Genomic DNA, 72,089 nt, shown 5'->3' on the forward strand with positions numbered 1-72,089 from the left:
CTCCTTGTGCAAAGTGCGTTGTATAGTTGACCGATGCACAGTGACACCATCTGCATTAGGTTGATGCTGCAGCTCTCTGGAGGTGGTCTGAGGATAGTCCTTGACTGATCTCACCATTCTTCTTCTCTGCCTTTCTAATGTTTTTCTTGGCCTGCCACTTCTGGCCTTAACAAGAACTGTCCCTGTGTTCTTCCATTTCCTTACTATGTGGAAACTGACAGGTTAAATCTCTGAGACAGCTTTTTGTATCCTTCCCCTGAACAACTATGTTGAATAATCTTTGTTTTCAGATCATTTGACAGTTGTTTTGAGGAGCCCATGATGCCACTGTTCAGAGAAGATTCAAAAAGGAGAACAACTTGCAAGTGGCCACTTTAAGTAGCTTTTCTCATGATTGCATACACCTGGCTATGAAGTTCAAAGCTCAATGAGGTTACAAAACCAAAAAAAGTGCTTTAGTAAGTCAGTAAAAAGTAGGTAGGAGTATTTAAAACAAGAAAATGATAAGGGTGCCCATACTTATGCACCTGTCAAATTTTGTTTGAATGCAGATTGCACATTTTCTGTTGGTACAATAAACCTCATTTCAAGGCAGAAACATTACTGTGTCCAACATTTATTACATATATCAAACTGAAATAGCTGTTGCAAAAACACCAATTTTTATAAAACATTAAGCTTAAGATTAATAGGGGTGCCCAAACTTTTTCATATAACTGTATATATATATATATATGTATTTATAGTCTCCAGTTGGGGTATAAATATATATTTATGTAATAGACTGTAGACTTGTGTGTAATAAATATTCTTTATTGATACACAGTTTTGTCTATGTTAGTATATAGTATAAGGAATATAAGGAACAGATAGCGTTAAGGCATCACTAACTTGTATATTAATTGTTACTAGTCAAAGCTGACAATAATATCGGACCTCAATAGAGGTGGAGAAAGTCCCCCCTATATTTTAGAGGGATTTTTCACCCCTATTACAATAATATTAATAACAACAAATGTGTAATGCCAAGTTTTTCTTGTGTTGGCACTGCAGGGAAATTAAATACTTATTGCCAGATTTCCAAACAATAATAGCTAATCGGTGGAGGTCCATGCATGAAGAAACTTAAAGGGGTTTTCCCCACAAACAAAGTACATTTTAATCAATTAGATTTTGCAATAAAAATAATTTCCACAATTGGATGTGCTTAAAAATAATGTTCCTGTGCTGAGATAATCTTATAAATGTGCCCCTGCTATGTACTGTGTAATGGCTGTGTCTGACCATACAGGAACATGGTCTGATCATACCACATCTCCTGGGCAGGGGGGGAAGCAAAAGAGATTATATTTACCGCATCCATGTGCAACTACAAAGCCAAAGATGATGCCCACATGCACAAATTATCCTTATCCTTTTACTTCATAAAACTTTACCTACATCTGCTGTTATCTGGACTATCATGAATTATTAAAATACACTTATTGGTAAAGGGGTAATTAAGGCAAATATTTTATCATACTATGTACTATACTGACAAGTCCTCTATAAGCCCAAATGATATAATAAACGTTTTGAGGCTTGGAACTTTAGCTAAGTTTGCCGTTTACCTAGTAAGGGCTTATTTACATGTCTGTTGTTCACTCGTACTTGAAAAGTCGGACTAATTTATCATCTATGCGAGGGATCATATTTTCAGCAGTGTTTGATCATTGTATTAAATTTCACAATCAGTAACTTTCTCATATATAAAAAAAATGCTAAACTTTTCCTACCAGTTACAATGTAAGGGTTCACAAAGACGGCAGTATTAGTCACGCGAGGATCGCATCACAATCCTCGGACTGTCTGTCGGCTATCCTGACCTGAGTGTGACAGCTCCATAGAAATACATGCTGTCATGCTCAGGTCAGTAGAGCCGATGGCCAGTCCGAGGATTGCGATACAATCCTCACATGAGTAATACGGCAGTCTGTCTGCGCCTATAAAAATAGACATTTATGCCATCTGTGTACTATCATTTTTATAGACCCATATCCATATACTTGGATGGATGATTTTGATCTGTCACCTGAATTAAAAATGGACATGCCTCCTTTATTTTTTTGCAGATAGGCAGTACCTAAAAAAACATGGATATATGAACAGCACTGTAGGCTAAAATGGGCATATTGTCTATCTGTGAAAAAATACAGATAAAACACAAACGTGAAAACCAGACATCTGAATTAGCCCTTAGGCTATAAAAATGAACATTAGATAAAAAGGCCCATGTCTTTAGAACCATATAGTGGATTTAAAACAACAAACAAATTATTCAAGAAAGCAGCAGGAAGAAAATAGGAGCCAAAACTGGTCACTTTTGACCTGGTAACAGGTCCTCTTTATAGGGTTACCAAAAAAGTATACACAATTTCTATATTATTAATTTTCATTATTTTTTTTTCTTTATTTTTAGTTCCATATAAAGGACATCACATCAGTTATCCACATTTCTTTTTGTGACATACAATATGTTGGTATAATTTTGTGACCGGTATAATGTGGCATGGTTATTGGTAATAGTGCTTGCTGTACTTGAAAATCCTTATTTTTAGATATAGAAGAATTGTTTTATTCTCATGTTTTACCTGTTTTGGATGTCACTGAAATAACTGTAGCAGATCTTAGTATATGACGGACATTTGACAAGCAATTTTGTGTGCGATTTATTTAATATGAACTTTGAGGTTTATCTGTCAAAGGATATATGCTGCTGTTTCCTTCTTCACTGCTGCTCATGTATGGCAGTATATTACTGGGGATACACTTCAGATTGATGATGCAATTAATAGTCAAGTGCATGACGTGGAAATTGAGAACATAATTAAGAAATGACTGGAGTGTTCTCCTAAATCATGTAACTCATCTTATTACATTGCTTCCTCTAGTGACTTAATCTTCAGGATCAATAAAGCAATATATTCATGTCTCACATAACTATATGTTACATATCTCTCCAACGCAAGTCCATGCGTATATATCCTCACAGGAAAATCCACACCACGGGCTGGTTTTCTCTCTGGCTTATTCTGTTCAGAAGCAAATTCTAATACTTTATTTAAGTTCAGGCTAAGAGGCACAGCTTTCTTTAGCCAGCAGACATCACATTTTCACATTTTCCTCATACCCAAGAATCATACATTGATTTTCTGCTTACTCAACATATAATGGAAAAAATGCCCATTTTTTTTACACTTTGTGTTCCAATTTGTCAGCTATAGTAATCCAGGACAAGAAATAGATTTTGAAGCCAAGTTTAGCTTGTCTAGAATAAAACATTGTAAGAGTCCATCAGCTATGTAAGCAGGACCAGGTCTGGAAAATATTTTGTAAATAATGAATGTTTCTGTCCTATGAAGTGACGCACAGATCATTACGATAGCTACTAAATAAGACAAACATAATATTAGAGATATTCAGGAAGCTTATAAAAAATCTTAACTGATCGATCTTTACTTACTCCCTCTGTACATATGGAGTTGGATGGACAAGCCACAATACAAAAGCCAATATATTGAAAGACAAGGGGCCCTTTTATTCTGCTTGCATGGGTCCTTTACATTCTGTGCACACCCAAGATGCAGCTACTGGTGTGCACACACAGTAAAAAAAACATTAAAATACATATTTCAACTCTTTTTAAACTAATCCCAGTAATCATATATGTATCCTATGAATAGATGATATATGTTGTTTATAGTTCTTCCCCATTAAGGAAAAACTTGCCAGCTTGTATGGCACACATGTATCCCTGCCTGAGAATTTCTGTGTTATACAGTAAGTATTGGAGCATGCCACACTTTTTATATGAATAATATTATATGAAAGTGTTAGTTCTCGCCTGGTGAGGTGAATTCACTAAGCCATAGGTCTGGGTGAACAGACGGATCGAGGGCGATGACACAGTGAGCTTGATTTGTCAGCTTGTGGGACAGCGAGGACCTGGACAACAAGCTATGCTCGCCAGCAAGCAAGCAACTGAAACAAGACACACTGAAACACACAGAGCCAGGAGTGTAGACATTCATTGGAAAGCAGATGGAAGGGCTACATGACATGTCTGAACCAGGATATAAAATGCAGGTTGTAAAAACACAGGAGTTTGCAGAGATGATTTCAGCATAATGTGAACAGTCTCTAAATAACAGTTCGCATTGCCTACAGCAGATGATCAGTTAATCATCAGGTCTGAGGCGCAGTAGATGAAGGTTGCAGAAATACAGAAGTTTGCAAAAATGATTGCAGATGAAGGAACTGGATGGTGGCAAACTTCAAAACAAACAGTAACTGAACACAACATTGTCTGTATGCTTAGACATACAAGTGTTAAAAGAACTTGTGTCATGATGTCAGGTACGCCAAGCAACTTGTGGAACCCAAAGTGGAGCACGCACAGCAAAGGGTGGCTCCTTGCTTTTCTAACCCTAGGGGATCAGCTATAATCACTGGAGTATATAGACAATGGTTCTTGTGATGAGACAAACCATTTAAAAGGAATGTGTCAGAAATTGTTTTTCAACAATTTAAACATGTAAAGTATTAATGTTTTATTTTAATTTTAATGGGATAAAATATAAAAAAATATTAAAAAGTTGTGATATTTTCAACTTTTAAACACTTGGAGGAGCAGCTGTTGAAATTTGTCTTGAAAACCTAGTGTATTTTTAGCTCGCATTAGGACTGCAGTAAATGTGGGCGGGATCTGCTCACATGTGCCTGATGTCACTCCTCCTTTTCCCTTCTGGAAGTTTGCAAAAGCAGGGGTGCGGATAAAGTTTTGGACAACATTGTAGCTCCATTTTGTTGGTGACTGTAATGTAAAATTATGACAGTATCACTGAGGATGGCTGTCAGTGCCTATCCTGGTTTTCTGCTAACTGAAGCAAAAATTTAAATGGTGCCTTTTCCTCACATGACAATATAAATATGCAGTGCGTAATCACAATTCCTCCATCTTTTTTTCAGGTGTGGGGTGGGATGAGGGGGTGGTTTTTATTATGGCATTCATTGTATGAAAAAAATGACTGGGTAACATCATTCTCCAGATGAATATGATTACGGCGATAGCAAACATATTTTTTTAAATGTAATGTTAAAGAAGCACACCCATCAAAAATGTTATCCTATTAATATATTGCGATTATCATATTATATAGCACTGTGTACTTACAATTGCTCATTTTGCCTTTCTACCCAGTTAATTCTTCTGTTTTCCATTAGGCATATGACATCACCTGATTAAAAATTGACTAGTTGAATCTTTCTAAGATCTATGTAGAAACAAGAGGTCAATTTTCCCTGTATGAGTCATGAGTCACCTCAAAAGTCCCTGGCAGGGGGGAGCAGGAGCAGCTGAGTAAGGAGTTGAAGAGGGGGATGATAAATGCAGGAGCAAGAGACTTCCTGTTTCTACATAGAGCAGAGGAAAGAGATGAGTTAACTAGGTAGAAAGGCAAAAACAGCAATTGTAAGTACACAGTGCTATATAATATGATTACTGCAATATATTAAGAGGTGATTAAAGCAATAGTTTTTCATGAAGCTATATTAACAAAATCTTTTCTCACGTAATTACATCAACATGACAGCAAATGATGTGAGAATAAACATACAAATTAACTTTTATTTCAATATATTAAAATGTCTTTGCCAAACTTGTAAAAGCAGGGTAAATTACACTCCGGTAGACAAATTAATGGTGCTAAGATCTATTATCTGCCAGAGCACAACCTCAAATATCCGTTTCTTATAAAAACCGATTGATTCAAGAAATTAGTCAATCTAAGGACCCTCCTTAATGATGGAAAAAAGGAGGTATAATGAAAGTAACTTCCTGTGTGCTGTCAAGGGTCACACAAAGGTTATTTGCATATAGTAATGTGGTATAGTATGTGACACACCCATCTCTTGAACTAAATCACACAAAGAAATATCTTAATCAAAACTACAATCTAAAACATATGTTAATAGAGTGATGAGTGCATCCTATAGCAAAGACAAAGAATTTAAATCTCAACTTTTTTTGAGTCAAACAGATGTTCTATAGAAGATGCGTGCATAATATAGGAAACTCTATCCGACCTCACCCAAGATCAGTCAAATACCAATAAAGAGTATTAACTATGGTGTGTGCATGTTACATACGCGCTTTACAAAGGAACGCACCATCACATCACTCCCGGTGCGCCACTGCGCTCTGTTAAGCAATTAGTTTGTGGATGCGTTCCACATTGGAACACATCATCACGTCACTTCTGGCTTGTCGTTATGTTCATTCGCTTATAAGTTCCACTGTGAATGCCATCAATGTGGAACACATATCCCACATGCACACACCATAGGTAATACAGACAACATGGTATGGCGTGGTGGGCAGCCTGACATTCTATGACTAAAACCAGGGTAGTTACCTGTTCTCACTTCTGTAAGAAGTCACCAGAGCTCAGAGCAATTCAGCAGAGATAACATCTTCCAGTGGTAAGAATAGTTTAGAAGTCTGGCTTTAGTAGTACAATGCCAGGCTGCCTGGCCTGTTGTTACTACTGATGCCTTGGTGCCCCAACCTCCTCTCACTGCCGCTGCCTGGACCTCCTCTCACCGCTCACCACTGAACACTGCAAGTATCGTTGTGCAGTGCTATAGGGTAATTGTAACTCAGCTCTGGGCTACAATAACATGGCGCTGGGCTCCACTTCTAACAGTGAACTGGGAAAACCAAAGGACCATGCCCAGTGCACAGCTGAGGCAGCTGCAAGCATTGGAGAAAGGGTCATACACCCACCGCATTCTACAATAGTCTGAGGCTGCTGTATGTGTGGTGACTAAGTATTGCACTTTGACACTTACAAACCAGCAAATAAAAATGCCAGCCCCCGGCACCTAAGTGAAAAAGTATTAAAAAAATGTTAACACTGTAAATTTTATTTTGTTTTAAAAACAAACATTTATATAAATAATAATTATTAATTAAAAAATACACTCAATTTAAGTACTCTGTAGCAGATATCATTTGCAGAGAACAGCACTACCTGAGGTTGAAGGCATTTTCTGTAGTTCTGTATTGTCAGTCAGGAACCACAGACAGTGTGCAGAAACCTTGTGACAGAACTATTAGATTTATAACGGTCAAAATTGTTACCAGGTCCCCCTAACAATCACAGAACATTTTGTGCATGATGGCACTTACAATATCCTGACTCTCAACAGCACTGGGAGATTGTGTACTGTGTGCTGGCATCAGGACCAGTAGGGAAAAACCTACAGTTTTCCATGGGGTTTAAATTAATTTAAAGGCATAGTCTAGGGTCTGAATCATTTTTTGGGTCTAAATTAGGGTTTAATGTATGTTGCTAATGTATTCACTTCAGAATTATGGACTGAAGACACATATAAGTTAAAAATGTAATTATTTATTACAGTTTTACCATTTGTCAATAAAAATTGTTGGCTATCCATGATTTTGGGATAAGATGTTCAAAAAAATAAAATATCAAGTTGGTAACTCTGCATACTGTGATACCATACAGAGAATGCTTATGGCTGTATAAGATAGAACTGTTTGCACTCGGCCACCTGTTTCGTTGTTCTAAGTCAAGAAAAAAAGCGATGATGCATGACTCAAGGACTGTACATAATTAATTCTGTCATGTGCGGCCTCCTCAGGCCCCACACTAAGCAAACTAGCAAAGTTTCTTTAAAGTATATCTGTCGTTTCAGGTGACTTCTCATAATAAACTGTCATGTGTATGTAATGCAGGTGGTCGGATGCAACACGCAGAGGAACACAAGGCGGGAAAAATCAATGAGCTATTTATTTCCTAAGATATCGTGAGAAATTGTAATAGTTATAACAACAGCTAACAAGATGCAACAGGGATATCACAGGTAAATTATACAATACAGAGCATATAATGAAGTTCACTTTAAACGTTAGGGAATCTTCTTGAGAGTTATGCTTATGTCCCTTTAACAGAGGTAAAATACACATTCCTGCTGGAAGTACTGTGCAAACTACTCCCATAACAATGGCCCTAGCAGGGCCTCCGATTCTTCTTGAAAGGCCACAAGTCCTCCTAACAAAGTCTACCAAAGCTTCAATTGACCCCCGCCTTGTCTGTTGCCCCAACCCAGGATAGCCCCTTTACCATACGTCAGTGCTGGAAGCGACAGTCCGGCTCACTCATGTCTCACGTTCACCACTGCAAGCGTCCTCTTCCAGGCGAAGTCTCCTCACGAATCTTTGGGGGTTGACCGTCATCAGATGTCTTCCAGGTCTGAGGGAAAGAGAGCAGGGCTCTGGCTTTTGACCAGCGTCTTCTGGACTCTGGGTCTTGATGGGCATAGTCGGGACTCTGGGTCTTGACTGGCACATATCGAGTCTTCAGATCTTGACCAGAGCAGTCTGGACTCAAGGTTTTACTTGGTGCCGCTGCGGTCCTGTTTGCAACCGGACAGCAGCAGCCAGCACACGCTTCCATATCAGACCTGTCACTCCGACTGCTACCTGTCCTCCAGAGCACGTCTGGACTGCTCTCTTCTTTGGTGCCAAAACCTGCTTTGGCTTGGCGTGCAGACTCTTTATGTTGAGGAACTCTATCATTAATGGCACCTGACTAGGTTTTACATCCAAACTCGCCTCCCCCCCGTAACTCTTCCTCTACCGGTTACCTCCGCATGGTCCTGGCTGAATGGTAGCTGGCTGCCTTCTCACACCAATGATACACAGTGTCGGGTGTTTTCATGAGTATTGTCACATCCTCTCACATGTACATGAGGAATGACTATAATTTTTACTATTGACCATGACATGTAATGTTTCACTAATTTTTCCCTCTGCATGCTCTCTTATTTTTGGTTGTTACTGAACTAGTTGATAGATACTAGCTGTAGAGATGAGCGGATTGATCAACGTAGGATCTAGTTTGCATAAAATTCCCTAAAATTTGCAATTTCACTTAAATTTGAACATTTTGACATTTGATCCGCAGTTTGCAAAAAAAAAACCTTGATTGCCACCATTTTCCACACTGCATGCCTCATAATGTTCTGAAGCTATAACATCTTATGGATTATCATACTTTGTATAGTGGTGGTCAGTGCTTGGATAATCACAGATCAGCAATTCCTAGCAAAGCACAGTTTATATGGCAAAGTTGTTTTCCATTTCCAGAGTCATTGGCTAAGTCTCTCTCATGTAGAATGTAAGCTCTTATGGTCAGTGGGGTCCTTTTTCTCTCACCTTTAGTGTGTAACCTATAATGGTGAGTGGGGTTCTCTTTCTCTCTCTCTCTCCCCCATATGTCTATTTTCCAATTACAAGCTTTCCAGTATTGAGATTTGCGCAAATTTATTCATCACATAATACATTTTGGGGGAATATTCTGTGAAGACAGCAAATTGGAATGTCAAAAGATCTGCTCATCTTTAACTAGCTGCTATGATTTCTCCCATACACTGAACACTCGGATGGTGCTGCTCTCCATTCTCTATGTAGTATGTAACTCTCGCACATAATAAACAGCAACATGGAGGACATTACGTAGCTATACTAAGCAGTTTAGCTGTGAATATAAAAATGGGGTAGATAATACAATTGCTAGAAAGCAGCAGAACAGTCTACGTGTGTCTGTGCCTTCCTACTTCACTCTGCTCCTCTGTCTTTCCCTGTCCTTATTTACATCTATAGGCAACTATATTCTGATCTGTCAATGAGCTGGCGTATGTCTTGTTTTGATCTAGATGGATTTTAGCTGTTGTCCAGAGTAAATGATGAGTGTAGAGGCAGAAAAGTAGAGAAATTAGCATACCTGTCTGATAAGAGATAGAAATGTTCAAAAGTTTTAGGCTGTTGTGGAAAAAATTCTATAAAGTAAGAATGATTTCAAAATAAAAGTGTTAATAGTTTATTTTTTATCAATTAACAAAATGCAAAGTGAATGAACAAAAATCGAAATCAAAACAATAATTGGTGTGACCACATTTTGCCTTCAAAATAGCATCAATTCTTTTAGGTACATGTGAACACAGTCAAGTGTTTAGCAGGATTATAATCAAGTGTATGTGTAACCAATTATACCAAACAGATGACAACGATGATCATATTTATATGTAAGTTGAAACACAGTTATTAACTGAAACAAAAACAGCTGTGTAGGAGGCTTAAAACTGGGTGAGAAACAGCCAAACTCTCCTACAAAGGTGAGGTTGTGGAAGACAGTTTCATAGCACAGGTCATCCACTATGGTAAGATTGATAACAGCAAAAAGACACAAGGTAATTATACTGTATCAACTAGTTCTCTCCCAGGATAAAATTTCCAAAGGTTTCAAGATGTGTTAAGACCCAGTAATGAGCAACATTGAGGATCATAGAGCCAGTGATTGGTCAAGGAAACTTAGTGCAGCAGATTAAAGATACATAATGCTTACTTCTTTTCTAAATCAGAAGATGTCCAGCAGTGTCATCAACTCAGAGCTGGGAGCAACCAGTGAGATCCATCTACACCCATCTATTTTTCGGGGAGTCTGACCAGAAGTGGGCTTCATGGAAGAATTGCAGCCAAAAAGCCATTAGAAGCACCAGAAGGTGCGAAACAGTTGTCACTTGCAAATGTTTTATAGACTTTCCCGTTGCATATTATCTTGCTTTTACAATGATTAAATAAATAAGATTTTATCACATTTAGGGAGCGCCGCTGAAATCTTTCTCCTTCTGATATGAACTGTTTCATTGTTTCTCCAATGGCTGAGTACCTCCTTGTATAAAAAGGTAGTATCACCTGACTACAGAGAACGTATAATCACTGAATAACAGAATCATAAATGATACAAATTAGTATTAAGTGTTTCTTTTTCCTTAGACATTAAATGAGAAGATGTCCAGCAGTACCTTCTGCTCAGAACTGGGAACAACCTGTAACATCCAGCTACACAGATCTACTGATCAGGAAAGTCTGGCAAAAAGTGGCCTTCATGGAAGAATTGTGGCCACAAAGCCATAGATTTCACATGGAAAAGAAGCCAAGTGACTCAACTAACCACAAAAACCTTGGGTGGATAAAATGGCAGCAGCTGATGAGTCAAAAATTTTCAATATATGACTTGAACTAAAATACTGTTTTTTCACTGAATGACTGAAGAGTGGCACAAAGAATAGTTTCTTCAGGCAACAATGAAGTATGATAGAGGTTACTTGCAGGTTTTAAGCCATTGGTGTTGGGGATTTGGTCTGGATTATGGGTACCATCAATGCTGAGAAATACTGGCAGATACCAATCTACTGTAATAACATCAAGGAAGCATCTGATTGTCTATACATTTATTCTGTAGCAGGGCAATGGCTCCAAACTTACTGCCAATGTCATTAAGAACTATCTTCAGTGTGAAGAAGAACAAGGAGTCCTGAAAGTGATGATATGGTCCTCACAGAGCTCTTATCTCAGCATCATTGAGTCTGTCTGTGATTACAAGAAGAGACAGAAGGCTTGGCACAAGCCTATATCCAAAGAAGATCTGTGGTTAGTTCTCCAAGATGTTTGAAACAAGCTCCCTGCCAATTTCCTTCAAAAACTGTTTGTACGTATACCTAGAAAAATCGATATGGCTCTCAAAGGATGGTCACACCAAATATTGATTTGATTTAGATTTATCTTTTGTTCATTCACTTTGCATTTTTCTAACTGATCGAAATAAGCAATTAACACTTTTATTTTTGAAAACTTTCTAACTTTGCAGCATTCACACACCTGGTTAAAACTTTCGTACAGTACTGAATATTCCAATTTTTTTAATATTCGCTTGTACTATTGATTTATACAGTTTTTTCAAATAACAGTGACTACTTAATTCATGAAGAAATTTGATACTTAATGACCAATAATTTTTTTTATTATTTTTTTATCAACATTTTGAAAGCTATAAATGTATGATCATTGGGGGTCAGACTTCGGGGCCATTTACAGATTTTGATAATGAGAGTCAGGATGTCCCCTTTGTGAATGCAACAGTAGTGAACATGTCGACAATAGCGCGTTACCTTCTGTTGGACTGACTGAATTATCATCTGTTAGTCCCATAGAAGTATCATTCACACAGAGGACTTTGAAAACCTCAATTGGAATTGTTTGAGGTCCCAGTGGTTGGACCTTCTGCCATCATATATTTGCATGGGTGATCAATTATTTAGTGGGAAACCCTATTCAAATCAAATTAAAATCTGCGTTTCTAATAGACTATAAAAGAGAATGACTGTACATGTCACTATCAATAATTGGGAACCTGGCACCCCATTTTTGGAACCATGGGAATTCCAGCATTTGAACTCCATCTCATGATACATTTATAACATATTCAATCAAAGTCACATACATTTCAGTTCATTTAAGTTAAAAGTAGTTTCTAAAAACTTCTCAATTTCTCCCTGTAATTTCTCCCCATAATAGAGATATATGCATGTATTCACGCATAAGGTCCTAAACATTTGTAAATAGACCTGTAGATATAGGTAGCAGCTGAGCCTGGGTCCTCCTTTGTAAAGAGGTCCAAAGGTCCTGGATCAAGAAATTTGGGTGGTAACACTTATAATACAGAATCTACATTTGAATATCTCACCTCTTTTGGTGCCAAACCTATTACTGCAAGTTATACATTTTGGAGAAAACTTTAAAGACTCATAATGATGTAAAGAGGTATTCCTAGAATTGAAAGTTATCCTCTATCTACAGTACAGACCAAAAGTTTGGACACACCTTCTCATTTAAAGATTTTTCTGTATTTTCATTACTATGAAAATTGTACATTCACACTGAAGGCATCAAAACTGTGAATTAACACGTGTGGAATTATATACTTAACAAAAAAGTGTGAAACAACTGAAAATATGTCTTATATTCTAGGTTCTTCAAAGTAGTCACCTTTTGCTATGATGACTGCTTTGCAAACTCTTGGCATTCTCTTGATCAGCTTCAAGAGGTAGTCACTGGAAATGGTCTTCCAACAATCTTGAAGGAGCTCCCAGAGATGCTTAGCACTTGTTGGCCATTTTGCCTTCACTCTGCGGTCCAGCTCACCCCAAATCATCTCGATTGGGTTCAGGTCTGGTGACTGTGGGGGCCAGGTCATCTGGCGTAGCACCCCATTACTCTCCCTCTTGGTCAAATAGCCCTTACACAGCCTGGAGGTGTGTTTGCAGTCATTGTCCTGTTGAAAAATAAATGATGGCCCAACTAAATGCAAACCGGATGGAATAGCATGCCGCTGCAAGATGCTGTGGTAGCCATGCTGGTTCAGTATGCCTTCAATTTTGAATAAATCCCCAACAGCAAAGCACCCCCACACCATCACACCTCCTCCTCCATGCTTCACGGTGGGAACTAGGCATGTAGAGTCCATCCGTTCACTTTTTCTGCGACACACAAAGACACGGCGGTTGGAACCAAGGATCTCAAATTTGGACTCATCAGACCAAAGCACAGATTTCCACTGGTCTAATGTCCATTCCTTGTGTTCTTTAGCCCAAACAAGTCTCTTCTGCTTGTTGCCTGTCCTTAGCAGTGGTTTACTAGCTGCTTTTTTACCATGAAGGCCTGCTGCACAAAGTCTCCTCTTAACAGTTGTTGTAGAGATGTGTCTGCTGCTAGAACTCTGTGTGGCATTGACCTGGTCTCTAATCTGAGCTGCTGTTAACCTGCGATTTCTGAGGCTGGTGGCTCAGATAAATTTATCCTCAGAAGCAGAGGTGACTCTTGGTCTTCCTTTCCTGGGGCGGTCCTCATGTGAGCCAGTTTCTTTGTAACGCTTGATGGTTTTTGCAACTGCACTTGGGGACAATTTCAAAGTTTTCCCAATTTTTCGGACTGACTGACCTTAATTTCTTAACGTAATGATGGCCGCTCATTTTTCTTTACTTAGCTGCTTTTTTCTTGCCATAATACAAATTCTAACAGTCTATTCAGTAGGACTATCAGCTGTGTATCCATCTGACTTCTGCACAACATAACTGATGGTCCCAACCCCATTTAAAAGGCAAGAAATCCCACTTATTAAACCTAACAGGGCACACCTGTGAAGTGAAAACCATTTCCGGTGACTACCTCTTGAAGATCATCAAGAGAATGCCAAGAGTGTGCAAAGCAGTCATCAAAGCAAAAGGTGGCTACTTTGAAGAACCTAGAATATAAGACATATTTTCAGTTGTTTCACACTTTTTTGTTAAGTTTATAATTCCACATGTGTTAATTCATAGTTTTGATGCCTTCAGTGTGAATATACAATTTTCATAGTCATGAAAATACAGAAAAATCTTTAAATGAGAAGGTGTGTCCAAACTTTTGGTCTGTACTGTATATAATAGTGGATAACTTATTGATCACTGGGAGTCTGATGGCTGGGACCCCCAAAAATCCTGAGAATGTGGCTCTGGAATCTTAAAATGAGACTGTTCATAGTTTTGTCTTGAAGCATTACTCCAGCATTTTTTTTTCTACTTCACCGCCGGAGTGATATCACTAAAAGTCTATTCCCTGCCCTTAGTAAAATACTTACTAGCTGTCTTCTGCTCTTCTCAGCGTCGCTCTCCGTTTCTGCTTTGCCATCTTGTGACAGTAACTTCTGACTGACCGGAAGTCATTGGTAACTGTCACAAGCTCTCAATGTAAGTCTATGGGGGCTTTGCTCTGGCTCTCATAGACTTACATTGAGTAGTGACTTCCGGCTCGCTCAACAATCACTGGAGCCATTGGGCAAGTCACAACCTACAGAAGACTACCGGAGCAGCACTGAGAACAGAAGAAGACAGCGGCTGGTAAGTATGATACTGCACACAGGAAAAATGCATTAGTGGTAGCACTCTGGTGGGGACATAAAAGAACCTTGATGGAGTAGAGCTTTAAATGGAGCAGAGGTGCCCATAGACAAAGAAAAGAGCAGAGAGCAGAGATTGAGCATGCACACCTCCATTGAAGACAAGACTCAATGACCCGTTATCAGAATCGTCTCAGGTCCCAATAGTTTGACCCCCAGCAAAGTTTAAAAATGAAGTTTAAGCTCTGGAACTACCCCTTTAAATGTAAAAATATAAAATGGACCATAGCAATTTCCCTAGCAAGGATTCTACGTTATATATATGTCAGGTAAAATTAATTTAAAATACATTTTGTAATAAATAACACAATGTTAACATATATTGACAGTAAAATTTAATATTTATGCTGCAGCCTTCAGTCTGAATACATGAAGTGCTAGACAAAGTGACTAAGGGTGCTTTCACTTTTGCGCTTATCTTCAAGTTTGTGGGTCTCATCGGTGCTTGCGCCAGAACCCCCCCCCCCCGCAAAACGGGATCCGGACGTATGAGCCAACGGGGCCATAGACTATAATGGTGATTATAATGGTACCGTCAGAGTGAACGTGTGCTCTGCCGCGCATTATTTTCGGCCATATACGCCTACTGGAGGCGGACACCCAGACACTGTCTGGTACAATATGTTGATAAGCAAACAATAATTTCAAGTCAATTAAGAATCTTCGCACCCGATTAACAATCGTTTGGCTCGTTCACATGGTGATTGCCGGCTTGTTTAGACAGCCGGATAATTGGCAACAAGTGTGACTAGTAATTCTCCTTCACTGATTATTGGCCAGACTAAAAGGAGCAAAATATTATTTACAAGATTTACAAGATTTCTATGTTGAAAAAACACACATTCAAATAAGTGTTTACATGCTGTCACTCCCCATAGACCAAATTGATAAAAACTCTTCCTCAAAAATAATTATGCTTTGGTACAAGGTTGCACTCAGTGGGAATGACGTTAAACCAAAGCACACATAAAAAAAAAATTGAAACTGCTTGCAAGTCAAGAGCTCCACCCAGTGGACATTTGTAAAATGACTACTATAAAGAAATTCCAAAATCACTTGGATGTTGGAGTTTTCTGCAACAGAATTATCCTGTTTATACTACATTAAAGAATTGATCATTTATCTTTCATTAGTTTGAAGATGTCTTTCTCATTTACATGTCTTCATTATTTTATGATCTTTTAGTCCCAGAGCATGTTAGAAAACATTTACTAAACAATATGCATTAGAATAGTCTCTTATTTACTAAAAAGGTACATGGCCCGCATCAAATCTGAGACTTTTTATGCCACAGGTTTTAGTGTAACACTGATTCACAGAAAACAAATTAGTGTATGCCAATAATACAATAGATCCTACAAAGAAGCGGCACCACAGAGAGTAAAATATTACATTTTATTATATATATAAAAAAAACATTAATTCATTATAAGTTAAATTAAAGATGTTACAGTGCATAGTTCTCCCCAAGGAGATAGATAATATACAAAGTACAGTGGCATGTAAAAGTTTGGGCACCCTTGGTCAAAATTACTGTTATTGTGAACAGTTAAGCAAGTTGAAGATGAAATGATCTCTAAAAGGCCTAAAGTTAACGATGACACATTTCCATTGTATTTTAGGCAAAAAATATATATACATACTGTATATACAAAGATGAGTCTGTCTACTGCCAGTGTCCGCAGGGACAAATGTCTCTCTCAACAAAAATCCAGGTGTAGAAAAGAAAACCAGGAACAGTTCAAAACAACTGGGAGATGCATCTCCCGGGGATGCTTAGAAGTGGTATCCCCACCGGGGAAATGGCTCATCTTTCCCGACAGAGCCTGACCGGTCCTCTGAGGGCAGGTGAGTGGGGGCATCATCCTTAAATACCCTGTGGACGTCCAGGGCATACCACCCACGCTCCCCATGGTGGTGGGTGTAGGACACCAAATCGCCCGGGTAGAGGTTCTGGCCAGGGTGGCCCTGCTCCAGCCGCGGCTCGACTTCGGGCCGGTTAACTAACACGTCCCGGTTGAACTGTGGGCTGTGAATGAAGCCCCATCCTGCCACCTGGTGGAAGCGCACAATAACGCCTTCTTCCCGGGGGCTTGGACAGGTGGCCTCTGCCTGACGGGCCTGCGCTTTTGCAGCTTTGGCTCGCACCTCCAGGCGCTCACAGCGGACCTGCTTCTCCCGTCGCTCTTTTTCAAACTGGAGGAGTTCCTTTCGGCACGTCTCCTCCCGCCTCCGCGCTTCAGCTTTGGTTTCCCGGGAAAAGCCCATCAGGTTGCCCCCCCGGTTATCCCAGGCAAACTCTTCTGCTGCCGGGCAAGCGACCGATGGCGCGGGCAGCGGCAGTAACGGGGGTTGCTGCATGCGCTCTGTTGATGCGGCCCAGTCCGGGTTGGGGCAGGTGGACACCCAAATTAGTGCAGGCGTTTCCGGATCGGGGGTCGGGAGGCATAACAGGTCCCCGACTGTGGCAGTGGCTTGGGCTTCGGCCTCTGGAGCCTGGAGCTGCTCCCATATGACGACGCCCGGGGATAGGGGTGCCGGCTGGATTGTGGTCTTCGGCCAGAGTCCAACAAAAGGCTGCAGCTGACTGAAGATACACGGTCCTCGTACTCTGGCCTTGAGACAAGGAGTGGGTCAGAGTTAACCACTGTCTCTACCCAGTCAAGGTCCTGACCTAAGAAGGCCTGGAGGGGAGCGGAGGAGATAGGCTCCACAGGCAAAAGGATCCCAGGGTATACCGACGGAGCGGAGTCGCCACCTGTATTCTTTACTCTGGCCTAGTCAGAGGGATTCCTGCTGCAAAAGGGGTGACCGGCCCCCGATGTCTGACTTTGTTACTTCACTTCTCAGTCAGAAAAGCCCGGAGGCTTAGTGGATCCCAGAGGGATACAGACGGAGCCGCCTACACCACCTGTATCTCTTAGGCTGTGTTCACACGATGCGTATTTCATGCGTTTCCGCGGCGTTTTTGCAGTTGCGTAAACGCCGCGGAAACGCATGAAAAACGCATGGTAGAAGGGCAGCAATGTTCCCCAATGGAAATCCGCATGTGCTGTGCCCATGATGCGGATTTTTCCGCAGCGTTAACGCTGCGGTCAAAAATCCGCAGCATGTCAATTAATTTTGCGGAAACGCGGCGATTTCGCCGCCATTGACTTGCATTAGAACGCGCCAATTCCGCAAGACAGCATTTGTACTTGCGTAATTGGTGCGTTCTAATGTGCGGATGGTACCCGGGTGTGGAGGAGAGGAGAGTCTCATCCACACCCAGGTACCATTAAAAAAGCTGTAAAAAGAAGAATAAAATAAAAAATAAATGTATTCTTACCATCTGTCGGCCCGCGCACCGCTCCTGCTTGGTTCCCGGCACTTGCAGTGAGTTGTAGGACCTGCGGTGACGTCAGAGTCATGTGACGGGTCACGTGACGCTGACGTCGGCAGGTCTTTCAATTCAAAGTTGCCGGCAGCCGGGAGAACGGAGTGAGCAGGACAGCGCGGGCCATCGGAGGTAAGTATATACACTCTCTCGGGTCACACTATATAAATCCATGCTGTTTGCATGGATTTATATAGTGTGACCTAGTTGACAAGCACTTTCCAGGTGATGCTAAAATCGCCTGGAAAACGCTTGTCAATCTGCATGCGGAAACGCATGTGAATCTGCATGTGGATCCGCATGTATTCTGCAGGAAAAACGCATGCACAATCTGCATGCGTTTTTTCTGCCAGGGAGATGCAGAAATGATGCAGAAATTTTCTGCTTCATTTCTGCATCGTGTGCACATACCCTTACACTGCGTTTATCCAGTGGGACCCGGCCTTACAACACGTTCGTACCACACACAGTCAGGAGAAGACTTAGTGGGAGAACCTACCAAGGAGAGGAACACACACCAGCGGGGTCTCGACAGGTGCTCCTGATCTGCCTGGAAAGTGCTGAACCCCCTTCCCGGTGGACCCAGTACACCGTGAGTAGCAGAGAGAAGATATAATTCCACATGTGTTAATTCATAGTTTTGATGCCTTCAGTGTGAATGTACAATTTTCATAGTCATGAAAATACAGAAAAATATTTAAATGAGAAGGTGTGTCCAAACTTTTGGTCTGTACTGTAGATATTTTAATCTTTTACATTTTAAAAATTACAAAAATTAAAATGGGCCTATGCAAAAGTTTGGGCACCCTTGGAGATTTGTGTGCTCAGGTATCTTTGATCAAGGTTTCAGAACTTAATTAGCCTGTTATGGTTATAGCTTGTTCACTATGATCGTTAGGAAAGGCCAGGTGATTTTACAGATTTATAAAAACCCAGCCTACTCTAACCTTGTGCCGAAAAACAGCAGCCATGGGTTCTTCTAAGCAGCTGCCTAGCACTCTGAGAATGAAAATCGTGGAGGCCCACAAAGCAGGAGAAAGCTATAAGAAGATAGCAAAGCGTTTTCAAGTTGCCCTCAGTTTGAAATGTAATTAAGAAATGACCGTTAACAAGAATAGTGGAGGTCAAGATAAGGTCTGGAAGACCAAGTAAAATTTCAGTGAGAACTGCTCATAGGATGGCTAGAGAGGCCAATCAGAACCTCCGCTTGATTGCAAAAGACCTTTAGAAAGATTTTGCAGACTCTGGATTTGCGATACATTGTTATACTGTTCAGAGACATCTGCACAAATATGGCCTTCATGGAAGAGTCATCAGAAGAAAACCTCTCCTGCATCCTCACCATAAAATTTAGAATCAGATGTATGCAAAAGAACATCTAAACAAGCCTGATGCATTTTAGAATCAAATCCTGTGGACCAATGAGGTTTATCATGGGGCCACAATGATAAAAGGTATGTGTGGGGAAAAAAGGGCACAGAATTTGAGGAAAAGAACATCTCGCCAACTGTTAAATATGGGGGTGGATGAATCATATTTTGGGGTTGTGTTGCAGCCAATGGCACAGGGAACATTTCACGGGTAAAGGGAAAAATGGATTCAATGAAATTTCAACAAATTCTTGATGTAAACATAAAACCATGTGTAAAAAAGCTGAAGTTGAAAAGAGGATGGCTTCTACAAATGGATAATGATCCTAAACACATGTCAAAATCCACAATAGACTACCTCAAAGGTGCAAGCTGAAGGTTTTACAATGGAAAACAGCAGTATCTTGAACCTGCAAATGCTGAAAAGGGTGGTCTCATATATAATATATAATGACTTTTAAAAATATCTTTCTTTAAGCCCCAATGACTTTTCTGATTAGTTTTATTATAAATTTCCCTACCATTCTCCCTATACAGCTATTCACTGTATCTCTTTTTTTTTCTTTACTTCCTGTGATGATTCTGGGAGTTTCAAACATGAAAGGATGGCCCTACATTCACTTACCCAAAGTTATCATCTCCCCCCTGAAACAGAATGTCATCAGGGAGCACCACTGTGCTCACTTTCTACAGCTACAGTCACTGTCATCCTCTGATGATGTTCTGCTTCAGGAAGAGTGATGGAGAAGTGACCGCAACTTCAGTGGCCACCACCACACTTCATCTGAGCCTGCCTCCCGCATCCTCAGTGGCCACCACCACAACTCATCTGTGTCTGCCTTCTCCATCCTCACTGGTTGCCTCCACACTGCTTTCCATGCCCACCCCATGCATCATCAATGGTCATCACCTGCTTCTGACACCGGCATCTCTTTCCCTGAATAAGTCATCATTATGTGGTGATGATAGAAGTAGTGTTAGTAATACTAGTGCCACCACCCAGCTTCTATCACTGCCCTGGAAGGAATTGTTATTAGGGGCCAGCTCTGGTGTCACTCACACTGCTTCTGTCACCACCCCCTGATGATGTTTCATTTCAGGAAAAGAGGCGACAGGGACAAATGCAGGGACTGGGGCAGTGGAGACCAAAGATGCGGGCGGGGGCCACTGCAGATGCGGGCGGTGGGCACAGTTGAAGTGTGATGGTAGCTACTGAAGCTTCTTCATCACACCCCTGGAACAGCATGACATCAGGGGACAGCAGTGACAAAGCTGTGGCAGAGCTGTCCCTGATTACGTTCTGTTTCAGGGGGCTGTAGAGAAGTGACTGCAGAGCAATCCTCATGTGACATCCTGTGTGAGAATCCGACAAAATGAAAAGTCACACAAAGTGAAGTAAACAAAGAAAGATATATATATATATATATATATATATATATATATATATATATATATATAAATTATATAAATTAAAGACAGCACCCACCATTTCATATTACTCACTAGTGGGTGCCAAGCCTCCAAACAGTCTGTCCAAACTGCTGCATGTCAATAGAAAAAATATAAAGAGGCAGCACTCCAAGAAATTTTTGGAAAAAATGGACTTTAATGAGCCCAAAGGCGACGTTTCGCTTGAGAAAGGTTCTGTGAACCGAAACGTCGCCTTTGGGCTCATTAAAGTCCATTTTTTTCAAAAATTTCTTGGAGTGCTGCCTCTTTATATTTTATATATATATATATATATATATATACAGTACAGACCAAAAGTTTGGACACACCTTCTCATTTAAAGATTTTTCAGTATTTTCATGACTATGAAAATTGTACATTCACACTGAAGGCATCAAAACTATGAATTAACACATGTGGAATTATATACTTAACAAAAAAGTGTGAAACAACTGAAAATATGTCTTATATTCTAGGTTCTTCAAAGTAGCTACCTTTTGCTTTGATGACTGCTTTGCTCCTTCAAGATTGTTGGAATACCATTTCCGGTGACTACCTCTTGAAGCTCATCAAGAGAATGCCAAGAGTGTGCAAAGCAGTCATCAAAGCAAAAGGTGGCTACTTTGAAGAACCTAGAATATAAGACATATTTTCAGTTGTTTCACACTTTTTTGTTAAGTATATAATTCCACATGTGTTATTTCATAGTTTTGATGCCTTCAGTGTGAATGTACAATTTTCATAGTCATGAAAATACAGAAAAATCTTTAAATGGGAATGTGTGTCCAAACTTTTGGTCTGTACTGTATATATATATATATATATATATATATATATATATATATATATATATATATATATATATATATATATATATATGTAGTGGGTACGGAAAGTATTCAGACCCTTTAAATTTTTTACTCTTTGTTTCATTGCAGCCATTTGGTAAATTCTAAAAAGTTCATTTTTTTCTCATTAACCCCTTTAAAGCCCAAGACGTACTGATACGTATCTGCGCCCTGGGCTTTAAGAGCAGGACACGTATTAATATGTCTTTGCGATCGCACCCGTACACAGGCTGTGCGGGCGCGATCGCCACCGGGTGTCAGCTGATTGTCACAGCTCCCGCACCGCTCCCGGCACATTAACCCCTGCAATGCTGCAATCAAAGTCGATCGCAGCATTGCGGTGGTAAGAGGAGGTGATCGGTATACTCACCTCTCCTGCCGGGCCTCCAGCGCTTTCTGCCGAGGTTTCCCGGATGTTGCCATGATGACCCGATGTCGTCATGACAACATCCGGGTCACCAGATAGCAGGAAGATATTTTGGTCATGCGCATGACCAAAATATCTTCTGCATCTGCAGCACTGACAGCCTGTATAGCACAGGGATGGTGCTGCATTCCTGTACAGGCGATCAGAATAAAAAAAGTGAAAGTCCCATAGTGGGACAAACAATGAAAGTAAAAGAAGTGTCAGAAAGTGAAAAAAATAAATAAAAAAAATTGTAAAAATATAAAAAAATAAATAAAAAAAATAATCCACCAAAAATAAAAATATAATGTACCCATCAATAAATATTATTATGAAAAAAAAAAACAACAAAACAATAAAAGTACACATATTTGGTATCGCCGCGTACGGAATGACCTGACCTATAAAACGTTCCCACTGGTTAACCCCTTTAGTGAACACCGCAAAAATAATAAATAAAAAATGAAGCAAAGAACAATGCTTTATCATCATACCGCCAAACAAAAAATGGAGTAACACGCGATCATTAAGACGAATATAAATAAAAATGGTACTACTGAAAACATCATCTTGTCCCGCAAAAAACAAGCCGCCATACTGCTCCATCAGCCGAAAATTAAAAAAGTTATAGCTCTCAGAATAAAGCGACGCAGAAAAATATTTTTTTCTATAAAATAGCTTTTATTGTGTAAAAGCGCCAAAACATAGAAAAACAATATCAATTTGGTACCGCTGTAAATGTACTGACCCAAAGAATAAAGCTACCTTATCAATTTTACCACACGCGGTACAGCAATAAAAAATTTAAAAAAAAAAACAATTCCTGAATTGTTGGTTTTTGTTTATTGTGCCTCCCAAAAATCGGAATAGAAAGCGATCAAAAAATGTCACGTGCCTGAAAATGGCACCAATAAAAACGTCAACTCATCCCGCAAAAAACAAGCTGTCATATGACTCTGTCGACCAAAATATGGAAAAATTATATCTCTCTAACTATGGCGATGCAAAAACGAGATTTTACAAAAAAATGTTTTAATGTGTGACAGCTGTCAATCATGAAAACCTGATATGATTCTTGTATCGCTGTAATCGCACCGGCCCGAAGAATAAAGTCGTTTAATCACTTATACCGCACGAGGAATGGCGTAAAAAATAAACTCTTGAGTTAGGGTTAGGGTTGTGCTAGGGTTAGGGTTGGGGTTGGGGTTAGGGTTAGGGTTAGGGTTGGGCTAGGGTTAGTTTTAGGGTTGGGGGTAGGGTTGGGCTAGGGTTGGGGTTAGGGTTGGGCTAGGATTAGGGTTGGGCTAGGGTTAGGGTTGGGGTTAGGGTTGGGCTAGGGTCGGGCTAGGGTTAGGGTTGGGCTAGGGTTAAGGTTGGGATTTTTTTAAAAAGTAAAAAAAAAAAAGATGACGATATGGCGACTAGTGTTGAGCGTAAGTGCTCGCTACTTGAGTTTGCATCGGGTGCTCGGGAATGCACTGAATATTGCGGGTGCTCGAGTGACAAGCTTGAGTCTCCGCCCCATATGCTTCGCGTCCTAAAAAAACTTGCGGGGATTGCCTGCCATGCACGAGCGATCCCCGCATGTTTTTTTTTGGGTGTCTAATAACCGTGAAACATGCGGGCGGGGACTCGAGCATGTCACTTGAGCACCCACGATACATGGTGCATACCTGAGTAACCGATGCAAACTCAAGTAGCGAGCACTTGCGCTCAAGACTAATGACAACTTATTCAATATGATGACCTAATGTTATCAAATTCTGTGTCGTACCTCTGGGTTCAAAAAGTCACACAGTGATCCTTCCCTTCTGAACTCTGCCGTGCGCCCAAACACTGTATTTTCCCCACATATGGGGTATTGGCGTACTCAGGAGAAATTGCACAAAAGTTTTTGGGTCCATTTTCTCCTCTTACCCTTGTGAAAATAAAAAAATTGGGGCTAAAACATAATTTTTGTGGAAAAAGTTTGATTTTTTTATTTTCACGGCTCCATGTTATAAACTTCTGTAAAACACTTGGGGGTTCAGGGTGCTCACCACACATCTAGATAAGTTCCCTGAGGGGTCTAGTTTCCAAAATGGTGTCACTTGTGGGGGGCTTCCACTGTTTAGGCACATCAGGGGCTCTCCAAACGCAACATGGCGTCCCCTAATTATTCAAGCAAATTTTACAATCAAAAAGTCAAATGGCGCTCCTTTCCTTCCGAACCCTGCCGTGCGCCCAAACAGTGGTTTTCCCTCACATATGGGGTATCTGCTTACTCAGGAGAAATTGCACAACAAACTGCATGGTGCAATTTCTCCTGTTACCCTTATGAAAATGCAAAATTGGTGTCTGAAAAACATTTTTGTGGGAAAAATGTGAAAATTTTATTTTTACGGCTCAATGTTATAAACTTCTGTGAAGCACCTGGGGGTTCAAGGTTCTCACCACACATCTAGATAAGTTCCCTGAGGGGTCTAGTTTCCAAGATGGTGTCACTTGTGGGGGGTTTCCACTGTTTAGGCACATCGGGGGCTCTCCAAACGCAACATGGCGTCCGCTAATTATTCAAGCAAATTTTCGATTCAAAAAGTTAAATGGCGCTCCTTCCCTTCCGAACCCTGCCGTGCACCCAAACAGTGTTTTTTCCCCACATATGGGGTATCTCCGTGCTCAGCGGAAATTGCACAATAAATTTTGGGGTCCATTTTTTCCTGTTACCCCTGCAAAAATAAAAAAAAATTGGGTCTAAATTAACATTTTTGTGAAAAAAGTTAAATGTTCATTTTTTTCTTCCACATTCCAAAAATTCCTGTGAAGCACCTGAAGGGTTAATAGGGTTGATAAAGTTCTTGAATGTGGTTTTCAGCACCTTGAGGGATGCAGTTTTAAGAATGGTGTCACTTTTAGGCATTTTCTGTCATAAAGACCCCTCAAAGTAACTTCAAATGTGATGTGGTCCCTAAAAAAATGGTTTTGAAAATTTTGTTGGAAAAATGAAAATTCGCTGGTCAACTTTTAACCCTTATAACTCCCTAGTAAAAAAAATATTTGGTTCCAAAATTGTGTTGATGTAAAGTAGACATGTGGGAAATATTATTTATTAACTTTTTGTGTGACATATCTCTCTGATTTAAGGGCATAAAAATTAAAATTTTGAAAATTGCTAAATTTTCAACATTTTGGCCAAATTTCCATTTTTTTCACAAATAAACGCAAGTGATATCGAAGAAATTTTACCACAATCATGAAATACAGTATGTCACGAAAAAACAATCTCAGAATCAGGGGGATCCGTTGAAGTGTTCCAGAGTTATTATCTCATAAAGTGACAGTGGTCAGAATTGTAAAAATTGGCCTGGTCATTAACGTGCAAACCACCTTGGGTTGTAAAGGGGTTACAGTACACTCTGCACCCCATCTTGACTGAAAAGAAATAGAAATGTAGAAATTTTTGCAAATTTATTAAATAAAGAAAAACTGAAATATATTCACACGTTATCATGAGAAGATTATATATATACTTTTTAGATTTTTCTAGTTTTTTAATGCATATCTATTACCCATTAAAGTATTTACTATTTTAAGTTAGGTTTTTTTTTTCTATGTTAGATTGTCCCTTTCTAACACCACCCATGTCATTGATAGCTTTCTGCTTACACTGAGCATAGACAAAACCCAAGAAAAAAAATGAGCATATACCCTACAGCAAGTAAATCAGTAAATGGTAATAGTAAATGTAAACTACACAGAGTACTTAGTTAATGCTATTTTGATCAAAAAAGCATAAAAGATGTCTCACCACATCAAGTTGTACCCATCGGGACAGCCCTAACCTGACTCTAGTATTAAAATCAAATGATGTTAATGTGAATTAGGTCAGAGCAGGACAGGGCCAGATGGGATGCCCCATTTGTACAAAATACAAGAGATAACAGCAAAACAAAAAATTGAGCTTGACCATAAGCTGGTATAAGGTACAAAGTGCAAGGGCTCTTATGGTCTGGCTCAGTTTTTTGGTTTTGTACTCATGTTATTTACATGTACTATTACCATTTACTGATTTACTTACAGTAGGGTATATTCTCATTTTTTCTTTTTTGGGGGGTTTTGTCTGTGAAATGGCCACAGTGTGAACATGCTCTTGAACTCCCTTTTCTGAGCTAAATATTTCATCTTTATAGATTTCCATGGATGGGTGCTTCAATCTAGCCCTGTCCTGCTCTGCCCTTATGTGCATTGATGTAGCTTAACACATGGTAAGGTTTTAATACTAGAGACGGTTAGGGCCATCCTGGTGGGTGCACCTTGAAGTGGTGTGATGGCTTTTATGCTTTTTTGATCAAAATAGCATTAACTAAGTACACTATGCTATTTACATGTACTATTACCATTTAATGATTCACTTCCTGTAAAGTATATGCTCATTTTTGTTTTTTTTTTCTTGGGTTTTGTTTGTCAAATGGCTTGAACTTTGTACGTATACCAGCTTGTGATCCGGCTCAGTTTTTGGTTTTACACTGAGCATAGACAGAAATTTTCTAATCTTTAGAAACTATGGGGTTAGCCAAAACTCATGACTATCAGGCTATGTGCCCACGATGCAGAAATGCTGCATATTTTTTCCGCTTCTCCCTGGCAGGAAAAATGCATGCGGTTTTTACATGCGTTTTTCCCGCCAGGTAGAAGCGTTTGTCAAGCGTTTTTGCATGCATTTCTGCATGCAGGTTATCAAGCGTTTTTCCAAGCAATTTTAGCATCACTGCGAAAAGTGCTTGACAATTTGTTCACACTATATAAATCCATGCAACCGGCATGGATTTATAGTAGTGTGACCAAGTTGGTTAAAAAAAAAAGAATAAGAATGGTGAAAAATAAAAAAAAAAGATTATACTTACCTTCCGATGTCCTCCCGGTGTTTTCTCCGCCGCGTCCGGTCTCTTGCACTGCTCGCAGTGGTGTGAAGGACCTGCGATGACGTCATTGAGTCATGTGACAGGTCACATAACTCAATGACGTCATGGCAGGTCCTTCACAACACCGCGACCCATACAGCAGACCGGATGAAGGGGAGAAAACACCGGGAGGACATCGGAAGGTAAGTATAATCTTTATTTTTTATTTTAAATTCTTTTTTTTACAGTTCCTATGGTACCCAGGTCTGGATGAGAGTCTCCTCTCCTCCAGACTTGGGTACCATCCGCACATTGAACCGTGTGATATCCGCTTGTGCACATGTATTGATGCAGATTTCACACGGTCCAATGCAAGTCAATGGCGGCGATTACGCTGCGTGTCCGCAAAATTAATGGACATGCTGCTGATTTTTGAGTGCAGCATAAATGCTGTGGAAAAATCCGCAGCATGGGCATTGACATTGCGGCTTGTCATTGGGGACCATGGGGTGCGGATATACATGCGTTTCCCAAGCGTTTATGCTGCGTAAATTCCGCAGCATAAACGCTTGGAAAATGCTTTGTGGGCACGCAGCCTCAAGTACTAAGTAGCAGTAGCTGCAGCAAATAAAAGAGGAGTATATCACAACTACAGCAAGTAAGTGACCAAGCATTTGAATTTAGGTCTCTGTCCCTACTTTATAAATTCCCTTAATCAGGAGGAGTAGTTGTGATGCAACACGGACTGGTGATATTGGTGCAACATGGAGATGCAGGTGGAACAGCGGAAGAAGATGTGACTCATCAGCAACAGGGGAGAAAATGAGAATCACGGGATCTGATGAAGCAGAGGAAAAGGTTTATTCTCATTTTCATAGATGAATATTGTTGGCTAGTACCTGTATAAAAAAAGTATTTTTGCAATTTAGTGCTTATTAAAATTTGCAGCCAATTTTGACATGGTAATACTTTTCACTTGTTTACATCTTGTTTCCCAGAAAACTGACCACCACTGCTGTCTAGCTTCTAATTACTATGCTAAAACTGGCCACAATTAGGAGATAAAGTAATAGTGGACTCCAGAGATACCACCAGTTTCAAAGCAGTGCTTACAAGGTCAATAGGAAAGAGCTCATAAGCATTGTGCATGTTCATTTACAATTGCAAGACAGCAGTTGTGGTCAGCCACCTAGAAAAATGGTGCATACAAAAGAAATATCTCAGGAACAGCTAAACATTTTAATAAATAGCAAAAGTTCTTGTTTCTACAAGCATTATTCAACAATACCCATACTAACTGTTTAAAAAACTATCAACAGGCGTGAGTGAGTAATCTACGAGGAGCGTTACACCGGAGGTTCAAAAGCAGGACTACACCGTGTTCCAAATTATTATGCAAATGCTATTTTTCTCTGATTTTCCTAAATGGTCGATGCAAATGGGTCAGTATGTTCAAATCATCAACCGTTAGAGAATAAATTACATTTTTGGTGACAAACTCCCCAATGATAACAGTACTTTTTTTCAAAACTAAAAAACCTCAAAATGCATTATTTCAAACTGTTATGCACAACAGAGTTTCCAAACATTTAATAAGTTTTAAAGAACTGAAAATGGTCATTTGTGGAATATGCAGCATTAAGAGGTCACATTTACTTAGATGAAAAGCTTTTTCAATCAAAATCATCTTAACATGCCAAGTTACATGTTAACATAGGACCCCTTCTTTGATATCACCTTCAAAATTCTTGCATTCATTGAACTTGTGAGTTTTTGGACAGTTTCTGCTTGAATTTCTTTCCAGGATGTTCAAATAGCCTCCCAGAGCTGCTGTTTTGATGTGAACTGCCTCCCACCCTCATAGATCCTTTGCTTGGGAATGCACCAAAGGTTCTCAATAGGGTTGAGGTCAGGGGAGGATGATAACCACACCATGAATTTCTCTCCTTTTATACCCATAGCAGCCAATGACTCAGGGGTATTCGTTGCAGAGTTAGATGGTGCAATGTCATGCATCAGGATGATTTTGCTACAGATGGCACGGTTCTTCTTTTTGTACCATATAAGAAAGTGGTCAATCAGAAACTTTATATACTTTGCCAAAGTCATTTTCACACCAGGAATCCTAAAAGAGGCCTACGAGCTCTCTCCCCATGATTCTGGCCCAATATATGACTCTGCCATCTCCTTGCTGACGTTGCAGCTTTGTTGAGACATGGTGGCCATCCACCAATGATCCCCTACTCCAGGGCCGGACTGGGACTGAAAATCAGCCCTGGCACACAAACCAAAGCAGCCCACATGCAAATCGCTGTTTTCAAATAGGAGTGTATGTTTTCTTTGCGATCTTTTGTATACAGTTTGTGGGTGAGAACACCAAGGGAGTTCAATATAGGAAAAATGACAGTAGATGTCCCTCTCCCTATCTTTAAAAGTTGGGAGATACAACATTCTGTGACTGCACCGATGCCCCATGACACTGCTGAGGATTTTTACTTTTGGAAAGGTAAACCAGAATTAGGACTTGTGCTATGGGGCCCCATGCCTTCTATGTATGCCGATAGCTGCAGGAGGACCAAAGGTCTGTGCATTTTATAATAATCATAATTTATACACTCAGTCCAACCTCCCCCCTTGTTAAAGTGATTTTCCACCCAGTGTTGCACATTTTTAGCATTCAGCAAGCTGCACTGCCAACTAACAGTGTTGGGGTTTGGCTTTACCAGGCGGTTCAGGTAGTTGTCACGTGACCATAAGTATGTGAGCTGCCGAACACATTCTCATTACTTCTCATCCAATTCTCTTACTTTTCTATTGAGGGAAGCAGATGAGAATGTGTTTGGCACAGTGAGGCCTCGCTCACACTGACGTATAACATGGCTGAGTGCTAGCCGATGTTTTATGTTTTATCACATAGCTCCCGGCCCAATGTTATACTATGGGCAGTGCAGATCTCCGTTGTTTTCTACAGACCAAATTGGTCTGCGGGAAAAAAAAAAAACATTTGTAGCAATCAGTGAGAGGTTCCTAGTGCAAAACTGGGTGGAGGACTGGGTGTTTTTAGAAGGGAGAAAACATAATTATCATCAGCCCCAAAAGTCAGCCACCAGCCAGTTCTGGACCAGAGAAGTGAAACATGAATATTTAAAGGGGTTGTGCACTACTTTAACACTAATGACCTATCCTTAGGATAGGTCATCAATGTCTGATCGGTGTTGGTGCGACACCTGGCCCCACCGCAGATCAGCTGTTTTCAGTGCTGGCAGGAACTGCTCAGTTACAGAACTGAACAGCTCCACCTACTGTATAGTGGCCGCAACCGGGTACTGCACATCCACACCTTATTGATTTGAATAGGTGACGAATGTGCAGTACACGGCTGCGGCCACTATACAGTAGGCGGAGCTGTGCTGTGCCATAACGGAGCTGTGAGAACAGCTGATCAGCGGTGGTTCCAGCTATCGCAGCCACACAGATCAGACATTGATGCCTTATCTTAAGGACAACCTCTTTAAATTGACTAAATGTGACTCTGGGCTGGGATAGAACACAAACTCACCCAGTGATCCAGATTGTTGCTGATTGGGGCAGGAACGACAACACACTGCGGATGACTGACAATCTGGAGCGGATTAGACTAAGGCCAGAGGCGTACATAGAAATCATGGGGCCCCATAGCAAAAGTCCTAATAGCCCTGCACATAATATGATGGCTCCACATGCAGTCCTGCACATAGTATCATCGCCCCACATATAGTCCTGCACATAGTATGATGGCCCCACATACAGTCCTGCACATAGTATGATGGCCCCACATATAGTCCTGCACATATAATCCCCCATGAAGTATGATGGCCCCCACATATAATCCACCATGTAGTATGATGGCCCCGCATATAATCCACCATGTAGTATGATGGCCCCCACATATAATCCCCCATGTAGTATGATGGCCCCCACATATAATCCCCCATGTAGTATGATGGCCCCCACATATAATCCACCAAGTAGTCTGATGGCCCCACATATAATCCCCCATGTAGCATGATGGCCCCCACATATAATCCCCCATGTAGTATGATTGCCCCCACATATAATCCCCCATGTAGTATGATGGCACCCACATATAATCCCCCATGTAGTATGATAGCCCCCACATATAATACCCCATGTAGCATGATAGCCCTACATATAATTCCCCATGTAGTATGATGGCCCCCACATATAATCCCCCATGTAGTATGATAGCCCCACATGTAATCCCCCATAAAGTCTGATGGCACCCACAAAGTACTGATTGGTTAAAAAAAAATGCCCCATGTAGTATTATGGCCCCCACATATAATCTCCCATGTAATGTAATATGATGGCCCCCACATATAATTCCCCATGTAGTATGATGGCCCCACATATAATCCCCCATGTAGTTCGATGGCCCCTACATATAATCCCCCATGTAGTATGATGGCCCCCACATATAATCCCCCATGTAGTCTGGTGGCCCTACATATGATCCACTATGTAGTATGATGGCCCCACATATAATCCCCCATGTAGTCTGATGGCCCCCACATATAATCCCCCATGTAGTATGATGGCACCCACATATAATCCCCCATGTAGTATGATAGCCCCCACATATAATACCCCATGTAGCATGATAGCCCTAAATATAATTCCCCATGTAGTATGATGGCCCCCACATATAATCCCCCATGTACTATGATAGCCCCACATGTAATCCCCCATAAAGTCTGATGGCACCCACAAAGTACTGATTGGTTAAAAAAAAATACTCACCTCCTGGCTCCCCTCATTCCCTGCTATCCCGGCAGGGTCGCGGCTGCCGCATTGGTAGGGCAGGAGAGCAGACCGCTTTGACATATGACAGTGTCACTGTCAGCGCACTCCCGGCTCCAGGCACCTGTGCGTCACAGCGTTCAGTTGTTGAACGCTGCGTGCACTCGCCCTGCCCCTGTGACACTGAGCCACCACCTCAAGGCACCGAAAAAATTAAAGGGGCCGGCACCCGGAAAAACGGGCTGGCAGCCACGCAAGCAGTGCCACCTGGCGGCTCACCGGGAAAGAGCCCTCAAGGGCAGATTAGCAGTCCGGGCCTGCCCTACTCCGTCCATCTGATCCATCCAGGGTTGCACGGCACTCATCAGTAAACAAGACTGTTTTAAAATTAGTCTTCCTGTATGTCTGGGGCCACTGAACCTGTTTCTGCTTGCGAGCACTGTTTAAGGGTGGCCGAATAGTAGGTTGATGCACAACTGCAAGCCTCTGGAGGATCCTACACCTTGAGCTACGCGGGACTCCAGAGGCACCCGCAGCTTCAAATACCTGTTTGCTGCTTTCTGATGATATTTTAGCAGCAGCTCTCTTAATACGATGAATTTGTCTGGCAGAAATCTTCCTCATTATGTCTTTATTTGCACAAACCCATCTGGACTCTGTTTCAGCCATCTCTTGACAGTACAATGATCACGCTTAAGTTTTCGTGAAATATCTAATGTTTTCAGACCTTGTCCAAGGCATTGCACTATTTGATGCCTTTCGGCAGCAGAGAGATCCTTTTTCTTTCCCACATTGCTTGAAACCTGAGAGGGTTCTTTTACATTGGGTCTTGTCTCAACGGTTTGGGGAGCCTTACCCAGATATTGTTGATCCTAGGTAGCGGAGACGAATGTGGGTCCATCCGCTTTTGATGCGACGGGTCACTAAAGGACATTTCCACCGTCTATATGGGGCTCTACGCAGCCATCCTGACAAGTTTTATGGCTACTGTCGGATGAACATCTCCACTTTTGATATTCTTTTGGAGGCCTTGAGACCTGGGCTAACATTCAAGGACACAAAGATGCGCAAATGTATTTCATCAGAGCAGCGTCTTTTACTTACATTACGGTATGTATTTTTTCAAAATGTGTTGATCCATTCATTGATCTTTTTTAAACATGTTCCGGACTTACCTTGTTAGAAAATTTTGTGTGAATGTTTATTGCATCTTTCTTGCCAAATAATTTTTGCTTTTGGTCATTATTATCACTCCCTGATGTCATTCAAAACTGTAGTATTCATTAGCATGTATTTGTGATATCTATTGTTCACCAAGTGGTTATGTTGTTATTCTGCTAAATTGTGATTTTTATATATGTGAATAACATCATGCTGTGGATGTGTGTTTATTTCATGCCACACAACTTGTTCTGTGCTCGCCCGAGCATCTCAGTGCTCGAGATACTCAGCGCTTGCCGAGTATTTCCGGGGTTGCTCGGCGGGAGCTCGGGTCCCCTCCCTGCATGTTTGGTGCTCTTTAGAGCGCCAATAAACATGCAGGGGTTCTCTGCCACACATTGTAATGCCGCAGCCTTGTTGGTTGTGGCATGACAGTGATTGGCTGGCCACACAGCCATACGCGTCACAGTCTACTACGGAATCAGGCAGTGTAGGGAGAGGTGCTGCTGAGCTAGGGAGAGATTCGCTTGTTTCTTAGTTAGTGTAGGTATACTACAACATATTCTACACATATCCATCTCAACTAACAGTCCTTCTGAGGACTAATCCAGCTGCATAGATATCAGTGCTAGGCAGGCAGGCAGCGTATGTGGCAGACTGCAGTGCATATAGCAAGAGGGTCCATTCCAGTTGTGTCTGCTGGTGCTTTTACAGATATTTCTAGAAATAGCCGCAGGTATCAGGGGCCAGAAATAATTTTTTTTGGGCTCTTAATCCTGATTATTTGCTTAAAAAGCAATCCAGAAACACTGTTTTTCTGCTCCATTTGCTAGTTGGCACTACAGAATTCATCCAGATCCTTTCCAATATTACAGCACTAAAAATCCATCTATTTAAAACTGGTTTGTCCATCACACGGATCACATATAATTGTGCTGAAAATTCTGTCATTTCTGGCCTCCATTGAAATTTTGTTGCAGTGTGTCAGTGAAGTTATTGACACAAGGTCGCTGTTAAAAATAGTTACCTATGGCCAGCTATTTAAAACTGTGGTTTGTCCGTCACACGGATCACATATAATTGCGCTGAAAATTCTGCCATTTCTGGCCTCCATTGAAATTTTGTTGCAGTGTGTCAGTGAAGTTATTGACATGAGGTCACTGTTAAAAATAGTTACCTATGGCCAGCTATTTAAAACTGTGGTTTGTCCGTCACACGGATCACATATAATTGCGCTGAAAAGTCTGCCACTTCTGGCCTCCATAGAAATTTTGTTGCAGTATGTCAGCGAAGTTATTGACACGAGATCGCTGTTAAAAATAGTTACCTAAAGACCAGCTATTTAAAACTGTGGTTTTCCGTCACACGTATCACATATAAGTGCGCTCCAAGTTCAGGCATTTCAGGCCTCCATTTAAATTTTGTTGCAGTGTGTCAGTGAAGTTATTGACACAAGGTCACTGTTAAAAATGGTCCTTCCCATCTGTGCCATCCTGGGGTCCTCTGGGAATCGTGGGCTTCTCTTTTCTGACCATTCTGGGTGAGTGGAATTGTTTAGGACTTTGGGAACTCATTGGGACATTATTGAAACTCCTCCCTTGTTTTTTGATATGTATTTTGTGGTTACATTTTTGTAAAACATGAGACCTCATCTCTTGTCACTAGGCATTACTTGTGATTTGCACATATTTTCTATTTGATATTTATTATGAGGCTCCTGTTGTTTCATGAGGGGTTGAACTCTCTTATTGTTCCATTTGTATTCTCCCTTTCTATTTATTGATGTATACCTGCCCTTGGTCATGTATTTATACATTCAACAACTGTGACTGTCTTGCCCTCCCAGGAATTCCCCATTCTCCGGCACCTTGCACTTTACTCCTCCATTTTTTGTGACTTTGTATTTTTTAATATTTGGAATTTATCTACTAATAAAACTTTACTCATGATGCCAAATTACTCATTTTGTTCTCCTGTTTCAAACACTGTTAAAAATAGTAACCTACAGGCCAGCTATTTAAAATTGTGGTTTTCCGTCACACTTATCACATATAAGTGTGCTCCAAATTCAGTCATTTTAGGCCTCCATTTAAATTTTGTTGCAGTGTGTCAGTGAAGTTATTGACATGAGGTCACTGTTAAAAATAGTTACCTATGGCCAGCTATTTAAAACTGTGGTTTGTCCACCACACGGATCACATATAAGTGCGCTGAAAATTCTGCCATTTCTGCCCTCCATTGAAATTTTGTTGCAGTGTGTTAGCGAAGTTATTGACACCAGTTCGCTATTAAAAATAGTTACCTACAGGCCAGCTATTTAAAACTGTGGTTTTCCGTCATACGTATCACATATCACTGCAGTTCAAATTCAGCCATTTGTACTGAACGTGGAAAATATTGTCCTCCATTTAAAAAAGACAAGGCGCGTGGCAAGGGACGGGGAAGTGGACATGATGGTGATGATGGTGCATGCAGAGGACGAGGCCGAGGCCGTGGGCTAGCTGAAATTGTGCCACAACAAACACCCACATCTTCTCGCTCGACCTTACTGTCCCAATTAATAGGGGACAGCAGAACATCATTATTGAACACAGAGTAGTGCAAAAAGGTTATTGGTTGGATAGCAGATAATGCTTCCAGTCACTTAGCCACCACCCTGTCTTCCACCTGGCCAAGTCTCAGTAGCCGTGAGTCTGGACCGCATATTCCTCACCCTGATCCTCCTTCCTCCTTCCTCCTTCCTCCCACCATGCCGAGTGCCCAGAGACAACTGATCCCACACTTGGACACTCCGAAGAGCTCCGAAGAGCTGTTCACTTATCTATTTATAGATTCGGGCCTCTCGCCCGGTCCACTTGAAACGGGGCAAGAGGAGATCGCATGTAGTGATGCCCAAATATCTGAGCAGCCACGGTCACACGAAGGCGACGATGGGAAACTGTCACAAGAGGTGGATGATGATGAGACATAAGTGCCAGAAAGTCAGGAGGAGGACCAGGGTGCGGAAGTGGAAGACGAGGTGGTGGATTATATAGTAACTGACCCAACCTGCTTGGGGGACATACAGAGCGAGGACAGCAGCACACAGGGAGAGGGAGGTGTAGCACTACAATAGGCAGGAAGAAGCAGTGTGGTGGCCGCAGACAGAAGGCAGGCAACCGTTCCCCGTAACATCAACACGATGAAATTTGCCAGTACAACTGTTAGGTCTTCCCGAGTCTGGTTGTCTTTTAAAGACTCTGCCGATAACTCCAAAAAAGCCATTTGCACCACCTGCCAGACCAGCATCAGCAGGGGTAGCAAAACTACCAGCCTGATCACCACCAGCATGATCAGGCACATGGCAGCAAAGCACCCGACCCAGGGTCCAGGAACAGTGTCTGCGGATGGCACCACTGCTTCTTCTGCTGTTGTGCATGCAAGCCAATCCTCTGTCCATGGCGCATGCGAAGATGCCTCCTGCCCTCCACCTGTCGTTGCACCCTCTCAACTAGCACCATCAGCAAGCATGTCCACGTCCTTGTCCCAGCGCAGTGTTCAGTTGTCTCTACCCCAGTCATTGGAACGCAAGCGCAAATATGCAGCCAATGCCCCACAGGCCTCACTACTAAATTCACACATTTCGCGACTGCTTGCTCCAGAAATGCCTTTTAGGCTCGTGGAGAAGGAAGCTTTCCACAAACTGATGGCGGCGGCCGTCCCTCGGTACTCGGTCCCCAGCCGCCACTATTTCTCCCGGTGTACACGAGCATGTGTCCCACAACATTAGCCGTGCCCTCAACAATGCAGTTACTGGGAAAGTCCACCTAACCACGGAAACGTGGACAACTGCTTGTGGGCAGGGACAGTACATCTCTCTGACAGCACACTGGGTTAACATAGTGGAAGCCGGGACCCAGTTGGACCTTGGGACGGAACACGTCCTCCCAACGCCGAGGATTGCGGGCCCTGGGTCAATCAGAGTTGCCCCCACATTCTACAGCTCCTGCACCTCCTCCTCCTCTTCAGCATCCATCTCCGAAATGACCACATCAGTTGCAAGCTGGAAGCACTGCAGCACTGACTCGACCAAGTGGCAACAGGCAGTGCTGGAGCTAATATGCTTAGGTGACAAACCACACAACGCTGAAGAGTTGTGGACAGCTCTGAAAGAGCAGGCAGATCTGTGTCTGACACCGCTGAACCTACAGCCAGGCTTGGTCATGTGTGACATTGACTGGAACCTGGTGGCGGCTCTGAGGCGAGGCGAGCTCATACACACACCATGCCTGGCCCATGTGCTTAACCTCTTGGTTCAGCGGTTTCTCAAAACCTACCCGGAGCTGTCGGATCTGCTTGTCAAAGTACGCCGCCTGTGTGCCCAATTTAGAAAGTCACCTACAGCTTCCGCCGTCCTTGCCGTGTTCCAGCAGCGTTTGCAGCTTCCGGCTCACCGACTGGTGTGTGATGTCCCCGAGCATTGGAACTCTACATTGCAGATGTTGGAAAGGATTTGTGAGCAGAAGAGGGCAGTTGTTGACTACCAGCATCAACAAGGCCGTCGGTATTCAGTTCAGACTCCACACATAAGACAACAGAAGTGGATATGGATGTCAGACATATATACCATCCTCCAAAACTTTGAGGACTCCACCAAGATGGTGAGCGGCGATGACACCATAATTAGCGTCACCATCCCGCTTCTCTGTCTTCTGAAACACTCTTTGCTCACAATCAAAGAGGATGCATTGCAGGCGGAGCATGATGAGATGGAGCAAGGAACCATACAGGGTGACTACACACAGCCCAGCCTCATCTCATCCCAACTTGGATTGGGTGACAATGAGGAAAAGGAGGAGGAGGAGATAATTTCATGCGCTATAGACGGTACTACCTGCACAACTGTCATACCGTCTGTTCAGCATGGATGGTCTGAGGACATGGAGGAGGAGGAGAACATGGTCAGTCGTCCTCTTGGTGAGGACATAGAAGTCTTGCTGTTAGCAGTCTGGCACGCATGGCTGAATTTATGTTATGCTGCCTTTCCCATGACACTCGCGTTCTCCAAATTTTGGGTGACAGTCATTAATGGTTGGTGACACTTCTAGACCCCCGCTACAAGGAGAACTTTCTATCTCTTATTCCTGAGGCGGACAGGTCTACTAAAATGGGGCAGTACCAGAAGGCCCTTGTTGCGGAATTATTAAAAAAAATCCCATCTGAAAACACTAGCAGTAGAAGTCACAGTTCATTGGACAACCAAGGAGTACAGGCGAGGGAGACACAACTTCCATCCAGCAGAGGCAGGTCAAAGTTCTGGGACAGTTTTCTCAGACTCTCCCATATTACAGGCCCTGAGGCGTGGGGTACTCTCACAAGGAGTGCAAAGTTTGGGAAGATGGTGAGGGAGTACCTTGCGGACCGTATCAACATCCTCCGTGATTACTCTGTGCCTTATAATTACTGGGTATCCAAGCTGGACACGTAGAATGGACTCGCTCTCTACGCCTTGGAGGTCCTGGCCTGCCCTGCCGCTAGCGTCTTATCAGAGCAGGTTTTTAGTGCCGCCAGTGGAATTATAACCGATATGCGCATCCGCCTGTCAACTGAAAATGCTGACAGGCTGACTCTTATAAAAATGAACAAGGGATGGATTGGCCCAGACTTCTCAACACCACCGAATGATAGCAGCGTAACATAAATTCAAATCCAGTGTCTTTTTTGGGAAGTCTATTCCCATGCACCTTTTCACACCTACATATGGGTATACACTTCCTGATTTTGTCTATTTGCTCTTGTCCTCCTCCTTCCCCTCATCCTCCATCACCATATCATTCACCACATCTACCATATCCCCTCCTATACGTGTCTTGCAAGGGGCATTGGAGTTCCTCCAAATTTTTGGCAGCTTTTGCATTCACTGCATAGGCAAACACTATGGGAGACTCACTCCAAATAATGGGAACATTGTTTTTAGGAGGCTCTCTGATCTCTACATCTCTTCCAAGGGGCATTGGAGTGCTTCCAAATTTTTGGCAGCTTTTGCATTCTCTGCATAGGCAAACACTATGGGAGGCCCACTTCCTAATAATGGGAACATTGTTTTTAAGAGGCTCTCCGACCTCTACGTCTCTTCCAAGGGGCATTGAAGTGCCTCCAAAGTTTTGGCAGCCCTTGCACTCACAGCATACGCAATAACAGTATAGGAGACCCACTCGGTAATAATGGGAACAACAAAGCATAGCCGGCTGATGGCTCTCTAACAATAGCGAGGGCCAACGGCTGGCCCTTTAAGAATAGTAAGGGCCGGCTGATGGCCCTATAAAAACAGGCTTTGTGACTTTCAGAGTCCCTCCATCATAAATTAAACAAGATGTGTCGGATGATATGTCACACACAACATGGCAAGATAAGGTTGTAAAATGTTAAAATGACATTTCCTACTGAATGCATTTGTCTTGGTTGAAAGCAATGCAAAAGTGCAAAAACGCATCAAAAACGCTACGTGTGAACATAGCCCAAGGTGTGGAGGAGCATTCTTGTTTTTGTATATTTATTTTGCCTTATATACAAGTCATTACCCTGGAAAGGATGTTCCTTAACATATTTCCCAGGAAAATCCATTTTGGCTTCGTTTTCGTATATTTTATTGTGAGTCCGTCAAAGTGGCGTAATACCTCTGACAACGTTGTTGACAGCAGTGACCTGGGAGTCAGAAAGGGTTCCAGGGGTCTTCCCCATGCTGTTTCCATGTCATTTGAGCACTGTTCCCATCGATTTGGGCAATTTTTAGGCCCTCTGCAGACCGCCGGGGGTAGTCACCTGAAAAATGCTCGAGTTTCCCATAGACTTACATTGGGCTCGTTGCTCGGGTCAAGCACCCGAGCATTCCAATTTGCTCGACCCGAGCATCGAGCACCCGAGCATTTTAGTGCTCGCCCATCACTAATTGTTGATTATTTTAATGTTGGACTACACTGTTAATGTTATGTGTGCAGATGTTATTTATATGTTTGTTAGCAATGTATTTTATTTTACAAAATAATATGCTACATTTTTACAAATGTGTTGAAAGTCTTTATTTTAATATAAATTGCCACTTAAAGGTTGTTATTCTATTTTAGGTTTCTATCCACCGGTTTATCCTATGCGGCACTTCAGCTTGAGTTTCTTATCGGGAAATCTACCATCTCAGGCATTGTACAGAAATCTGGTCCTGCCTTCAGAATTCCATTATGCCTGAGCCCAAACAAGAAGACTGGCTGCGGATACCCAGAGGCTTTGAGGAAACATGTCAGTTCCCCAACTGCATTGGATCCCTGGATGGCAAGCACATCCACATTCGTAAGCCGCCAAACTCAGGGTCCCAATATTACAATTATAAGCAATTTTTTTCTGTTGTGCTGATGGCCTTGGTTGACAGCACATACAGGTTTATAATTGTCGATATTGGGGCCTATGGAAGAACTGGAGACTCCAGAGTCTTCAATTCTTCCATCATAGGTCTTTGGCTGCGAACTAATGATTTGTCTATCCCAACCCGGGTACTACCCGGTTCACTTTTGGAAGCAGTTCCTTATGTAATAGTTGGTGATGATGAGGTATTTCAATTGACACACAATGTAATTAGGATATGGAGAGCCCTGGACCACCGGCGGCAAAGTTTTAATTATCACGCGCAAGACAATTGGTGGAGTGCGCCTTTGGGATCCTCTGTCGGTCATCCAATTAATTAAAGCTAATGTGATTACAGTGATTAAGGCCTGTGTCATCCGTCACAATTTAACAAGGATCCTTGAATGTTCACTTAATGATGATGATGCTGGTGATTTTCGCAATAATGCCAGACCTATAACACATGTTGCCAATCCACGTCATCAGCCCTCTGGTCTTAAAGACTATGCTGTGGCTATGCTTTAATATCCTGCATCCTTTTTATTGCGGTTCGCATATTTGGCATCGCGAGGGTCCCAGATTTCTGGCCTCTACTGCACCAGAACGATAAACATTTCCACATTGATATGTCTGGCCATGTTGCTGGTATCCGTGAAGGCGTGTTCAGGATTTTTTATAGGTTGCCAGGTCAATCTGCATGACAAGCTTCCTGTTCTTAGATGATGCAATTTCCTGGCTTCAGGGAGTTGTGCGCGTATTTGTCGCAAGCTATATGGATGCTCCGTGTGGCGTCCAATTTTTTTTTCGTACCCATGGACTTGCATTGGCGAGTCTTGCTCGATATATACGTATAATCACAGCATGCTGCGATTTTGCATGCACGCCGTATACGCCTGAAAAATTAAATGGTGATCTGAGCTGGCCCATAGAATAACACGGGGCAGAGTTCTGTACGGTGTTTTATCGCATAGCACTCGGCCGTGTAATACGGTATTGTGACTCCGGCCTAAGTCCAATACACAGTTGACAGCAGTTCGGCAGTACCGCAGAATTGATTCATACATTTCAGAGCTGAGTTTGTCACTAAGACCAACGCAGGGCTGGCAGCCATACTGCACAGTTGATTCAGAGATAGCACAGTTGAGTTTGTCATTAAGTCCAATGCAGAGTTGCCAGCAGTATGTCAAAGTTGATTAAACGATAGCAAAGTTGAGTTTGTCACTAAGTAAAATGCAGAGTTGGAAGTGGAGCACAGTAATGGGTAGATTTCCAAGTACCTGAATGCTCAGCTCAGTCTATGATGCCTGAGAACGTGACCTTACAGGAGTCCATGGTTATCCAACAAGCAGTGGAGCGGAGAAGATGGAGAGGCCAATGCTGGATCTAGGTGTCACACTATGGCTTTTACATAATTGGGATATGCATAATATAAACAGAGTTTTATATTTAGGAAATTAATGAGCCAAAAACTTTTAAGCATGGAAATAAAAAAATGAGGTGGATATTATCAAGTAACCACTTTTACAATTCTCTCATATTGTTTTTTTCTTTTTGTTGCATTCCATTCAGTTATACTGCCGCAGCACTCAGACTCCTTGGAACCAAAGTAGCACGACTTTGCCACGCAAAGTTTCCTTAGTACCCTCAGCTGCTCCCTTGCCATATTTTCCTTCACGCTGTTGTTTGGTCAGTTTTTTATACTGTACTTCAATGGCTCTCAAAGCTTGAACAAAGAACCCCAAGGCTGCACAAATTCACACTTGCTAAGATCACAATATATTACCCCATTTGCTCTGTGCTAGTGCTGCTGATACCTCAGTTTATGCTTGAAGTGTAGGTTAGTGGGGGCTGGGTGCCACCCTAAATTACACAGCCTCAGCTTGAAGGGGAAATGTTTTTCTTTGCCTGCTGAAATATGCAAACTTATCCTATGCAAACTGACTGTTATTGACTTCTAATAAGATGCAAAATTACTCTTACGCAGTATCACAATTTAACAGTGTTGGCGTCAGCTTAAGTTATTCAATGCACCCAAAAGAGATGTTGCTTATGGCATATGTGTGCACAGTAGAAGCATATGGCTATGTCACAATGTTTACATACTGTATATATTGAAGAAAGGCTAAAAAGAGGCAGATTCTGCTACTTGAAAAAAAGACAGAGCTGCTCCTGCTTGAAAGTTATGCAATGAACGAGCTACTTAAACTACTACTGCAATAGATGGCACAGCAACAAGCAATGCCACACTAGTCGCAGATGATCGCAAAGCTGTGACTGCCATTTGACAAAACAGAGACTACAAGGGACCAAGTGGAGGCGTCCCTGTAAAAAAAGATTTACAAGTAGATATTATTGAAAAAGAGTGATTGTGCCATTGATAAGTGAAGCCAAGACAAAGATATGTCCCACTATTAAGAGGCAAAGTTTTCCTGCCTACCGAGGCAAATGTGCTGAGGTTGCTTGGGGAACCCACCTCAACAGCTTGTTACTAGTGATGAGCAAGCACTAAAATTCTCAGGTACTCGTTACTCGCGTCAAGGAAATCGTAATGCTCGGGTACTTGACCCGAGTAACGAGTACAATGTAAGTCAATGGGAAACCCGAGTATTTTTCCGGCGGCTGCCCTGGAAAAGAGTGCTAAAATGACATGGGAACAGCATGGGGAAGACCCCTGGAAGCATTTCTGACTCCCAGGTCACTGCTGTGAACAATGTTGTCAGAGTATTACGCCACTTTTACGGACTGACAGTAAAACATACAAAAAGAAGCTAATGTATTTTCCTGGAAAAAATGTTAAGAAACATTCTTTCCAGGGTAATGACTTGTATATAAGGCAAAATAAATAACAAAAGTGCTCCTCCACACCTTGGGCTATGTTCACATATAGTGTTTTTGATGCGTTTTTGCACTTTTGCATTGCTTTCAACGGTGAAAAATAATTCACCTATAAATGTAATTTTAACATTTTACTACCTTATCTGGCCATGTGGGGTGTGAGACATGATCTGACACATCCTGTTTCATATATGAAAGAGGGACTCTGAAAGTCAAAAAGCCTATTTTTACAGGGCCATCAGGTGGCCCTTACTATTGTTAGAGGGCCAGGGGTCGACTTCTCACTATTCTTAGAGGGCTATCAGCCGGCTATGCTTTGAATAGCAGTATATTGCTCCTCAATATAACGTATCCATCTGAGGTGGTCAAATTTTATTTTTTGTATATATTCTGTAAAGTTTGAAATTTGGATGTTCAGCAGGCGGCACTCACAATTTGTGGATGTCCAGCAGGCGGCCCTCACAATTTATAGAGTGCCAGCAGGTGGTCTCCACTATTTTTAGAGGGCCAGCAGGCGTCTTGGGGACAGATGAGACCAAGATAGAGCTTTTTGGTAATGCATATCATTCAAATGTTTACTGTAAATGGAATGAGACCTACAAATAAAAGAACACAGTACTTCTAGTCAAATATGGTGGAGGTTCAATGATATTTAGGGTTTTATTTGCTCTTCGCTTGACTCTGGCACATGGTTTCTTGACTGTGTGCATCATGAAATGTGAAGATTCCCAAAGGATTTTGGGTCACAGTGTAGTGCCCAGTGTCATAAAGCTGGGCTTGCATCGTAGGTCATGGGTCTTCCACAAGGACAATGACCCCAAACATACTTCAAGAAGCACCCAGAAATGGATGGAAACAAAGCACTGGAGAGTTCTGAAGTGGTAATTCCAGCTCCAGTAGCGTCAAGTCTCCCACCACTACCTCTTACATACCAAAGCTACAGAGAATCTGCAAATGGACAGTAAATGTTGTTAACTTTTATTAATTTATGTCAAATTTGGAAAATTTCTGCCAACTTAGATGAATTTCTGTCAACTATGATAAATTTCTGTCAACCTTGATTAATTTCTGAGTACAGATCACCGTACAAATTATGAATCGGTCAATGATTTTTTTGAAAAATTAAATCAAGTTATGGATTGTTCTAGGGATGTATGCGACCAGACTGAACACTCATTTCCAGCTGATGATACCACCTAGCACCTGTCCCTATTCTAAAAGCAGCTAACAGCGGTATCAATAGGGAATATAATTTTTTTTTAAAACGGAGTATAATACAATAGTCCCTGACTAGATGCCTATAGGATGCTATCCCAACTGCTATAGGTCAAACTGTGGAGGAACTCAAGCAACCCTGCTTTGATGAATTTCTAATCACAGATCACCATTAAAAATTATGAATCGGTCAATGAGTGCATGGAAAAAATCAATCAAGTTATGCACTGTAGAAGATATGTATGTGACCAGAATATGAACACTCATTTCCAGTTGATGATATCTAGCAACTGTCCCTATTCTAAAAGCAGCTAACAGCGGTATCAATAGGGAATAGATTTCTTTTTTCTGCATTGAGTATATGTAATACAATAATCCCTGACTAGATGTCTGTAAGACACTATCCCAACTGCTATAGGTCACCCGTACATGAATCTCAGATAAGAGAGGTGATATTGTACTATAAAAAATGTAATTTAACTAGCCCCCATAGGTTTTTTTTTCGTACGTTGCAGCACCAAACTGTGGAGGAGCGCAAGCAACCCTGCCTAATTTGATGAATTTTTAATTACAGATCACCATTAAAAAATTATGAAACGGTCAACGAGTGAATGGAAAGATTCAATCAAGTAATGCATTGTTCTAGGGATGTATGCGACCAGAATGAAGACTCATTTCTAGCTGACAATACCACCTAGCACCTATCCCTATTCTAAACGCAGCCAACAGCGTTATTAATATTGAATAGAATTTTTTTTTTCAGCACGGATTACAATACTATAATCCCTGAGAAGATGACTGTAAGACGATATTCCAACTTCTATAGGTCACCCGTACACGAATTTCAGAAAAGAGAGGTAATATTGTAGAATAAAAAATAGATTTTAACCTGCTCCAAAGAGGTTTTTTTGGGCCGTTGCAGCACCAAACTACAGGAACACAAGAAACCCTGTCTGCTTTGATGAATTTCTATACTGTTATCATGTATGCTGGAAGTGCAAGGGCTGTCAAAAATTAGGACGCACTCCAATACCAATTTGAAGAGACATAGTGAAGGGCCTCAGAAAAATTGCATTAAAAATTATTTAGGAGTGGGCCTCCTATACTGTTATTGCATATGCAGCAAGTTCAAGGGCTGACAAAAATCAGGACGCACTCCAATACCAATTTGAAGAGACTTAATGGAGGGCCTCAGTAAAAAAAATATTTTCCATTATTAAGGAGTGAGTCTCCTAGACTGGCAGTGCCCATGCACTAAGTGCATGGGCACTTAGTGCATGGGCTGAAAAACATTTACCTCTGGGGGATAAACATATATATTATATAGAATGTTAGAGTTAAACCTCTAAAAATACTTCCTACGGGCATCATAAACACCCTTAAAAAAAATTATGTGGGCATTGCATGATGGTCACCCTGGTGATATGGTGGTGGAGGATGAGGAGAAGGATAAGGAGGAGGATGACATAAAATAGATGAAATCCTGAAGCGTACACCAATGTCTGGGTCTGAAGGGGTGCATGGGAATAGACCCTCCAAAAAAACCACTGGATTTGAGTTTATGTTCCGATGCTATCATCCGGTGGTGTCGAAAAGTCTGGCACAATCCAGCCCTTGTTCATTTTGATAAGAGTCAGCCTGTCAGCATTTTCAGTTGACAGGCAGATGCGACTATCAGTTATAAAACCCTCTCTGACAAAACGCTAGTAGCAGGACAGGTTAGGACCTCCGAGGCATGGAGAGACAGTTCATGCCACGTCTCCAGCTTGGATACCCAATAGTTGTAAGGCACAGAATAATCACGGAGGATGCTGGTACGGTCAGCAAGGTACTCCTTCAGCATCTTCCAAAACGTTTCCCTCATTGTTAGAGTGCCCAGCGCATCAGGGCTCATAATTAAAGAGGAGGCATTGCAGGCGGAGCACAATGAGATGGAGCAAGGAACTATACAGGGTGATGCTGTACAGCCCAGCCTCATCTCATCTCAACGCGGATTGGGTGATAATGAGGAGGAGAAGCAGGAGGAGGAGGAACAGGAGCTGGTTTCCTGCGCTACAGGCAATACTACCCAAACCACATTCATACCGTCTGTTCAGCGTGGATGTCCTGAAGAGGGGGAGGATGAGGAGGAGGACCAGGAGGAAGATGAGGAGGAGAGCATGGAAAGTTGTCCTCTTGGTGGGGACAGGGAAGTCTTGGCTGTGGGCAGTCTGGCACACATCGCTGAGTTTATGTTCCACTGCCTTTCCCGTGACCCTCACGTTGTATGCATTTTGGGCAACAGTAATTACTGGTTGGTCACATTTCTACACCCGAGCTACAAGGAGAACTTTCTATCTCTCCTTCCAGTGGCAGAGAGGTCTAATAAAATGTTGCATTCACCATGCTGATATGGTGGAGAACGAGGAGAAGGATAAGGAGGGCGACATAAAATAGACAAAATCTTGAAGCATATACCCATTTCTGAGTGTGAAGAGGTGCATGGGAATAGACACCCCCAAAAAACACACTGGATTTGAGTTTATGTTCCGCTACTATCATCCGGTGGTGTTTAGAAGTCAGCCCGTGTTCATTTTGATAAGAGTCAGCCTGTCAGCAATTTCAGTTGACAGGTGGATGCTCCTTTCAGTTATAATACCCCCGGCGGCACTAAAAACTTGCTCTGACAAAATTCTAGTGGCAGGGCAGGCCAGGACCTCCAAGGCACAGGGAGACAGTTCATGCCACGGGTCCAGCTTGGATACCCAATCATTGTAAGGCACAGAGGAATCACGGAGGACACTGGTATGGTCACCAGGTTACTTCTTCAGCATCTTCCAAAACCCCGTGCATCAGGGCCTGGGCACTGGAAGGGTCTGAGAAAACTGACAGTGTTCTCCTGCCTCTGCTGCATCTGGTTTGTGTCTCCCTTGCCTGTACTCCTTGGTTGTCCAAGGAACTGTGACCTCTGCTGCCAGCATTGTCAAATGGGAATTTTTTTAATAATTCTTCAACAAGGATCTTCTGGTACTGCAACATGTTATTAGACTTCTCCGCATTGGGAAAGAGAGATAGAAAGTTCTCCTTGTAGTGTGGCTCTAGAAGTGTGACCAATCAGTAATTACTGTTGCCCAAAATGCATACAACGTGAGGGTCACGGGAAAGGCAGTGGAACATAAAGTCAACCATGTGTGCCAGACTGTCAACAGCCAAGACTTTCCTGTCCTCACCAAGAGGACAACAGTCCATACTCTCCTTCTCATCCTCCTCCTGGTCCTCCTCTTCATTCTCCCTCTCCTTATGCCATCCACGCTGAACAGATGGTATGAATGTAGTGTTGGTAGTACTGTTTATATAGCAGAAAACCAGCTCCTGTTCCTCCTCCTTCTCCTTTTCCTCCTCCTCATTATCACCCAATCCGTGTTGAGGTGAGATGAGGCTGGTCTGTGTAGCATCACCCTGTATAGTTCTTTGCTCCATCTCATCATGCTCCACATTCACTGCCTCCTCTTTAATTGTGGGCAGCGAGCATTTCAGTAGACAGAGAAGCGGGATGGTGATGCTAATTATGGCATCATCGCCACTCACCATCATGGTGGAGTCCTCAAAGTTTTGGAGGACAACACAGATGTCAGACATCCATGCCCACTCATCATCTCCTATGTGCAGAGTCTGACATGAATACCGACGGGCATGTTGAAGCTGGTACTCAACAACTGCCATCTGCTGCTCACAAATCCTTTCCAACATATGCAACGTTGAGTTGCAACATGTGATGACACATCACACATCAGTCAATGAGCTGGAAGTTGCAAAACTGAAGCATAGCGAGGGTGGCGGAATTTGTAGGTGACTTTCTGATATGGGCACACATATGTCGTACTTTCACAAGCAGCTCAGGCAGATCTTGGTAGGTTTTGAGAAACCGCTGAACAACTAGGTTGAGCATATGGGCCAGGCATGGTACATGTGCGAGGTTGCCAAGCCTCAGAGCCTCCACCAGGTTTTGGCCATTGTCACACACGACCATGCGTGGCTATAGATTCAGTGGTGACAGCCACAGATGTGTCTGCTCTGTTACAGCTTTCAACAACTCTGCAGTGGTGCGCAGTTTGTAGCCTAAGCAGATAAGCTTCAGCACAGCCTGTTGCCGCTTGGCCGAGGCAGTGCTGCAGTCATCCCAGCTTTCGATTGATTTGGTCATTTTGGAGATGGAGGCTGAAGAGGAGGAGGAGGTGCAGGTGGTGTAGAATGTGGGGGCAACCCTGATTGACCCAGGGCCCGCAGTCCTCAGCGTCGGGAGGACGTGTTCCATCCCAGGGTCCGACTGGGTCCCGCCTTCCACAATATTAACCCAGTGTGCCGTCAGTAGGATGTACCATCCTTGGCCACAAGCACTTGTCCATGTGTCCGTAGTTAGGTGGACCTTCACAGTAACTGCGTTAGTGAGGGCACGGCTAATGTTCTGGGACATGTGCTTGTTTAAGGTGGCGAGGGCACACCGGGAGAAATAGTAGGGGCTAGGGACCGAGTACCTAGGGACAGCCGCCACCATGAAGTTGCGGAAAGCTTCTGTCTCCATGAGCCTAAAAGGCAATATTTCTAGTGTAAGCAGTCGAGAAATGTGGCAGTGTAGTATTGCGGCATGTGGGTTGGTGGCTGCTTATATGCTCTTACATTCCAAGGACTGGGGTAGGGACAACTGAACGCTGTGCTGGGAGAAGGACGTGTTTGCTGACGGTGATGGTTGCAAGTGTGCAATGACAGGTGTAGGGTGGGAGGCATCTTCGCCTGCACCATGGATGGGGATTGGCGTGCACGCACAACAGCGGAACATGCAGTGGGGTCACCTGCAGACACCATTGCTGGACACTGGCGTTCAGCCCAACTAGTCGGGTGCTTCGCTGTCATGTGCCTGAGCATGCTGGTGGTGGTCAGGCTGGTAGTTTTGCTGCCCCTGCTTATGCTGGCATGACAATGTTGCAAATTATGTTGCAAATGACCTTTTTTGGGTTAACTGGACAATCTTTAAAAAAGAGCCAGACTTGAGAAGACCTAACAGTTGCAACTTCCCTTTTATTTGTGTTTTGGAGAACACTTGCCCACCTTGTGTCTGTGGCCACCCCACTGCTTCTTCGTGTCTGTTGTAGTGCTATGCCTCCCTCCCCCTCTGCGCTGCTGTCCTCGCTATGCATGTCACCTTGTCAGGTTGGGTCAGTGACATCATCATCCACTACCTCATCTTCCACTTCCACACATTGGGCCTCCTAATGATTTTGTGGCAATTGTCTCATCATCATCCACCTCTTGCATCAGTAATTGCACTTTCACACCGTCGCCTTTGTGTGACCGTGGCTGGTCAATTATTTGGGTATCACTACATGCGATCTCCTGTTGCCCCGTTTGAAGCGGGCAGTGCGAGAGGCCAGAATCTATAAATGGAAATGTGAACAGCTCTTCAGAGTGTCCAAGTGTGGGATCACTTGTCTCTGGGTACTCGGCATGGTGGGAGGAAGGAGGATCAGGGTGAGGAATATGTGGTTCAGACTCTCGGCTACTGAGACTGGACCATGTGGAAGTCAGGGTGGCGGTGGTTGCAAACTGACTGGAAGCATTATTTGCTATCCAACCAACAACCTTTTCACACTGGTCTGGCTTCAAGAGAGGTATCTCACGGCCCCCTAGAAAGTGGGACAGGAAGCTAGGTTGACATGATGTGGGTGCTTGTTGTGCTCCCTCAGCAGGCACAGTTTCATCTTGCCCACGGCTTCGGCCTCCACATGCACGATCACCATCACGTCCACTTCCCCGTCCCTTGCTAAGCACCTTGTCCATTTTAAATGGAGTATAATATTTGTCACGTTCCCAATAATGTCTGTATTACCGCACTAATACAGGATCACGTCTGATGACCACGGTTTTAGGCAGTGGCCTAATAGTATGGTATTGGTCAGCAACCAAGTGTGAATAGGTTTGAACAACACACAACTGGCAGACTTTCAATGGAGTATAATATTTGTCACGTTCCCAAAAATGTCAGGATTATTACTGCAGTAATATAGGATCACATCTGATGATCACGGTTTTAGGCAGTGGCCTAATAGTATAGTATTGATCAGCGACCAAGTGTGAATAGGTTTGAACAACACAACTGACAAACTTTCAATGGAGTATAATATTTGTCACCTTCGCAAAAATGTCTGCATTATTACCGCAGAAATATAGGATCACATCTCATGATGGACAAGTTTCTCTCCTTCCACAATACAGCAATGCTATTAAAATCAACCAAATCTGGCTAACAAGCAAATTGAGCAGTAAAAATGGTGTATTGTATTTATTTTCACCAAAATAATCAGGATTAAGAGCAAAAAAAATATTAGCCCTGATATCTAGGGCTATGGATATGAGTAACAGCAGCAGAAAGAATGTGCATAGACCCTATTATGTTGTATACGCTCTCCACAAACTTTGCCTGCCTAACTACTGCTATCACCATGATTAATATTCAGTAGAATTAGTCCTCAGAAGGACTGTTAGTGTAGATTTGTAATGCTGTGGAATACCTCACTAAAATAACCACCAATTCTCTCCCTCACTGAGCAGCACCTCTCCGTACACTGCCTGTTTCCGGGGTAGACTGTGATGAGCATAGAGTCCCTGGTCTTATATAGACCCAATGACGCTATGCGGCTAGCCAATCACTATAATGTCACAACCAACATGGCTGCTGCATTAAAGTGACTGGCAGGCAATCCCTGCATGTTAATTGGCTGCCTAAAAAGCACCAAACAAGCGGGGCAGGGACTCGAGCTCCCGCCGGAGCATTCCAAAAATACTTGCTGAGCACTGAGCATCTCGAGTTCTGAGATGCTCCAGCGAGTACTGAATAGTGACGAGCATGCTCATTCATCGCTAAATATTACCTCTCTTATCTGCGATTCGTGTATGGGTGAGCTATCACACTATGGATAGCATATTACACTCATCCAGACAGGGATTATTGACTTATACTCCTTGCTGCTACAACCAAACAAAAAAAATCTATTCTATTCCCTAATGATACCGCTGTTAGCTACATTTAAAATAGGGACAGGTGCTAGGTGGTAACATCTGCTGGAAATAAGTGTTCATTCTAGTCGCATACATCTCTTCCACAGTCCAGAACTAGCTTGATTCTACCATACTCTCATTGACCGATTCATAATTTTTACAATGTTCTGTACTCAGAAATTCATCAAAGCATACAGGGCTGCTTGCGTTCCTCCACAGTTTGGTGCTGCCAAATACCAAAAAAAAAACTTCAGGGCCAGATAAAATCTATTTTTTATCCTACAATATTACCTCTCTTATCTACGATTTGTGTACGCGTGAGCTATCGCACTATGGATAGCGTATTACACGCATCCAGACAGGTATTATTGCCTTATACTCCTTGCTGATACAACCAAATAAAAAAATCTATTCTATTCCCTATTGATACCGCTGTTAGCTGCTTTTAGAATAGGGACAGGTGCTGGGTGGTAACATCTGCTGCAAATGAGTGTTCATTGAGTGTTCTCACATACATATCTTCCACAGTCCATAAATAGATTGATTTCTTTCCATACACTCATTGACCGATTCATAATTTTTAAGGTGATCTGTACTCATAAATTAATGAAAGTTGACAGAAATTTATCGTAGTTGACAAAAAATCATCTAAGTTGTCAAAAATTTTTAAAATTTGACAGAAATTAATCAAAGTTAACAAAATTGAATGATTTAATGTGTCCATTCTCAGTTTCTCTGTAGCTTTCTGTATGTAAGAGGTAGTGGTGGAAGACTTGATGCTACTGGAGCTGGAATTACCACTTCAGAACTCTCCAGTGCTTTGCTTCCATCGATTTCTGGGTGCTTCTTGAAGTATGTTTGGGGTCATTGTCCTACTGGAAGACCCATGACCTAGGATACAAATCTAGCTTTATGACACTGGGCACTACATTGTGACCCAAAATCCTTTGGGAATCTTCACATTTCATGATGCCTTGCACACAGTCAAGGCACCCCTAAATATCTTTGAACCTCCACCATATTTGACGAGAAGTACTGTGTTATTTTATTTGTAGGCCTCATTCCATTTACAGTAAACAGTTGAATGATGTGCTTTACCAAAAAGCTCTATCTTGGTCTCATCAGTCCACAAGACTAAAAATAGTGGAGGCCTCCTGCTGGCACTCTATAAATTGTGAGGGCCGCCTACTGGACATCCAAGTTTCAAACTTTCCAGAATATATACAAAAAAGAAAATTTGACCACCTCAGATGGATACTAGGGTTGAGCGAGTATGTTCTGTCCGAGTATGCTCAGGCCGAGCTCCGAGTATTTATAGCTGCTCGGTGATATGGTTGAATCGCTCCCGTGTGCATGATTTGCAACTGTTTGACAGCTTTATTACATGTGAGGAATGTGTAAGAAATAGACATTCCTCACATGTAATAAAACTGTCAAACAGTCGCAAATCATGCACACGGGAGCGATTCAACCATATCACCGAGCAGCTATAAATACTGGGAGCTCGGCCCGAGCTTACTCGCCGAAAGGGTTAATTGAACATATTCGCTCAACCCTATGACATATAGCAACATATATAGCTATGCAAAGCATAGCCAGCTGATGGCCCGCTAATAATAGTGAGAGCTGACAGCTGGCCCTCTAACAATAGTAAGGGCCGCCTGATAGCCCTGTAAAAATAGACTTTGTGACTTTCAGAGTCCCTCCTTCATGAATGAAACAGGTTGTGTCTGATCATGTGTCACACACCACATGGCCAAATAAGGAAGTAAAATGTTAAAATTACATTAACTGGTGAATGTATTTTTCACCGTTGAAAGCAATGCGAAAGTGCAAAAGCACTACTTGTGATCTTAGCCCAAGGTGTGGAGGAGCATTTTTGTTTTTGTTATTTATTTTGCCTTATATACAAGTCATTACCCTGGAAAGAATGTTTCTTAACATTTTTTCCAGGAAAATCCATTTTAGCTTGGTTTTTGTATGTTTTATTGTCAGTCTGTAAAAGTGGTGTAATACTCTAACAACATTGTTCACAGCAGTGACCTGGGATTCAGAGATGCTTCCAGGGGTCTTACCCATGCTGTTGCCATGTCATTTCAGCACTGTTTCCATCGATTTGACCAATTTTTAGACCCCCTCCAGACATCCGTAAAAATGCTCGAGTTTCCTATTAACTTACATTGTATTCGTTACTTGGGTCGAGCACCCGAGCATTACTATTCACTCGACCCGAGAATTTTAGTGCTCGCTCATCACTAGTGGCCGTATAATTTGTTGTGCAATGTCTCTTGAGTAAATCTATTCCTGATATGTGGTAGTAAAATACTCTTTGGGCACACGGCAGTGCTCAGAAGGGAAGGAGCGCCAACTGAATTCTGGAGCTCAATTTTGGTTGGAATATATTGTGGATTCCATGTCACATTTGAAGAGCCCCTGACATGCCAAAACAGCAGAAATCCTAACAAGTGACTCCATTTTGGAAACTACACCTCTTGAGGAATTTATCTAGGGGTGTAGTGAGCATTTTTAACTCTGAAGCGATTCACAACACAGAATTGTATGACATTAGGCTGAGTTAATGGAAAAGTAAAACATTTTGGCTAAAATGTTGATCTGGCCCTAAGCTTTTCATTTTCAAAAAGAATAATAGGAGAAAATGAAGGGTACAATATGTTATGCAATTTCTCCTGAGTGCTCCGAAGCTCAGAAGGGAAGAAGCGCCATATTGGTGTTCAGATTTTGCTAGAGTGGTTTGAGCAGGGGCGTACATAGGAATCATGGGGCCCCATAGCAGAAGTTCTAATTGGGCCCCCCCTCCCAAAAAAAAAAGTAAATAATTGTCGGGGTCACAGAAGAGCAGATCTCACAACTTTCCAGCCTTTACATAGTATTTTTCCTCCTGCTGAAGTCCTAGATTCCTTTTTCATTGCCCCATAAAGTGTGATGCCAACAATGCCAACAAAAGTGTCCCCAAACACAGTATGATACCCCCATGGTGAATTCCTCCACATTCACAATATAATGACCCTATTGTACCCCACCTCAACTCCCAAGGCAAAGTATGGTGACCCCAACACAGTATGATCCCCCAACTGTGACCCCCACACAGCCACCCATGCAGTATAATGGGCCTACATACAATATAATGGCCCCACACCTCTCCACACTCCACAGAGTATAATGCACTCGCCATGGTCCTCAATGCAGTATAAGGCACTCACTATGGTCCTCCACACAGTATAATGCACTCACCATGGTCCTCCACTCAGTATAATGCACTGGCCATGGTCCTCCACTCAGTATAATGCACTCACCATGGTCCTCTACACAGTATAAGACACTCGCCATGGTCCTCCACACAGTATAAGACACTCACCATGGTCCTCCACACAGTATAATGCACTCGCCATGGTCCTCCATACAGTAAAATGCACTCGCCATGGTCCTCCACGCAGTATAATGCACTCGCCATGGTCATCTACGCAGTATAATGCTCTCTCCATGGTCCTTTATGCAGTATAATGCATTCGCCATGGTCCTCCACACAGTATAAGACACTCGCCATGGTCCTCCACACAGTATAATGCACTCGCCATGGTCCTCCATACAGTAAAATGCACTCGCCATGGTCCTCCACACAGTATAATGCACTCGCCATGGTCATCTACGCAGTATAATGCTCTCTCCATGGTCCTGTATGCAGTATAATGCATTCGCCATGGTCCTCCACACAGTATAAGACACTCGCCATGGTCCTCCACACAGTATAATGCACTCCCCATGGTCCTCCACACAGTATAATGCACTCCCAATGGTCCTCAACACAGTATAATGCACCCCATGGTCCTGTACGCAGTATAATGCAGACCCCCATAGGGTAAAATGCAGCTTCCCCCCACCATAGGGTAAAATGCAGCCCCCAGTCCTCCAGTTTTATCAGTACTCACTGATTTATAAATAAATACATACTTATTGCTCCTCGTTCCGCGCTGCTTCAGTCTCTGCAGTGCGTCTCTGTCATCACCTCAGCAGCTGCCAGCTCCACTGTCTGACAGAGCGTGGAGCGTCATCACGCCGCTGCGTCAGATGCAGAGGAGGAATGATGGGAGAGAGAGTGTCACATGACGTTCCCTCCTCCATCATTGCTATCAACCAGGGCCGACTCCAGGTTTTTGTGGGCCCCGGGCGAAAGAGTCTCAGTGGGCCCTTTAATACATACCAACATTCATGATGCACAGATACGGCGGAGAAATATACGTATAGTACACAGGGCCCAGGCTGTCCCCTCATCCTTCATATATGCAGACATGCACACACACACATACAGTACGCAGACACGCACACACACACACATTACACAGACACGCACACACACAGTACGCAGACACGCACACACACAGTACGCAGACATGCACACAGACACAGTACGCAGACACGCACACACACACAGTGCGCAGACATGCACACACACAATATGCAGACACGCACACACACAGTACCAGACACGCACACACACATGTAACACAGGTACACTTTAGATGCAGTGACACAAAAGCACAGAGCAGCCAATACAGGGTTAATAAACAGGGAAAGTTTATGATAAGATGAATCTCCACGCAGGGAGTAACAGGGGAAAATATGGGGAAAAAGCAGGTATTAGTCTGTAACTGACAGTTTACAGTTTAACTAGATGTAGCAGAATCAAACCGGTAACAAACGACAGTTTTTTCACTTAGCTGACTTGAATCCTCTACAAGGCAGTTGCCAGCTGGTGCTGGTGACGCTGTCTCCAGGCTTCCCCGCCCAAACAATGCTCCATCTTCTGGCGGCAGTGGGTGGTCTCCGGTTTTACCCGCTGAGCCCCTAGTCCATAACACGGCACCTCACGTGCTCAGCTCCACGGACCCTGCGTCTCTTCTCCCTACAGTCAGCTTGACTCCTCCGGTCCACTGCACTCAGATCCCTTGCTCCAAGTCCTGTAGCCAGGAGCCTGGACCCTCTCACACTGCTCTGCTCCGCAGGACTCAGCTCCGCTTTTCCGCGCAAACGTCCTCGTCTCTCCCTCTCTCTCGTCACACCAGGAGTCTTTCTGTCACCTGACCTCCCAGCTCTCTCTCTCTCGGCACACCCCCTGCTTCCCTGTCACATGACTCCTCTGCTTGCAGTCTGTCTTCCCCCTGCAACAAGAGGTACGGACCCGGCAGTTCCGGATCCCTTGCTCTGAAAGCACTTACACCCCAATCTTCCCCCTTACACACACAGTACACAGACATGTGCACACACACAGTACGCAGACATGCACACACACAGTATGCAAACATGCACACACACAGTACGCAGACATGCACGCACACACAGTATGCAGACATGCACACACACGGTACGCAAACATGCACGCATATGGTACGCAGACATGCACGCACTTGGTACGCAGACAAGCACGCACACAGTAAGCAGACATGCACACACACAGTAAGCAAACATGCACACACACGGTAAGCAGACATGCACGCACACGGTAAGCAGACATGCACGCACACGGTAAGCAGACATGCACGAACATGGTAAGCAGACATGCACGCACATGGTAAGCAGACATGCAAATGGTACACAGATATGCACATACACAAACAGATACACAGATACATACACATACAGACATACGTACATATTTGAACACATTCTTAAAAACACATAAAACAGACATAAATATATATATACACAGTCATACACACTGACATACACACAAGACACATTTGAAATATATTTAATATGGGGATTGGGGAATCTGGCGACAAGCCTCACTCACCTGCCCCTTGGCCTGTGTCCGGTCCAGCTGTGCAGGGCCGCCGGCTTGTCTGATGGTCATCACAGGCCCTGGACCATCAGAGGGGCCCACACACCGTTGGGGCCCACACCGCTTCCCCAGCATCTCCGCAGGGAGGACCTCCGGCGGTGTTTGATTGCCGGCACTTCATCAGGGCCCCCCTCCTGCTCCACCGGCGCTGCTTAATTAACGGCACTTCATCAGGGCCCCCCTCGGGGCCTTCCTTCATCAAGGTCTCCCTTCATCAGGACCCCTTCTTCATTGGGGCCCCCCTCCTGCACCCCCCCAGCTCACAGACCCCATAGCAGTCGCGTGGCCTGCCGCCATTGGCGGTACGCCACTGGGTTTGAGGGTACTATGTCACATTGACAGAGCCCCTGAGGTGCCAGAACAGAAGAACTCCTCCATAAGTGACCCCATTTTACAAACTATACCCCCTACTGAATTCATCTAGGGGTTCAGTGAGCATGTAAACATCACATGAGCCTCACAGAATTTTATACCATTGGGCGGTAAAGAAAGAATAATTACATTTTTACCACCAAAATGTTGTTTTTACCCCAAATTTTTAATTTTCATAAGGGCTAATAGGAAAAAATGGACCTCACATATTGTTATGCACCTATACCCTCCATGTTAGGAAATACTTTTCAGGCACAGTGGAAAGCTCAGAAGGGAAGGAGCGCCATATTGTAGTGCATATTTCGTTGTTATGGTTTGCGGGTGCCATGACTCTTGAGGTGCCAGAAAAGCAGAACCCCACATAGGTGACCCCATTTTACAAAGTACACATCTTAATGAATTCATTTAGGGGTGCAGTGATCATATTGACACCACGAGTGTGTCACAGAATTTTATACCATAGGGAAGTGAAGAAAAAATAATTAAATTTTTACCACAAAAAAATTGTTTTAGGTCCAAAAGCACCTAAAATAGTCACACAATTTCTGCTGAACATGGCAATAATCCAAATGTGGCTGTACAGTACTGCTTAGCCACATGGAAAGACATGAGAGGGAAGGAGTGCTCTTGGAGAAAAAATTATCGAAGAACAGCTTGTGGATTCGATATACAGAGCCCTTAAGTGTCAGAAGATCAGGATCCCCTCTCAAGTGACCCCATTTTGGAAATTACACACCTCTGGGAATTTATCTACAGGTGTAGTGACGATTTTGACTTAATAGGTGTTTTGCATAAGCGAGCAGCAGTAGATGTTGCCAAGTGAAAATCTGCTAGTGTAGTGCCCAGTATATTACAGTGCCCGTATATTATGGCCTTTTCAAGCTTCTGGAGGCACGCACCCCATAACTTAAAGAAGTTGTGCACTACTTTAGATTACCCACCCAATGTTTCGCCCCGGAGCCCCTAAGACTTTTTTTAAATACCTTCCGTTGCAGATAATGCCTATGAGCGGCGCTATCGGTGGCCGCTCACAGGCATCACATGACCCCGCGCTGACGTCACGACAAGTGAGGCATGACTCAGTGCTGGGGTCCACGCGGTGCCTGCTTGGTTGTGGGCGGGGTTACCCCCCCCTTGTCACACCTAGCATCCACTGCGCGCTTTCCCAAGGAATGGGGAGAGGCAGAGCACGCGGTGGATGCCGGGTGTGACTCTGGGGGGTAACCCTGCCCACAGCCTGGCATCCACTGTGGAAACAGGAAGAAAAAGACCCCCGGCCGCTGCCAGCACTTGTCGTGACATCAGCGGATGTCAGAGCCGGCTGCAGTCGGGGGTCACATGATGCCTGTGAATGGCCAGTGATAGCGCCGCTCACAGGCATTATCTGCAACGGAAGGTATTTACAAAAAGTCTTAGGGGCCCTCGGGGGATACATTGGGGGGGGGTAATCTAAGGTAGTTCTCAACCCCTTTAAATGGAACCTGTCACCCGAAAAAATGCTATTAACCTGCAGACATGGGATTAATCTGCAAGTTAATAGTGTTATTAACCTGCCCGGCCCCCGCACTTAGCCGAATGCTGTGGAGAGAAAATGAACTTTATTCCCACTGGGCAGTGTTCAGGTTTCAGTCCTGGGGCGGCACTGGTGTGTGGTCAGTCACCACTCTGAGTATACAGAGTATATACCCCTGCCACTGACTGACACTTGCTCTGCATTGGGGCCGGCTGTCAATCAGTGGCGGCAGTTATAGTTGAACCCATGCCGGCACCTTGACTGAAACCAAAATGCTGCCGCAGAAAATAAAGTTCATTTTATTCCTGCAGAATTCAGCTAAGTGTGGGCAACGAATTGAATTTGAATTTGGGAGTGCCGAATTTGCTGGATTTCTTTTAGCAAGTGAGGAGCCATCGCACTTTTCTAGAGCCTTTGTGATACCAGTAACGTGGAAGCCCCCTATATTTCCATTGACAAATGACGGACCTGTGTGGGAAATTGCTTTTTGTGTGGATTGAGTTGAATCTTTTATTGGGAACATTTTATCTAACATTTTTGATCACATTTATCCTTGGCTCTAAGCTGAGCACTTATATAGGGGTTTCCAACTAAATCTCCAAATGATGTGATTCAGATGAAACCCCCATTTACTATAATGAGGCAGCAGTGTTACTCTGGACTCAGTCTGGCCTCTGTTCACTTGAGTCCTTCTTTACAGAGGTGCACAAAACTGTGGCCGAATGTGCTTTTATGTACGCTTAGAAAGGCCTCTGTTCAGTTGAGTCCTTCTTTAGAGAGATGCCCAAAACTGTGTCCGAATTTGCTTTTATGTACACTTAAAAAGACAGACACCGCCGGATCATAAACCAGACAGAGTCCACAGTGTTTCCATCTGCCTCAATATAGGGAATCTTTCGTTGTAGATTCAGTCTGATCGCATAGTTCAGAGATTTATACAGAAACCCCAGTGTAAGCATTCAGTGTAGGGCGCAGAATAAATGTGAGCTGAGCCTTACTACAATCTTTGGGTGGCAGAATGAACAAATTAACAGCACGTCGAGAATTGCTTTTATTCATTTTTTTACCAGATTTATATTGTTGTTTTATGTTTAGCTACTATTACACACTTAATAATGCTTTATTTTGCAAAAAAAAGGTTTTGCATTGCCATATTTTGAGACCTAGAATTTTTATATATTTATGCCGACAAAGTTATGACAAAGCTAGCTTATTGCTAGGCGAGTTGAGGTTTTTTTGGTACCATTTTCTGGCACATAACGTTTTTTGAACGCTTTTTATTCCAATTTTTGGATAGCAGAATTAACAAAAATCAGGAATTCAGGAATTGTTTTTGGTTTTTTTCTGGCATTCACATTGTGGTAAAAGTGATAATTCAGCATTATTCTTTGGGTCAGCACAATTACAGCGATACCACATTTGTATAATTTTTTTGTGTTTTGCTGCCTTCACACAATAAAAACTATTTTATAGAAAAAAGAATTGTGCGATCTTTACCTTTTTTATTTCTCCACTGATGGAGTTGTATGGCGGTTTGTTTTTTGCGGGACAAGATGTCTTGAGTGATACCATTTTTATGTACATTTGACTTTTTGATCACATTTTATTCCACTTTTTTTGGTGGTATGATGAAAAAGCATCGTTTTTTGGTCAAGCTTTTTATTATTTTCTTTACAGAGTTGCCTGAAAGGGTTAAGTAGTGTATCAATTTTATAGATCGGGTCGTTCTGGATGCAGCAATACCAATATGTGTTTGTTTTTTTACATAAATATACCTATGTATTGGTTTAATACTTTTTTCATTTTTTTGTTTATTTTATGATTTTTTTTTACTTTTTTACTCAGTCCCTCTATGGAACTTTAACTTATAATACTGTGATCGGTCCCCGAAGAAGCAGGACAGGAAACGCGCGTGGGGGCCACTCCCACGGCATCCACAGATTGTATATTGGGCTGTAGTCTTATTTGGGAAAGTGGGACTACTATTTTATATATGTGTCACTATGAATTGCCTCTATTAGAATCTCTCCCTTTGCTGTGATATCTGGTACATAGGCATGATTTTCCTTCCTAACCTAGGATATTAATAACTTGGTATTATATAGCACGCCCTTGTTTTGAACTTGCACTTCACATGTCTTATATATTTATTGTGATCTGGACTCTGCTATATCAAATGCTATTTCAATTGTATATTATTTGCCAGTTGTCTTACCTCTTATCCTAGGTTGAGTATACTAGCCCTTTTCTCCATATGGGCAATTAACGCAATTAATATGCATATGAACTATTGTGACTGCATATGTGCTTGTATTTGTTCGTCTCCCTTGGATGAATAATGCTATCATAATTGTTTGCTGATTTAGTTTAACGGTAGCCCCCAGTTCCAATTCTTAATATATACAAGTGCTTCTCACTAAATTAGAATATCATCAAAAAGTTAATTTATTTCAGTTCTTCAATACAAAAAGTGAAACTCATACATTATATAGAGTCATTTCAAACAGAGTGATCAATTTCAAGTGTTTATTTTTGTTAATGTTGATGATTATGGCTTACAGCCAATGAAAACACAAAAGTCATTATCTCAGTAAATTAGAATAATTAACAAAAAACACCTGCAAAGGCTTCCTAAGCATTTAAAAAGGTCCCTTAGTCTGTTTCAGTAGGCTCCACAGTCATGGGTAAGACTGCTGACTTGACAGATGTCCAGAAGGCAGTCATTGACACACTCCACAAGGAGAGTAAGCCACAAAAGGTCATTGCTAAAGAAGCTGGCTGTTCACAGAGTGCTGTATCCAAGCATATTAATGTAAAGTTGAGTGGAAGGAAAAAGTGTGGTAGAAAAAGGTGCACAAGCAACCGAGATAACCGCAGCCTTGAAAGGATTGTTAAGAAAAGGCCATTCAAAAATTTGGGGGAGATTCACAAGGAGTGGACTGCTGCTGGAGTCTTTGCTTCAAGAGCCACCACACACAGACGTATCCAGGACATGGGCTACAAGTGTTGCATTCCTTGTGTCAAGCCATTCATGACAAATAGACAACGTCAGAAGCATCTTACCTGGGCCAAGGTGTTGTTTTCAGATTAAAGTAAATTTTGCATTTCATTTGGAAATCAAGGTCCCAGAGTCTGGAGGAAGAGTGGAGAGACACACAATCCAAGCTGCTTGAGGTCTAGTGTAAAGTTTCCACAATCAGTGATGGTTTGGGGGGCCATGTCATCTGCTGGTGTAGGTCCACTGTGTTTTATCAAGACCAAAGTCAGCACAGCCGTCTACCAGGAAATTTTAGAGCACTTAATGCTTCCCTCTGCCGAGAAGCTTTTGGGAGATGGAAATTTCATTCTCCAGCAGGACTTGGCACCTGTCCACACTGTCAAAAGTACCAATACCTGAGCATTGTCTAAACAGGACTCCATAGCTAGCAGACCCAGAGAATGTCATAACAACCTAAAGCTGCCATGGCAACGATCGGTCCCTCACGATGACGTCGTGGGGGCGCTGATCGGATGGTAGAGGGAAGCCTCTTGCTCTCCCAGCCTTCTAAGTGCTGTGATCACTATCTATCATGACATTTAGGGAGTTAAATGGCTCGCAGTGGTGCGGTCACCGCTCCTGGCCGTGACAGCTGGAGCTCGGCTATAACTTATGCCAAGTTCATGGCAGCGATGGTGTGTGCACAACTCCTGTGCCATCATGATTGCCATAATGTTAATTTACGTCATTTTGCAGGAACCCCTTCTCATCCATGATGAAAATTTATGTCAGATGTCATGAAGGGGTTAAATACTGAATTTCTTCTCAAAACTTTCAAGTACTTAAAAAAAGAACAATGAATTGGTAGAATTGGAATAACAAAAGAATAATGGATGTGGCTAAAATGAAAATCCTCTAATCAGAAACGGCATCCATCTAAATAGCCATAAAAATATTTAAAGCAGTTGTCTAATTATCAACATTCACAACATACCACCACATAGCTGATAAATGAATGCTAAATCAGTGCTATTCTTGCCTTAAAAAACAATGGAATTTAACCCCTTCATCCTGGGGCAATTTTCCATTTTTCACTTTTGTGTTTTTCCTCCCCTTCTTCCAAGAGCCATAACGTTTTATTTTTCCAGCCATACAGCCGTATGAGAGTTTATTTTTTTCAGGATAAGTTGTACTTTTGAATGACACAATTCAATCTGCCACAGACTGTACTGGAAAAAAATTCCAAGTGCAGTGAAAATGCAAAAAAAGTGCAATTCCACAATGGTATTTGAGTTTTTTTTATTTACCATGTTCAATATATGGTAAAACTGACCTGACAATATGATTTCCCAGTTCAATACAAGCTCGGGTCTCTGCCCTGCATGTTTGGCGCTCTTTACAGAGCCAATGAGCATGCAGGGATTGCCAGCCAGTCACTGTAATGCTGCAGCCATGTTGGTTGTGGGCATTACAGTGATTGGCTGGCCGCACAGCGTCACCTCGAGTATTTAAAACCGGGCACCGCCATCTTGGACACAGTCGCTCCGGATTAGACAGTGTAGGGACAGCGCTGCTGATTTAGGGAGAGATATAAACTGCGAAATAGTTAGTGTAGGGTCTGTAAAGGCTGCCAGAACAAACAAACAGTCCTTTTCAGGACTAATATCCATCCCAGATACCAGGCAGGCAGGCTGTAAAGGAGACACAGTGGTTATACCAGCAAACGCTGCATTACAGTCCTGTGTGCTCCTGTTGCTGAAATTGCTGGACTTAGCACCAGGTGTCGGGGGCCAGGAAAAATCCTTTTTTTTTCATCTAAATCCTCCTTTTTTTTTCCTCCTTCACACTGTACAAATACCCGTCTTATTAACCTTTTGGTGTCCCCCCCCCCCCAAAAAAAAAGCGTGTCTCTGATTTTTCAAACACAAATATAACTGTTGAAAATAGTCTTGTGTAGGCTAGAGAAACAGAAGTGTTGTTTTGCACTTCCACGGTTCAAACCTCTGTATTATCCATTTTGGGCCATTTGTATCTAAAAAAAAAAAACAGTTTGAGTGTGTCGCTCACTGTTCAGCTGCAAATATCTCTATTTAAAAAAGTGTGGTATACCCCAGTAAACAATAACTGTGGTTTTGCCATCCCACGGTAAAAAATCTCTATTATTCAGGTTTTGGTATATTTTCCGTAAAGAAAAACAGTAGTGTCTCCTGACTGTTGTGACAAAAAAATATATCTGTTGAAAAAAGTCTTGTGTAGGCCCGACATCCCAGTGTGGTTTCGCAGTTCCACGGGTCAAATCGCTGTACTATCCAGTTTTGGGCCTTTGGTATCTAAAAAAAAAAGCAGTTTGAGTGTGTCGCTCACTGTTCAGCCGCAAATATCTCTATTTAAAAAAGTGTGGTATACCCCAGTAAACAATAACTGTGGTTTTGCCATCCCACGGTAAAAAATCTCTATTATTCAGCTTTTGGTATTTTTTTCCGTAAAGAAAAATAGTAGTGTCTCCTGACTGTTGTGACATAAAAATATATCTGTTGAAAATAGTCTTGTGTAGGCCCGACATCCCAGTGTGGTTTCGCAGTTCCACGGGTCAAATCGCTGTGCTATCCAGTTTTGGGCCTTTGGTATCTAAAAAAAAAGCAGTTTGAGTGTGTCGCTCACTGTTCAGCCGCAAATATCTGTATTTCAAAAAGTGTGGTATACCCCAGTAAACAATAACTGTGGTTTTCCTCTTCCACGGTTCTAATCTACTCTTTATTACCCTTTTTCCATTGATAGTGCAAGTGTAAGCTATTTTACTTCATTTACAATGGGCAAGGCGCGTGGCAAGGGACGTGGAAGTGGACGTTCTGGTGATGGTTCGTGCAGAGGACGGGGCCGTGGCCAAGGTGAAAATGTGCCACAACCAACAGCCACATCTACTCGCTCCCACTTCTTGACCGAATTACTAGGGAAGCACAGAACAACACCAGTATTGAGAACTGATCAGTGTGAACAGGTTATTAATTGGATAGCAGATAATACTTCCAGTTACCTGGGCACCACCACCTCCGGTCTGTCTTCCACACGGTCAACTCTTAGTAGCCGTGAGTCTCGACCGCATACTCCTCCTCACCCTGATGCTCCTTCCTCCCACCATGCCGAGTGTCGTCAGACAGCAAGTGATCCCACACTTGGACACTCTGAAGAGCTGTTCACTGGTCCATTTCCATATTTGGGCCCCTCGCCTGATACGCTTGAAGTGGTGGAAGAGGAGATCCCATGTTGCGATGCCCAAATATTTGAACAGCCGCGGCCACAGGAAGTCGACGTTGGCAATCTGTCACAAGAGGTGGACGATGACAAGACACAATTGCCAGGAAGTGAGGAGGAGGATCGTGGTGCGCAAGTGGAAGAGGAGGAGGTGGTGGATGATCTAGTAACTGACCCAACGTGGAAGGAGGACATGCAGAGTGAGGCCAGCAGTACACAGGGGGAGGGAGGCAGAGTACCCCAACAGGCAGGAAGAAGCAGTGTGGTGGCCGCAGACAGAAGGCAGGCAACAGTTCCCCATAACACCAACACGAGGGACATTGCCAGTACAAGCGGTAGGTCTTCCAGAGTCTGGAATTTTTTTAAAGACTCTGCTGATAACCCCAAAAAGGCCATATGTTCCACCTGTTATGCCAGCATCAGCCGTGGTGACAAAACTACCAGCCTGACCACCACCAGCATGATCAGGCACATGGCAGTAAAGCACCCAACTTTGTGGGGCGAAACCCAGGGTCCATGACCAGTGTCAGCGGGTGTCACCACTGCTTCTTCCACTGTTGTGCGTGCAATAGAACCCCCTGTTGTGTGTGTGCAAGGCAATCCCCTGTCCATACTGCATGTAAAGATGCCCCCTCCTCTCAGTCTTCACTTGTTATGGCAGTTTCTCAAGAAACAGCATCAACGTCCACGTCCACGTCCCACCGCAGCGTTCAATTGTCCATATCCCAGACCTTTGAATGAAAGCGGAAATTCGCACCTAACGCCCCACAGGCCACAGTCCTAAATTTGCACATTTCACGACTGCTTGCGTTGGAAATGCTGCCTTTTAGGCTGGTGGAGATGGAATCCTTCCGCAATCTTATGGCGGTGGCCGTGCCTCGATACTCGGTCCCCAGCCGACATTATTTTGTCCGGTGTGCCATCCCCGCACTACACAAGCACGTGTCCCAAAGCATCTGCCGTGCCCTCAACAACGCAGTTACTGGGAGAGTCCACCTGACAACGGACACGTGGACAAGTGCTTGTGGCCAGGGACGGTACATCTCTCTGACGGCACACTGGGTAAACATAGTGGAAGCCGGGACCCAGTCGGACCTTGGGACGGAACACATCCTCCCCACACCGAGGATTGCAGGCCCTATGTCAGTCAGAGTTGCCCCCACAGTGTACAGCTCCTGCGCATCCTCCTCCTCATGTTCAGCCTCCATCTCAGATATCACCACATCAGTTACAAGCTGGAAACTGCAGTACTGCCTCCGCCAAGCGGCAACAGGCTGTGCTGAAACTCATAAGCTTAGGTGATAAACCTTACACTGCTTGTGAGTTGTGGACAGCTGTGAAAGAGCAGGCGGATCTGAGGCTGAGACCGCTGAACCTACTTCCCGGCATGGTCGTGTGTGACAATGGCAGTAACCTGGTGGCGGCTCTGAGGCGAGGTGAGATCACACACGTACCATGCCTGGCTCATGTGCTTAACCTCGTGGTTCAGCGGTTTCTTAAATCGTACCCCGAGTTGCCAGATCTGCTCGTGAAAGTACGCCGCCTGTCAGCTCATTTTCGCAAGTCGGCTACAGCTTCCGCAAAGGATTTGTGAGCAGAAGAGAGCAGTTGTGGAGTACCAGCTGCAACAAGGCCGTCGATATTCAGGTCAGACTCCACACATAAGACCTCAGGAGTGGACCTGGATGTCTGACATATGTACCATCCTGACAAACTTTGAGGAGGCCACCAAATGGTGAGTGGCGATGACGCCATCATTAGTGTCAGCATCCCACTTGTCTGTCTTTTGCAACGCTCTCTGCAGAGAATTAAAGAGGAGGCATTGCAGCCAGAGTATGATGAGATGGATCAAGAAGCCGTAGCGGGCGATTACACACAGCCCAGCCTCATCTCATCCCAACGTGCATTGGGGGACAATGAGGGAGAGGTGGAGGAGGAGGAGGAGGAGGAGGAGGAAGAACAGGAGCTGCTATCATGCGCTGTAGATGGTAGTACCTGTACAAGTGTCATACCGTCGGTTCAGCGTGGGTGGCCTGAGGACAGGGGGGAGGAGGAAGAGGAGGAGGAGAGCATGCTCAGTCATCATCTTGGTGAGGACACGGAAATCTTGCCCGTTACCAGTCTGGCACGCATGGCTGACTTTATGTTACGCTGCCTTAAACGTGACCCTCGCGTTGTCAAAATGTTGGGTGACAGTCATTACTGGTTGGTGACACTTGTAGACCCCCGCTACAAGGAGAACTTTCACTCTCTCATTCCTGAGGTGGAGAGGTCTACAAAAATGGGGCAGTACCAGAAGGCCCTTGCTGCAGAACTCTTAAAAAAATTCCCATCTGAACACACTAGCGGCAGAGGTCACAGTTCGTTGCCCAACCAAGGCGTACAGGCGAGAGAGATGCAACTCCAATCCAGCAGAGGCAGGGGAACACTGTCAACGTTCTGGGACAGTTTTCTGACACCCGCCCAGCTTACAGGCCCTGAGGCGCGGGGTACTCTCACAAGGAGTGGAAAGTTTCAAAAGATGGTGAGGGAGTACCTTGCCGACCGTACCAGCGTCCTCTGTGATTCCTCTGTGCCTTTTAATTATTGGGTATCCAAGCTGGACACTTGGAATGAACTCGCTCTGTACGCCTTGGAGGTCCTGGCCTGCCCTGCCGCTAGCGTGTTATCGGAGCGTGTTTTTAGTGCCACTGGGGGAATTATAACTGATAAGCGCACTCGCCTGTCAACTGACAATGCTGACAAGCTGACCCTTATCAAAATGAACAAGGGCTGGATTGGGCCAGACTTCTCATCACCACCAAATGACAGCAGAGTAACATAAAGTCAAATCCACTGTGTTATTTCGGGAGGTGTATTCACATGCACCGCTTCACACCCACACATGGGTATACGCTTCCTCGTTTCGGCTGTTTTATCTTCTTCTCCTTATCCTCAGCCTCCACCACCACTATACCACCAGGGTGCCAGCATTGCAAGTTCCTCCGTCCTTATTTTTGGCAGCTTTTGCTTGCAAGGCATATGCAAATACTATGGGACACCCACTCCCCAATAATGGAACTTATGTTTGTAATATGCTGTACTGCATGGCTCTTGTAAGGGGCATTGCAAGTTGCTCCGTCCTAATTTTTGGCAGCTTTTGCTTGCAAGGCATAAGCAAATACTATGGGACACCCACTCCCCAATAATGGGACTTATGTTTGTAATATGCTGTACTGCATGGCTCTTGAAAGGGGCATTGCAAGTTGCTCCGTCCTAATTTTTGGAAGCTTTTGCTTGGAAAGCATAAGCAAATACTATGGGAGACCCACTCCCCAATAATGGGACTTATGTTTGTAATATGCTGTACTGCATGGCTCTTGTAAGGGGCATTGCAAGTTGCTCCGTCCTAATTTTTGGCAGCTTTTGCTTGCAAGGCATAAGCAAATACTATGGGACACCCACTCCCCAATAATGGGACTTATGTTTGTAATATGCTGTACTGCATGGCTCTTGTAAGGGGCATTGCAAGTTGCTCCGTCCTAATTTTTGACAGCTTTTGCTTGGAAAGCATAAGCAAATACTATGGGAGACCCACTCCCCAATAATGGGACTTATGTTTGTAATATGCTGTACTGCATGGCTCTTGTAAGGGGCATTGCAAGTTGCTCCGTCCTAATTTTTCTCAGCTTTTGCTTGCAAGGCATAAGCAAATACTATGGGAGACCCACTCCCCAATAATGGGACTTATGTTTGTAATATGCTGTACTGCATGGCTCTTGTAAGGGGCATTGCAAGTTGCTCCGTCCTAATTTTTCTCAGCTTTTGCTTTCAAGGCATAAGCAAATACTATGGGAGACCCACTCCCCAATAATGGGACTTATGTTAGTAATATGCTGTACTGCATGTGACGCGCCCCCTGGGCCGTGTGTACACGTGTGTGGGATACCCAGTGCCGGGTCTCTGGGGTCTGTAGTCTCCGTGGTGGTGACCCGGTCCCGTGGCTCAGGCTGGTCAAGCCAGTGGCAGTCTTTCTTAGGTTTTGAGGTTAATTGTCCGACTGCGCCACCCGTGGATTGCGGTCAGGGAGTACCACCGCTGCGAGGCAGACCGCTGAGGCTGGTGTTGTGTGAGCAGCAGAGAATGGGATAACTCCCCACGGGAGGAGTATAGCCTCAGGGCAGTGAGTGTGGATGATGGGGGTGATGGTGCACGAGCGCAGCAGGAATGACTCAGAGTCTTTGCAGTGCAGTTCAGGGTCTTTACTGATGATTATAAGGTAGACCCTCCCGGGAGTACTGGCTAGCATAAGAGGCCTGGTCAGTCTGTGAGCAAGCAGGAGTTCCCCTGGCCAGGTGGAGTTGTAGGCCTCCCCGTCTGTCTGCACTCTTCCTGGCTACCTTGCTGTAAGCAGGAAGAAGTAGCCCACGTCCCTGAGTGTACCGTGTAGTGCTCACCCGTATGGCTGGTGACTTGGGACCTTCTGTTAGCCTCCGCTCCACGACGGCGGTGCTGGTCCCTTGTGACTGAGCCTCCGGGCTTCTATGGCCAGAGGACCTGAAATCCCCTGCCGGCTGGTTTCTGCTGCTGGATATATAAGTCCTCACAGCCTCGGACTCCTGTGTCTGGTTCCTATTGTCTTCTGCCAGGGCGAGTTCTGCTCAGCTTCCAGCCCCTGGTCTTTAGCTCCTAGCTCCTACAGAGCTCCTTGCTGTTACTTTCCCTTGTTCTCACTCTGACTTTGACTGTTCTCTGACTCACTCAACCCCGCCCCAGATCCAGTTTATAAGGGCAGAATTCTCCCCTCCCAGGACTGGGGCAGGAGGATGTTGCATGTTTAAGGGATCCTGACCAGGAAACCTCCCACTTGCTCTCCGACGTAATATCTCTATTACTGTGGTGACCAGACCCCTGGGGTGCCACACATGGCTCTTGTAAGGGGCATTGCAGTTCCTCATAATTTTTGGAAAGCCTTCCATTCACTGCTTAGGCCAACAGTGCACAGGAGACCCAGTTGCTATAAATGGAAAAAAGGTTTAGTTAACGCCCTCTGACCTCCATGTCATTTCCAAGGGGCATTGGAGTGCCTCAAAATTTTTGGTAGGCATTGCACTCACTGTATGCCCTATAACTGTGTAGCCGAACAGCTCCTTTTGTTACAGAAACATATCCTACAAGACATATCTGGTTGACTGGCCTGATATTGATGTGAATGGTCCCTGTTCCTCCTGCTCTTTCTCCTTTGCCACTACTTCATCCATCATTTATCACCTGAAGCTTTGTTTTAACGGGAGTCATAGAACTTGGATAGTAGCAGGAAAACATCCAGCAATCCTCGGAGGAGGTAGGATATGCGCCAAAACGCTGACCACCTCAGGCCTAGCCGCTACTACATACATGCGCTTGCATTACAACAAAACAAAGCAGATGCTAACTTCTATCATCCTCATCATGCTCCTCACCTTGGCACTCTCAACTCCCCTGATGGAGAAGCCAGGGCCCACCGGAGGAGTCTGATAGTCCGGTGGGCTCGGCCAATGCTGCCCTAAAGCAGGCCAGGCTAAGAAAAGTGTGGGAAAGGTTACCGGGACAAATAGTGGTGGCTGGGGACTGAGTATGGACACCCGGCCACCCCCTGGAGGCTGGGGAGCAAGCGGGGACACCCGGCCACCAGGCGGCTGGGGACTGAGTATGGATACCAGGCCGCCGACACAGCCATGGCGTGGTGGCCAGATTCCGCCTCCACATGCATAAAAGGCCCAATTTCAAGTGCAAGCAAGCAAGCAGTATGGTATTGCAGCCTGGGGGTGGGTGGGTGGCAGGCTGCATACTTGCGCTTGTATTGCAAGGAATGGGGAATGTACAATTGAACACTGCCCTGGGACTAGAACTTGCATGGGGATAGTTGCAAGTCTGCATCTTCTGATGCGGCAAGGATCACTTATGATGGGCACACTTTTAGACAGTGACCTGGGAGTCAGAGATGCTTCCAGGGGTCTTCCCCATGCTGTTCCCATGTCTTTTCAGCACTTTATGCATTTGTCACACAGCACATGGCCAGATAAGGTTGTAAAATGTTAAAATGACATTTCCCAGTGAATGCATTTGTCATAGTTGAAAGCAATACAAAAGTGCAAAAACGCATAAAAAATGCTACTTGTGAACATAGCCGAAGGTGTGGAGGAGTATTTTCGTTTTTGGTCATTTATTTTAACTTATACACAAGTCTTTTCCCTGGAAAGGATGTTCCTTAACATATTTCACAGGAAAAAAGATTCACTTTTGTTTTTGAACGTTTTATTGTGAGCCTGTAAAAGTGGCTTAATACCTCTGACCACGTTGTTGACAGCAGTGGCCTGGGGGTCAGAAATGCTTCCTGTGGCGATCCCCATGCTGTCCCCATATCATTTGAGCACTGTCACTATCGTTTTGAGCACTTGTTAGGCTTTTAAAAGACTGCCGGGGGTGCCACCGCAAAAATGCTCGAGTCTCC

At 43.3% G+C, this 72,089-nt stretch overlaps 1 pseudogene; it reads left to right on the top strand.

Moving 5' to 3' along the window:
* The first annotated feature begins 11,211 nt into the window (after positions 1-11,211).
* LOC141258641 (uncharacterized) lies at positions 11,212-40,901 on the top strand (annotated as a pseudogene).
* Positions 40,902-72,089: the final 31,188 nt, after the last annotated feature.

The sequence above is a fragment of the Phyllobates terribilis genome, unplaced genomic scaffold, assembly GCF_046119375.1.
Source record: "Phyllobates terribilis strain yellow unplaced genomic scaffold, ASM4611937v1 Scaffold_3__8_contigs__length_932513732, whole genome shotgun sequence".
Lineage (NCBI taxonomy): Eukaryota > Metazoa > Chordata > Amphibia > Anura > Dendrobatidae > Phyllobates > Phyllobates terribilis.